This window comes from Sarcophilus harrisii, chromosome 4 (genome assembly GCF_902635505.1).
Source record: "Sarcophilus harrisii chromosome 4, mSarHar1.11, whole genome shotgun sequence".
Lineage (NCBI taxonomy): Eukaryota > Metazoa > Chordata > Mammalia > Dasyuromorphia > Dasyuridae > Sarcophilus > Sarcophilus harrisii.
Window position 1 is genome coordinate 180,471,894 of NC_045429.1, and position 58,093 is coordinate 180,529,986.

A 58,093-nucleotide genomic window follows, 5' to 3' on the forward strand; every position below is an offset into this window, starting at 1 on the left:
TGTTTGTTTTGTTTTGTTTTTCTTGTGGTTTTTTTTTCTTTTGTTCTGATTTTTCTTTCTCAACACGACTCATATGGAAATATGTTTAAAATGATTATACTTGTGTAACCCATTGATTGATATTTTGGAATGAAAGGACATAAGGGAATGAGGCAGAAAAAAATTGGAACTCAACATCTTTACAAAAATGAACATTGAAAATCATCCAATTACATCTTAATTGGAAAAAATAATATACTATTAAAATAAAAATTTTCAAAATAAATAATTAGTCAAGTAAAATAATCACAAAAGCTGTAGCTGAAAATGTATGCCTCATTCTATACCAAGAGTCTACCATCTCTCTAACAAGAGGCAAAAGTCATGCTTCACCACAATGCTCTGAAGTTGCATTTGATCATTGTATGAAAATTCTTAGTTACCTCAATGTCATTTTCCTTTACATTATTGTAGTTTTCTTTTTCTCCTTGTTCTGCTTACTTTGTTTTTAACACTCTAAAGAGCAGTTTTACCTTGTATGAAATATGTTCCAGGAAGATAGCCACATCTCTTTATTTATTTTAACACATCTTTCCAAGTTTCTCTTATTTCTTCATATTTGTTACTTTTTACTGCATAATGATTTTCTATTAAATTTAAATGCTACAGATTCTGCTATTGTTTTTTAGACATTCTAACTCTACTCTACCCCAGGTTCACTCATATTTTTCACCTACAGCATCATTCATTACCATTACCATTCTCCTCCTCCTTTCCCTCACCACAATCTTGGAATCCACTCCAAAGTTTCTTTGCTCTAATAACATTCCAGTATAATAGTCCAGTTTCCAGAGCAATTGTAGTGTCAATGCCCCCCCAAACAAGAGTGACCCAGCCCAACAGAAAGACCCTTTGGGAGTGAACTTTAGGAGTAATCCAGGCTAGAGCTTGGCCAAAATATCCAAAAATTTTTCTTATCCAACACATGTTCTGGTTTTGGATTTCGTTTGCAATAGGTATTTTTAGAAGAATTTCTAGTTTTCTTCAATGAAGTTGGAGATATTGGGAAGCACCATTTTGAAAAAGTACCCCCCCAAACTGGAAAATCCATTTCACTGTAAAAAATAAGAGAATAGTTTTGTTCATTGAAAAAAGTAAACAAATTTACTTTATTCATTTATTAAATTGATAATAATTATTAATTAAAACAAATTTTAAAGTTTGCTTATTTAATATCAGAAATAAAGGCCTTAGGCCATTGGTTCCAAAAAAAGATTATAAAATAGTCAACAATCCCTGGCCCCTGTTGGTTGGGCATTGTATATTCAAAAATAGAAGTCAAAGAATGATTCCTGGAAAATTGACAAAGAATCCTAAAGGCTTTTTTTCTCCTCCTTAGCATTTTTGTCCTTTTTATTCTGAGGTATTTTAAAGTCACATCCATAGAACTGATGATTAAAGGGGAAGCTTCCCTCTTTTCTGGAACCAAGGAGGTGATTTATTGAAAACACAATAAGGTCCACAGAATTTGGGGCATGACCAAAGTGTCCAAAAGATTTTCTTTGCCCCAGATGTACTGAAATGTGGGTTTTAATTTCATTTTATAGTGAAAATACTTAGAATATTGTCTGATTTTCTTCCATGGGGCTGAAGTTGCTAGGTAGTACCATTTTGAAAAAGTTGAACAAAAATTTGTAAAATTAAGGAAATAGTTTTGTTCACTAAAAAAAATTATTGATAAACTAAAATAAATTGACAAATATGTTCATTTAAAAATGAAAAAGAAGAGGCAACTAGGTGGTGCAGTGGATAGAGCACCAGCCCTGAAGTCAGGAGGACCTGAGTTCAAATCTGATCTCAGACATTTAACACATCCTAGCTGTGTAACCTGGGCAAGTCACTTAAGTCCATTTGCCTCAGCAAAAGAAAAGAAAAAGAAAAACCAGCAGTCCTTGTTCTTTGAGCACTGAGGATTCTGACCCACAAAGTAGAGGCAAAAAGATGATTTATTGATAACATGTCAGGATCCACAGAATTTAAATGTCCAAAGATTTTTCTTACCCAAGATTAATTGGTGCAAGGATTCAATTTGCAATGGACATTTTTAGATCTTTGCCCTGATTTTATCCCATGTGTTTGGGATCTTAGGAAGCATCATTTTGAAATACATGTCCATAAAAATAGAAAACTCCTATTTTTTTCTAAGATAAGAAAACAATTTTATTCATTTAAACAAACAAATAAATTTACCAATTTATTAAAATAAATCAAAATATTTGTTCATTTAAAATGTAATGGATGATTCATTAGACTCCCATTTTATTCTAATAAATATTAATAAGCCTGATATGATTCCATAGAAGTAATGATTATAAGTTCTGTATATTAGACCCCCAGAGATGTGAAATGTAGACTGAAAGCTCACTTGCTTAATCATAGGAAGTTAACTAGAGGACTTCATTCTTGTTTTTGGCTTGTTATAGTGACCAAGCTTAGCATGGAAGAAGTGACTCAATGATATAGAAAGTCCCCCAGCTATTTTTGTTGTTCCTCTGTCCCTCCTCATATTTCTATTGCTTCAGATGGAAAGATGCATGAGCACATAGCCAACAAGACTACTTGTTGACCTGTGGCCTACATGTCTACTATTCCCTTTGCTCATGTGGATGTTTTGATATCCATTTATCAATCCATCCCATGGATCTGTTCATTGGTTCAGTAGGACTCCCTTAAAGATCAAGATACATCTGTCAAGGTTTGTCAGTCACTGGGATTCTATAGTTTATGTAGACTCTCCTGGAGGAGATCTATTAACCAAATCATAGTCAATGACTATTAACTAGTAAAGCTTTGCATTGTACCTTCTCTGTATTATATATTAAGAACTATAAAACCAAGGCCCTGGCAGAAGAAGAAAAACTTAAAGCATGAAAAAGATGTGAGAGCCACTTCCTAGAGAAAACCATGGATCCTTTAATAAAGTATTGTTAACTCAGAACTCTGCCTCCATTTCTTTTATTGTCGTTTTAACAATTTTGAACCTCACAAAAATCAGGAACAAAAGCATTAGTCCATTGGTACAAGTGGGAGAACCTAGTACCATTACTGCTGCCAGAGTTGATTTAGTGAAAATGCAAGGAGTTACAAAGAATTTGAAACTTGATCAAACTGTCAAAAATAAATTTTTACCTAAGATGAATTGTACCATGGGTTTGAGTTTCATTTTCCATGGGATGCTTTGAGAATTCTTTTTGGGGGGCTGGGGATGTTAAGATGCACCATTTTGAAAAAGTTACCAAAAATTAGAAATTTTCATTTCCTTCTAAGGATAAAGAAATAGTTTTGTTCATTGAAAAAAATTAATGAATACATTTATCACTTTATAAAAATAAACATTTATTAATTTCGAATCAGAAATAAAGGCATTGGATCAATGGTGCCAAGGAGAGATTGAGAGAGGTGTCAGTCTTGACACCTGGGAGTTAGAGATCCTGTTCCATCAAGCAGTGGCACAAGGATGATCCCAGGAATCTTCTCAGCAACATTAAAAGATATGTCTCTTCTCCTTAACATTTTTATTTCACTTATCATGAGATTTTGCAAAGTCATATCCAAAGAATTGAAAACTGAAGGGGAACCTGAGACCATTTCTGTGCTAGAAATTTATTTATAGAAAATATTGGGGGGAGAGGAGAGCTAAGAGTGAAGTCAGAAAGTTGCTCTGGAGCTCTCCCCATTTTCCCTTGAAAATAACATTAAATCAAGCCTCTAAAAAGAATTCTGGAGTGATAGAATATACACACACACACACACACACACACACACAAAATAGTGAAACCATTTTCCAGCCCAAAATAACTTAGAAGGACTTCAGGAAAAATCTGTCTTACTTGGATAAAAGGGGCACACAGGATAGCACAGGCCCACCAGCAGGAGCTCTTACCACAGCACAGATCAGCAACCAAAGCCTTATAGTTCTAGTCCAGCAGGCTAGCTGGTAGGCCTCCAGCCTCAACAAAGAAAGTAACTATCAGTCTCAGAACCCAGGGCACAACAGGCATGACTGTGCCAGGCCGTCATAGTACAGTGGGCAAGCTGCCAGCCTCAGAGGCACTGGCTCAGAAAGCCATTGACCAAACCCCTGGTACTCTTAGTATAATAAAGCTGGTATGATACTCCCTGTATTCTAGAAGCAAAACTCAACTTTCAAAAAAATACCTTTTTTATTTTTCCAAATACATGCAAAGATAATTTTCAATATTCACCTCTGTAAAGCCTTGTATTTCATATTTTTCTCCCTTCATCTTCCTTCCCCTTAGGCAGCAAACAATTCAATATAAGTTAAACATGTACAACTTTTCTAAACATATTTCCATAATCATCATGCCACACAAGAAAATCAGATTATAAAAGGGGAAAAACCACCAAAAAAGAAAAAAAAAACAAGCAGACAAACGAACAAAAAATATTATGCTTTGATCCACATTCAGTCTCCATAGTGTTCTCTTTCTCTCTCTCTCTCTCTCTCTCTCTCTCTCTGGATATGAATGGCATTTTCCATACTAAGTTTATTGGAATTGCCTTGAATCCCCTCATTGTTGAAAAGAGACAAGTTTATCACAATTGATCATCACATAATCTTATTGTTGCTGTGAACAATGTTGTCTTAGTTGTACTGACTTGACTTATCATCAGTTCATGTAAGTCTCTCCAGGATTTTCTGAAATCAGCCTGCTGACCATTTCTTATAGAACAATAATATTTCATCACATTAATATACAATAATTTATTTAGTCATTCCCCAACTGATGGGCATCCAATCAATTTCCAGTTCCTTGACTCTACAAAAAGGGCTGCTATAAACATTTTTGCACATGTGGGTCCTTTCTCCTTTTTTATGACCTCTTTGAGTTACAGACCTAGAAGAGACACTGCTGGATCAAAGGGTATGCACAGGTTGATAGCTCTTTGATTATAGTTCTAAATTAGCAAAGCTCAACTTTTAAAAACAAGCAAAAAAAAGAAAAAAATAGTCCTGACCATGGAAAGCTACTGTGATGATAGGGAAGATCAAAACACAAACTCAGAGAAAGATAGCAATGTCAAAATGGCCACATGTAAAAACTCAAAAGAGAATATGAATTGGTCTCAAGCATACAAGGTCCTCTTGAAAGAGTTCAAAAAGAATTTTAAAAATCAAGTAAGAGAAGTAGAAGAAAAATTGGGAATAGAAATGAGAGTTATGCAAGAGGATCATGGGGAAAAGTCAGTAGTTTGGAAATGGAATCACAAAAATTGATTGAAGAAAACAACTTCTTTAGAAGTAGAATTGGACAAATGGGAAAAGAGGTACAAAAGCCAAATAATTACTTACAAATTAGGAATAGGTGAGTGGAAACTAATGATTCTATGATTCATCAAGAATCAGTCAAATAAAATCAAAAGAATGAAAAAATAGAAGAAAATATAAAATATCTCATTGGAAAAACAACTGTCCTGGTAAATAGATCCAGGAGAGACAATTTAAAAATTATTGGATTACCTGAAAGTCACAATAAAAAAAGAGTCTGCATGGCATCTTTCCAGAAATTATCAGGAAAATTATCCTGATATTCTAGAACTGGAGGATAAAACAGCTATTAAAAGAATCCACTAATCATCTCCTAAAAGAAATCCCAAAGTGAAAATTTCAAGGATTATTGTAGTCAAATGTTATAAGTATCAAGACAAGCAGAAAATACTGTAAGCAGCAAGAAACAATTAGCAGCTTCTACACTGAAGAATCTACACTGAAATATGATATTCTGGAAGGTAAAGGAGCTTGGATTATTACCAAGAATCAAAATAAAGCACAATCTTTCAGGGGAAAAGATGTACATTCAGTGAAACTTTCAGTTTCCTAATGAAAAAACCAGAGCTGAATAGAAAACTTGATCTTCAAATACAAGACTCAGAAAAAAAGCATAAAAAGGTAAACAGGAAAGAAAAAAAAAAGCATGATATTCAATAAGGTTAAACTATTTATGTCCCTACATGGGAAGGTTATATACTTGCAACTCTTTTTTTTCTCTTTTTTTATTAGAGCTTTTTATTTACAAGATATATGCATAGGTAATTTTTCAGAATTGATAGTTGCAAAACCCTTTGTTCCAATTTTTCCCTTCCTTCCCCCAACCCTCTCCCCCAGATGGCAGATTGACCAATACATGTTAAACATGTTAAAACATAGATACTTGCAACTCTTAAGAACTGTAATTAGGACAGTTAGAAGGAGTATACATAGACAGAAGATATGGTTATAAGTTGACTTTGATGTGATGATAAAAAAAATTAAGGGAGGAAAAAAAGATTGTACTGGGAGAAGAGGAATGGGAGAGTCAGAATGGGAAAGGAAGGGATGAGCATTGTTTTAACCTTATTCTAATTGAAATTGGTCCAAAGAAGAAATAACATACACATTCAATTGGGTTAAAAAAAATCATCTTTTTTTCTATAAAAGTAAGAGGGGAAGAGGAAAAGAAAGAGAGGGTAGATTGAGGGTGTCATTGGTCAAAAGTGAAAAATTGGTGAAGAGAAACAGGGTAAAAAGAGTGCAAGAGAAAAGTATAAACAGGGAAATATATAATAAGTAATCAAAACTATCAATGTGAATGGGATGAACTTTTCCATAAAATAAAGGTAGATAGCATAATGGACTAAAAACCAAAATATTACAATATGTTCTTTACAAGAAACACATTTGAAGCAGAGAGACACATACAGAGTAAAAGTAAAAGGCTGGATCAGAATATACTATGCTTCAGGTAAAATTTTAAAAAGCAGGGATAATAATTCTGATCTCACACAAAGCAAAAGCAAAATTAGATCTAATTAAAAGAGTCAGGGAAGGAAACTACATCTTACTAAAACTTACCACAGAAATAAAGTAATAACAATGCTAAATATATGTGCACAAATGGTATAGCATCCAAATTTTTAGAGAAGTGAGTTCCAGGAAGAACTAGACAGCAAAATTATATTAATGGGGGACCTCAATGTCCCCCTCTCAGACCTAGATAAATCTAACCACAAAATAAACAAAAAAGAAGTTAAGGAAGTGAATAGAATTTTAGAAGTCAGATATGATAGACCTCTAGAAAAAAAAATCGAATGGAATATAAATGAATATAACCTCAATGGTACATGACACCTACACAAAAACTGACCATTTATTAGGGCATAAAAACCTCACAATCAAATGAAGAAAAGAAAAAATATTAAATTCATCCTTTTCAGATAATGATACAAAAAATTACATGTAATAAAGGACCATGAGAAAGATTAAAAACTAATTGGAAACTAAATAATCTGATCCTAAAGAATGAGTGGGACAAACAACAAATCATAAAAACAATCAACAATTTCATCAAAGAGAATGATGATAATGAGACAACATGCCAAAATTTATGGGATGCAGCCAAAGCAGTACTTAGAAGAAATTTTAAATCTATAAATGCTTGGATGAATAAAATAGGTAAAGAGCAGATGAATGAATTGGTCATGTAACTAAAAAAATATCTAGAAAAAAGAACAAATTAAAAATTTCCAATAAAATACCAAATTAGAAATTATGAAACTAAAAATGAGATTAATAAAATTGAAAGCAAAAAAAATTGAACTAAGAAATAAAACTAAGAGCTGATTTTATGAAAAAATCCAATAAAATAGAAAAAAAAACTTTTTAAAATCAAATTAATATTTTAAAAGAATTTTAAATTTTAAAAAGATTTTAAAAAGAAAGAAGACAGTCAAATTACCAATATCAAAAATGAAAAGATAGAATTCACCATCAATGAAGAAGAAATTAAAACAATAATTATGGCCTATTTTGTCCAACTTTATGTCAATAAATCTGACATTCCAAGTGAAGTGGATGAATATTTACAAAATATATAAATTGCCCAGATAAATAGAAGAGGAAATAAAATACTTGAATAACCTCCATTCTAGAAAAAGAAATTGAACAAGCCATCAATGAATTTCCTAAAAAGAAATTTCCAGCACCACATGGATTTGTAATAGAATTCTACTAAACATTTAAAGAACAATTTGGAAAATCAGGTAAAGAAGGAGATCTATCATATTCCTTTCAGGACATAAATATGTTGCTAATAGCTAAACCAGGAAGAGCTAAAATATGGAAAGAAAATTATAGACCAATTTCCCTAATAACTATTGAGGCAAAATTTTTAATAAAATAATAGCAAAAAGATTATACCAATTTATCAACAGAATAATACACTACATCCAAGTGGGATTTATACCAGCAATGCAGGGCTCATTCAATAATAATTGACCATACCAGTAACAAAACCAACAGAAATCATATGATTTTTTCAATAAATGCAGACAAAACTTTTTGAGAGCATAGGAATAAATGGAATTTTCCTTAAAATGATAAGTAGTATCTATCTAAAACCATGAGCAGGCAATATCTGTAATGAAAAATAGGAAATAATTTTTGCAGCAAGTGTTCCTGACAAAGTTCTAATTTCCAAATATAGAGAGAACTGAATCAAATTTATAATAATGAGTCATTCCACAATGAGTCGAATGATAAGAACAGACAATTTTTAGATCTCTATGGTCATATGAAAAAATACTTTAAATCATTACTGATGAGAGAAATGCAGATTAAAACAACTCCAAGGTACCACTTCATATTTACCAGATTGGGACTATGACAGAAAAGGGAAATAATAAATGTTGGAGAAAATGTAGGAAAATTGGAAATCTAATGCATTGTGCATTGATCCAACCATTCTGGAAAGCATTTTGAAACTATGTCCAAAGGGCAATAAAATTGTGCATACCCTTTAACCCAACAATACCACTAGGTCTGTATCCCAAAGAAATCATAAAAAAGAGAAAAGGACTAATCTGTAAAAAAAATATTTATAACAACTCTTTTTGTGATGGCAAAGAATTTAAAATTAAAGGAGTGTCCAGCAATTGGGGAATAGCTGAACAAGTTGTAATATATGGATGTAATAGAATACTATTATACTATTAAAAATAATGAAAAAGTGGATTTCAGAAACATTTGAAAAGAAATAAATTCATTCTGAAGTGAGCAGAATCAAGAGAATAAGACTGCAATGATCAATTATGATTGACTTAGATCTTCTCAGTAATACAATGATTCAAGACAAGTCAAAAGACTCATTATGGAAAATGTTATGAACATCCAGAGAAAGAACTATGAAATGTGAATGCAGATTGAAGCATATTATTTTTATTTTAATTTTTTCGTAGGTTTTGTGGCTTTGACTTTTTGTTCATGTTTCACAACATGATTAATATGCAAATGTTTCCATGATTACACATGTATAATCTTTATTAAATTGCTTGCCATCTTGGAAAGGGAAAGTGTAAGGGAGGAAGAGAGAAAAATTTGGAACTCAAAAATCTTATAAAAACGAATGCTGAAAACTATCTTTATGTGTAAATATGTATATTTTCCAATAAAAAATATATTATTTCCAAAAGGAAAAGAAAATAATGGGAAGCATATTGAAAACAACCCCTGGCCAAACTGTTCAAAGTTTTTTTCTTTCTCAAGGTAAATTGTACCATTGATTTGGATTTCTTTTCCAGAGATTATTTTTAGAATTCTTTCTGAATTTTTTCCATGGGACTGGGGTGGGGTGGAGGTGGGAAATGTTTTTGAAAAAGTTGCACAAAAAATAGACAACTGTATTTTTTAAAGATAAGAGAATAGTTTTGTTTAGTGAAAACATAAATGAATAAATTTATCAATCAATTAAGATAAATTGATAAATATGTTTTTTAAAGACAGAAATAAAGGCGTCAATGGTGCCAAAGAAATATTGAGACAAAACCCATAGTCCTGGATCCTGGTCACTGGGGGGGTCCTATGCTCCAAATATTGATTCAAGGATGATTTCTGGAAACTTCTCACTAACCTTGAGGGTTATTTCTCTTCCTAGAATTTCTTCCCTATATTGGAAGTTTTGAAAATTCACACTGAAAGAACAAGATTAAAGTGGAATCCTTTTTTTCTCCTCAATAGTATTTTATTTCTCCAATTACATGTAAAGATAGTTTTCAACATTCATTTTTGAAGATTTCGAGTTCCAAAAATTTTCTCCCTCCCTTACCTTGTCCTTCCCAAGACAGCAAGCAATCTGATATGTTATACATGTACAGTTATTTTAAATATAATTTGTTATTTTAAATATATTTCTATATTTGTCACATAAAAGAAAAAAAACAGAACAAAAGGGGAAAAGCCACAAGAAAGAAAAAAACAAATCCCCACCCCTCCCCAAAAAAGGTGAAAATAGTATGCTTTGATCTACATTCAGTCTCTATAGTTCTTCCTCTGGATGAGGGTGCTATTTTCCATCTCCAGGTTATTGGAATTGTCTTAGGTCACCATATTGCTAAAAAGAGCTAAATCTATCATAGATGACCATCACATAATCTTGTTGTTACTACATACAATGTTCTCCTGGTTCTGCTCATTTCACTCAGTCTTTCCAAGTAAAAGCACCATTTTGAACAAAATGCACACACACATAATAGAAATCTCTCTTTTTAAGGATATGAGAGCAATTGTATTTACTGAAAAAATAAAAAAAAATAAATTGATTTATTAAGATTGTTAGGAGACAACTAGATATTCTTGGGAAACAAATGTCTTCAGAATAAAGAAAAGGATTTGCTTCAATATTATGTCAACTGAGCAACAATGGTTGATAAAGAAGAAACTAGAACCTTTATTCAAAGAAATAAAAATTAGAACAATTCTCTACTAGTCTATATCCCAAAGACATCATGAAAAAGAGAAAAGGATCCACACGTGCAAAAACGTTTGTAGCAGCTCTTTTTGTTAGTGACAAGGAACTGAAAACTGAGTGGATGCCCATCAGTTGAGGAATGGCTGAATAACTTATCATATATGAATGTAATGTAATTTTATTGTTCTATAAAAAAAAGGACAAACAGGCTGAAAAGACTGAAAAGTGAGTAGAACCAAGAGAATATTATATACAGCAACAACAAAATTATGTGATGATCAACTGTGATAGACTTGGCTCTGTTCAGGATAAAGTGACATAAGGAAATTCCAATAGACTTGTGATGGAAAGAGCTATCTGCTTCCAGAGAGAACTAGAGAGACTGAATGTGGATCAAAGCATAGTATTTTCATTTTTTTATTGTTATTGTTTGCTTGCTTATTTTTTCTCGTAGTTTTTTTTTTCCTTTCACCTTTTGATCTGATTTTTCTTGTGCAGAATGATGACTATGGAAATATATTTAGAAGAATTGCACATGTTTAAACTATATTGGATTGCTTGCTATCTGTGGAAAGGGATAGGGTAGAGGAAGGGAAAAAATGTGGAATATAAACACTAATGAAGACGAAATCCAAGCAATCAATAATGGGTTTTTTTTTTTATTTTGCCCAATTATGTGACAATAAACTAAACAATTTAAGTGAAATGGAAGAATATTTATGAAAATATAAATTGCCTACATTAACAAAATTTAATGATAAAAGAGGAAATAGAATATTTAAATTAATCTATTTTAGAAAAAAATTAAATAGGCCATAAATGAAATTCCTAGAACAAAAGCATCAATTCCAGATGAATTTACAAGTGAATTCTGTCAAACATTTAAAGATCAACTAATTTCAACATTAAATGAATTATTTGAAATAATAGGCAAAGAAGGAGTCCTACCTCTTGCTTTCATGCAACAATAATACTAAACCAGGAAGAATAAAAACAGAAAAAATATATAACAATATCACTAAGAAATATGGATACTATTTCTAAGTAAAATACTAGCTAGAAAACTACAACAGCATCTTACAAAGAATATTCATTGTGACCAACTAGGATTTATACTAGATATGCAGGGATGATTTTAACATTAAGGAGTTTTAATTAACACAATTATGTCAATAAAAAGTAACAAAAATTATGATTCTATCAATATATGCAAAAAAAGCTTTTGATAAAATACAAGTCATTCTTAGTTTTAAAAAAGACACTTGAAAGCATAGATATAAGTAAATTTTCCTTAAAATTATAATAAACATTTACCTAAAACCATCAGCCAGCACTTTTTAATATTTTAAAATTTCTTATTTGTCTTTTTTAATTTTTGTTTTTATTTTTCATTGTTCTCTTTTTTCTTTTTTTCAGAATAGAATAAAGACAGAAAAGGAAAATTTAAAAAAAAAAACAGAATTCTGTCATGTGCCAATGCATCAGGGAAGATTCAAAATATATAACAATAAATTTCCATTTCAAGAAAGCATATACATAATAGAAGAAATTATATTCATGACTGTGCATCTTTTCTTTGCTTCCTTGTATGTTATTGTTTTGTTTTCTGCTATGCACTTTTTTTTTACTTTATTCTTTTTTTTCCCAATCCCCTCCATTTCTCCCAAGCAGGCTACAATTAAACAGATATATTTAAATATGCATACATATATAGCATATATATCCATATATACACACATCAAATTATCCACAGACCCAGACCTATATATATCTACATACACATATACATAGTTACATGCATACATACCTACTTATACTCAGACACATATATATAAAGTCATTTACTCATATGTAAACATGCATCTAAAATAATATTAGTATGATTTGACTTTGTCTAAGATCAACGATTACAAGCCCTACTTTTTTTTCCTAATAAATTCTACTCCTGATCCTTGTCGTCATGTTTATGTGTATCTTTTCTTTCCTATTCCTGCTAACCTCTTTATAGTTGGAGGTTACTACACCTTTCATGGTATAATATATAGTGTTGCTTATTTAACCCATTCCCGATGTAAGCAGATTTTCAAAACAATGAGCCTTTCTTCCCCCTTCTACCATCTCTGCATCTATGTATGTGTGTGTTTGTGTGTGTTTTGCTGAGACAATTGGGATTAAGTGACTTGCCCAGGGTCCCACAGCTAGGAAGTATTAAATGTCTTGAGAGCAGATTTGAACTCAGGTCCTCCTGACTTCAGGGTTGGTTCTCTATCCACTATACCACCTAGCTGCCCCTTTGTGTCTATTTTTCCTCTGCACTTCATTTGCATAACATAATCACTGTTTTTACCTTCTCCTGGACAATTTTGGTTTTTTAGAATCAGATCATACTCAACTCTGCCCCAACTTTTCTTTTGAGCTACCTAATTACTGATATCAATCTTAAATATATGGTATACAATTTCTAATACATAAACAATTTGTCCATATTAAGTTTCTTGAAATTCATCTTTGCTATTGGCTCTTTTATGTTAACTGTTTTATTATGTTTGGGTTTGTTTGAGAGGAAGTTCTGAAAATCTGTAAGCTTATCAAATGTCCATTTTTTTCATTCAATATTATGGATAATTTTGCTGGATATGATGTTTTTAGCCACAGACCTAGTTCTTTTGATTACCAGTATATATGACTCCAGGACATTCAATCTTTTATTGTGGCTGCTGATAAATCCTATACAATTCTAACATAATTCTAAATATAATTGTAATTAATAATACAAAATCCAGCTTATTTGAATTGGGGTTTTTTTTGTTTGTTTGTTTCTTGCAAAATTTTCTGTTTGATCTTGGGGTTTTGAAAATTGGTAATAATATTCCTATGTATTTTTCATAAAGGATCTCCTTGAGATGGTGATCAGTGAGGTTTTTTTCTGATTCTATTTTCCCCTCATGTTCAGGAAGCATTATTTGTAATGGGAATAAGCAAGAAGCCTCTCAATAAAAACAGGAATGAAACAAGGATGACTAATACAATATTAGAAATGCTAGCAATAGAAATTGAAGGAGTCAGAATGAGCAATGAAGTAATAAAACTATCTCTTTTAAAGATGATACAATGATATGCTTAGAAAATCCCAAAAATTCAATAAAAAATTTAGTGAAAAAAATTAATGTTTATAATTTCTATAAATTACCAACAAAACCTGCAAGAAGAGATGTCCCATTTAAAATAACTGTAGACAATATAAAATAACTGGGACTATACCTACCAAAACAAAAACCAAGAATTACACAAACATAATTATAAAACACTTTTTAATACAAATAAAGTCAGATTTAAATAACTGGAGAAATATCACTTGTTTATAGGTGGGCAGAATCAATACAATTTTTAAATGACATTTTATCCAAACTAACCTATTTATTCATGCCATCCCAATTAAATTACCAAAAAAAATTATTTTACTAGAAAAAAATAATGACCAAATTCATTTGGGAAAACAAAATTTGAAGAGTATCAAAGAAATTAATAAGAAAATGTAAAGTTTTACCAAGAGTAGATTTTAAAATATACTATAAGGCATTTATTATTAAAAAATATCAGTACTTTCTAAGAAATAGAAAGGTAAATCAGTGGGACAGAATAAACATGCAATACACAATAATCATTTGTAACCTTGTATTTGAGAATTGTAAAGATTTTACTTTAGGAATAAGAATTCATTATTTGATTTTTTTAATTTCTGAGAAAACTGGAAAAGCAGTCTGGAAGAAATTGGGCATATTTTCCCCTCCCAAAAGCAAAGAATGCAGAATGGGAATCCATACTTTTATACTGAATCCTCCTTTAATGGTATGCTATGTACATCAAAATGTTCTTTTTTATTTTTGTATTAAACTTCAAAATGAATAAAAAATATATAAATGAAAACACCTAATGGTTAAAGGTTATATTTTATCAAAGAAAAAAAAAGTCATAATCAGGTAGCTAGAATTATTCACCAGAATGTCATTGTCCTTTATAAATTGGGCCAAATCGCTATGACACAAACACAAAACCCAATATATTCTTGAGAATTCAACCAATTAAGTTATACTAGATCCAGAGAACTATTGAGAATTGGTTCCTGCAATCAACCAGTCAGAACATGAAATTTAAAATTTAAGAATAGTACTTTTAATGTATGTTGTCATACTAAATATTCATAATTTCCAAAGGACATAAAATGAAAAGTTCTCAAAAAGACAGCTCATTAAAGAAATCAAAATCATTTTAGATCATAAAGAAGAACATGTTACCACATATGTCATTTTGTTTGCTACAGGAATTGTTACAAAGATGCTTACAATGTTGTTTCTAATATCAATATTATTATTCAATTATAAAAAGCAATCATTTTATCCAACTTTTTATTAGTCTTCAGAACATTAAATACAAGAGCAATTTGTCCTGAGAACATTATAATCTCACTTCCATTAAAAAGATGTGTTATGATCTAAAAACAACAATAATAATTTTTTTTAAAAGAGTTTACATTTGACAAAGATAAAATGTCCTTGTAAAGAAGATATTCCTGTGGAGTAGATATTGCAAGAATATCCACATTTTATTGATGAGCCTGAATGTAAGAGAAGTTAAGTGATTTGGGCAATATCACAGAGCTACAAGTGGCTAAGCCAGAACTCAAACCTAAGTCTCTTGATACCAAGTCCATTGTTTATCAATATGCTGGGGTGGTTGTTGTTCAGTTTTTTCAGTCATATCTTTCTCTCATTTGGATTTTCTTAGCAAAGATACTAGTTTGTCATTTCCTTCTCCAGCTCATTTCACAGATGAGGAAACTGAGACAAATAGGGTTAAGTGACTTGTCCAGGATCACAAGCTGGTAAGTATCTGAGACCAGATTTAAACTCAGGAAGATGAGATTTCTTGACTCCAAGTCCAGTGCTTTATGCACTATACCTCCTAGCTACCCAATTTCTACTACAGCATCCATAACATAAAGAAGTACAGTATGAAAGTGGGTTACACAAGTACTGCTCTCAAGGTTGCTGTTGGTTGATTTTGGTTAAAAGTTGGGGAGGAGGAGTTGCCCTTTTTCTTTCACAGAAAACAGAGGCTACAAGTAACCAAGCTTCAAGGTCTTATAAACTAACAAGATTTTCTCTGAATTGGCTGGATAATTGATATTGAACTATGTGATATTCCGTTTGAATTGGAAAGATTTCAAACATCTCCATTATTAGCATACCCAGGGTACTTTAATTGCTTTGCCAAGCCACTGAATAGTTCTGATCTGATTAATATTGTTAATATTCTTCAGGCTTAATCAAAATAGCTTTTTGATGTCAATAAGATGGCAATGAGTTTTCTACCTCTGACTCATTTTAACAAATAAAAAAGTCATTCAGTTCTTTCATGTGCCCAGCATCATATTCTACAATGCTGTAATCAGAATGTCTTTTATTTAAGATTCTCTGAATATATTTAATGCTTTCTGATCTTTTGTGTATTCTTTTGGAAAACCCTCTGTACTCTGGATCTAGGGCATTTATTTCTATTCCCTGTCTGTGACTAATCATAAAGCAAAATAAAATAAAACAAAATTTGATATCTTGAGAAACTCCTCAGCTTAGAAAAAATACAATTTTTTCTAATTTTCTAATTTTTCAATAGCCACCAAATTTTGGAAGCCACCAAAGGGCAATATGGTACAGCAAAAAGAACAATGGATTTGGAATCAGTGAATTCAAATCCCACTTCTCTCTTACTTAACCTATGTGAACCCAGGCAGGTCATTTAACTCTACTGTACTTAAATTTTTTTTTCTATAAAATTAAAGATTATACTAAATGGCCTTTACATCCATTAATTTCCAGCTCTAAATCTTTGATCTTTTTCTGTTGTCAGAGATCCTCAAGCCAGAATAATTAGTGTGAGAATAAATGTTTAATATAGCCAACTAGTGAAATGGAATAGTTTGAATACTGAAGATCTCCAGTCATACAACTTCTCTTTTCTTTTCTTCTTACCCTTTAAAGCACTAATTTTTTTTTCTCATTTATTTATACCTCTTGCAATATACAAGAAGTTCTCTTCAAACAGAACAAAAAAGATGTGTACTGGAAGAACTAGGAGCAGAATAGGTGCTTTTACAGAATTCTACTCTTATTTTAAGCTTTTAGTTTATATGTATTAACGCACCAAGGGCCTGGATGAGCTCTAAAATGCCTTATACCTCTAAATCCTCCAATCCTACTCCAGTTCTATCCCAAAGCCCACTGCCATCCTCAATTCTTCTACTACCTGCAGGCCCTAATACTTTATTCAATGGCTCCCTCTACTGGTCCCTTTGCCTTCATTCCTTAATAATCAGTTTTATCAGTCAAAAAAGTTTAGTCCTTTCCCATTTTTGTTTTTTGTTTAATCATTTTCAGTTTTGTCTTTCCGTGATTCCTTTTGAGATTTTCTTGGCAAAAGTACTGGAATGGTTTGCCATTAACTTTCCCAGCTCATTTGACAGAGGAAAAAACTGAGGCAAACGGTTAAGTGCTTCCCCAGGATCACACAGCTAGTACCTGAGGTCACATTTGAATTCAGGAAAAAGAATCTTCCTGACTCCAGGCCCAACACGCTATACACGGCAATAACTAGAAACACATAACTTTTAAGTTTTAGGAAGAGTTTTGTTAACTAGCCTTGCAAGTAAACATCCAAAAGGATTTATCCTGTAAGTTTTCAGAAGTTGTTTCTGGAATTTCCTAAATGTAGATGAACATGGATTTAGATCTCAAATTTTTAATTAGCTATTTTCCCCAAGCAAAGCCAATCAATGAATAAATAAATCAAATGAAGGAAACTTCAAATGATATCTAAAAAGTTGCTTTTAGTGATTGGGAATACACCTTTGACCACCACCATTTACCTATTAATAAGATAAACGAAAACCAACTCAAAGCATCTAGGCTGCTAGATCAATTAATTCTCTGATAAGCTGTCAATGAGGTTGCTTCTCAAAGCTGGCTCACTCTGAGCTCCTGTTATTATAGCAGCGTGCTTTGAACACCAGTTCCTCTGGCAGCTATTCCAATTTTTCAGAGCTCTAAACCTCATGTTATTTCCAGTACTCATTGTAGCTGGAACACAACAGAGAGAGAAGGCGCAGCAGTGCCAGTAGCTGTGTATGAAAATTATACTAGGTGAGACTGTGTAAATTAAAAGAAATATATATGTCAATATATATCAATGAAATCACAAGTATAGAAGCTCACACCACAGTGCTTACACAATTCTAGGCATATTATAGGTGCTCAAAAAGTACTTTTTGATCAATTCATCTAGGTCAATGAGAGCTTAAATCCATATATGTTATGTGAATACTCTGCCTAAGAAAAATTTAGCCTAACGATGAATTCTAATCCTTGAATTTATATCTACAAAAACTCTGATATTTATTTTAACTTGTTTATAAGTGTGCATGAAAATGAGGTTACAAATAATGCTCTCACGATGAAATGATACAGGCCAATTTCAATAGACTTGTGATGGAAAGAGCCATCTGCATCCAGAAAAAAGGATTGTCGAAACTGAATGTGGATCACAATATAGTATTTTTACCCTTTTTGTTATAGTTTGCTTGCTCTTTGTTTTCTCTCTCATTTTTTCCTCCTTTTTGATCTAATTTTTCTTATTCAGCATGATAAGTGTGGAAATACATATTAAAGAACTGTACAAGTTTAACACACACTGGATTACTGGCTGTTTGGGGAGGGGGTAAGGGAAGGAAAGGATAAAAATTTGGAACACAAGGTTTTGCAAGGGTGAATGTTGAAAACTTTTTGCATATATTTTGTAAACAAAAAGCTATTATTAAAAATGATGATCTCTTTAGTGAAATTTAATAATTATATTATATATAATACTGTAATGAAAATGGTACTGAACTTTGAGTCAGAGGAGCTAGGTTCAAATCTGGTGCCTGATGCTTCCTGGTTGTGTTAGCTTAGGCAGAGTACTTATCCTCTTTGAGCTTCAGTTTCCTCATCTATAAAATGAGAGTTGGGCTTGATGGTATCAAAGATCTCATTTACATCTAAAGTATTGATCTTGTTATTAAACGAAGACAAATTTAAATTTATTTTTTCATTTGTTCTATGGAAATTAATATGTTCTGGCAATTCAAATTATCATGAAATTATGGCCTTATTCCTTATTCTCTATTGAAATATTGATCTGCTTATAGCTTAAATAGCTATTCAAATAATACTTGATTTGTCAAATGGAAAAAAGATATATTTAACCAGAGCATAGCTAATTTTTATACCCATTATCATTTAAATTAACCCCATGAAAGCAATGATTTCAGCATGACTTATCTTAATGGTTTATAAAACATTCAGCTTTTATGAAAAATAGAGTATGAGAAACCTTTTATATCTATAGGTAAATTTTTTACAAACTTATGCATGAACTTTTTAAAATTAAAATTACTAGTATAAAACTGGAGCCAGTGGACCCATTATAATTATTATTACTTTCTTTTTTAAAAAAATTTAACTGACAATTTTTAAAATATGATATAGCTTAATTGCAAATATTATGCAAAATATTGTAACTATAAAAATTGTTGAACTTTTAAATAAATTGTGAGGCTGTAGAACTACTTTGTACATTAAACATATATAAGAAGTCTTTAATAAAATTTATATTGCAATAAGCAAGTTAATCGGGCTATATTAAATAAAAATTAATAAAAATAGATAAATCTAATATATTAAAAAAGAACTAGCAAAAAAAGATTTAAAATTAATGTGGTTGCCTAGGGGAATATGAAACAATAAAACATTTTTTATATTTTAAACTAGGAGAATTGAATCTGGGAGATGAAAAAGAGCCTGAGCAGTTCTATAGTCCAGATATTCAATTCAGGACCATCCATAAATATTAACTGATAAAGGTGTGGGTTTTTTGCCAATAGGAGGAGGACAGGTGTGTCAGTTTCCAGGTCTCCTCCTCCAACTCATTTCTGACACAGTAAATGCCAAAGTTTGAAGAGCTTCTCATACTTCAAACCAGCAACATTCTAAGAGAAGGAAAAGAAAAGCACTGAATAATATAAAGCCACTTTGGTGCAATAGAAAGGATACTTTTTACTCTTTTATTTTGACATTCACTTTACATTTATTTATTTCTGCTGAGGCAATTGGGGTTAAGTGACTTGCCCAGAGTCACACAGCTAGGAAGTGTTAAGTGTCTGAGGCTGGATTTGAACTCAGGTCCTGCTGACTTCAGGGATATTTATTATGGATATTTATTAAATTCCTAATATATGCCAGGCACAGATTACAAAGAAAGGCAGAGACAGATCCTACTTTCAAAGAGCTTGATTTTAATGGGAGGAGACAATGTGAACCCAATTGTGCCCAACTAGTTTATATATATGACAAATTGGAGATAATCTATAAAGAAAAAGAACTACCATTAAGGGGAATTAGGAAGGGCTTCTCATAGAAGATAGGAGACTTGAAAGAACTAGCATTAAGGAGAATTAGGAAGGGCTTCTCATAGAAGTTAGGAGACTTGAAAGAAGCTGGGAATCAGAAAAGAGGTAATTCTTGTTAAATGTTCAATTGTTCCTATCTGTTGAAATTGAAAAAAGTACCAGTCATTCCACTCTGATTATAGTTCTGACTCTCAAGTGACATTTTTTCAATATATTTTATTGCCTTTACTAATTAAGAATAGGTTGAAGTAATGAGTTATAGAATTCAGAACTGGAAAGGACCTGTTTTAAAGATTATCTAGCTCATCCCCTTCATTTAAAAAATGGTATACTTTAGGAGCAGTTAGGTGGTCAGAGGACCAGCCCCAGAGTCAAAAGGATTTGAGTTCAAATGTGGTCTCAGGTACTTCCTAACTGTGTGACATTGGACAAGCCACTAATTCTGATTGTCTCCAAAAGAAAAAAAAATCACTACTTTTTTTTATGTTTATATTTTCTAATATGCCTCTTTCCCCACTTCCCAGGAAATCATTCCTTATAACAATTTAAGAGTTAAGTTTTGCATAACTATAATAGGATGCTGAAATAATTGAAAATAATTCATGCTGATCTACCAGGTTACAGAAAAGGAAAAAGATTCAATAGAGTTACTGATAAATCACAGGATTGTTTGTGCAAGAGACCCCTGGACATTCTCAAAGACAGAATATCTTCAGGATAAGAAAAAAAGACTTAGATCTATATCCTGTGAACCAGTGAATAAGAAAAGAAAAGAAAGGGAAAAAAAACAGAGAGAGAGAGAGAGAGAGAGAGAGAGAGAGAGAGAGAGAGAGAGAGAGAGAGAGAGAGAGAGAGGAAGAAGAAGAGTTATTTGAGCAAAGGTATAAAAATTGGGGCAATTTAGAAGAATTTTGTAGTCTCCCTGGAGGGCTATCTGTATGCATGTATTTGATCTATACATGTTTGCATTCTGGTTACAGCATATGACAATCAATAAACTTATTCACTTGAGATAAGTTTCTTCCTCCTGATTTTTACAGCCTAATGCAATGAATAAAAAAAGGGAGGGGAGGAACAATTCAGCAAAACATCAAAAGAGTCTGACATTATATAGTGTTCTGTTTCCATAGTCACTTCAAAATGTGGAATGATGGTGAAGGGCACCTTAAAATTTCTCTTTTGACAGGCCAAATTTGGTCATTATAATTTCAGCACTCGTTTTTGGTGGTTTTGTTTGATTATTGTTCTTTCCATTTATCTTGTTGTTACGGGGTATACTGCTTTCTTGGTTCTGCCTAATTCACTCTGCCCTGATTTTCTGTGGTTATCATATACATTGTTTTCCACAGCACATTTCATTATAGTCAGCTACTACAACTTGTTTAGCCATTCCCCAAATGATGAGCATCTATTTTGACTCAGTTCTTTTCTACTACCAAAAAGTGCTGCTAATATATATATATATATATATATATATATATATATATATACATGTCAATTAATAAGCACTTATTAAATCTTTTTTATGTACCAGCCACTGTATTCAGTATTGAGTAACAAAAAAAATTTTAAATAAAAAACATGTTTCTTGTTCTAAAAGGGATTCAAATTTAAGGGGAAAAGCAATATGAAAATAACTATAACTGCATCACAATTTTCCTTTTCTAATTTACTTTCTTCAGGTCTTCATTTTTAAGATGATTCAGGGCAAAGTGATTCCAGAAAACTCACACACAGTGATTTATTTTGATGTCTGAGGAATAATCAAGGAATCATTCATGTTAAGATTGGAGCTTGGCTTTAAATGAGAACAAATTCTTTTCATCATATTTGGCAGTTCTTCATATATCAATAGTATTCCATTGAATCATAGTTTTACATATAGAAGGGAATCTCATAACCTTATATATATTAGTGTAAGTTTAGCTGTACTCTGAAATAAAGAGCTATTAGTGGAAATTCACAAATAATAATAATGTTGTTATTGAGTTGTTTCACTTGTGTCCAACTCTCCATGACCCAATTTGAGGTTTTCTTTCCAAAAACACTAGAGTAATTATCATTTCCTTCACTAGTTTATTTCACAGATGAAGAAACTGAGGCAAACAAGGTTAAGTGACTTGCTCAGGGTTACACAGCTAGTAAGTGTCTGAGGCTGATTTTGAACTCATGTCTTCCTGACTCTATGCCTGGACCACTATCTACTATACCATCTAACTGAAAAGTATTTGGTGAGTTATAATAAGTGGAGAAAAAAACTTTATAATAGGCTGATAAGTGTCCCCAGAATTCTAATACTTTTATCTCTAAATCAGTAAAGAAGATTTCACCTGCAGATTTCTGATCTCATTTTGGTTATATTCCATATTAGTAGGTGCAGTGTCTTCAATGACCAGTTAGGTGAAGAAAAAAACAATTTATCCCTTAAGCTGCCCTTCAGTTTTTCTTGTTCACTAATTGTTCTTGCTGTCTCTTTCTTCTTGGACATTGAAGATTGCTTGTGCAAACTTATGGTGTCTCATATTTAGAGCTAAAAGGGAGCTAGGCATTTAGCTCAAGTCTCTTATTTTGCAGGAAAGAAACAAAGATTCATAAGGGTTGTTACTTACAATAAGCAACATAAGAAGGATTTGAACTTAGTTCTCACTCCAAAACTGGGGTAATTTTTACACTACTATCCTACCTAGATTTAACATCTTGGTGATCTAATCTATAATACTCACCTTATCTTTCTAACCTGGTCTGCACTCCTGCTGTTCAGTGCTCATTTGTGTGAACTGCAATATTTTCTAGTTCCCAGTTGTATAGATGGCACTGGCTGTATCCTTTGTCATCCATTCTCTGTCACAACAAACTATGAGAATAAGAAGTTAGGATAAGACACATGCATTGTAAACTTTTTAAATGTCAGAATAAAGTTTTACAATGATAAGAATTTGCTATTATAAGCATATAACATCTAATAAAGATAATTTTCATGCTAAAGTGGTTTGATTTTTGTTAGCATTTTGGAAATAATTAGTAGATATATATATTAATTTTGCAGTTTGGGGATTTAAAAGAAGAGTGTGCACTTTTCTCTAGAGCCATGTATTTTTGCTTGGAGTAAAACAACTCAGTCTAATAGTGAAATGAAGCAATAGAAATTATCCTCACAAAATGAGCCTCCTCACAATATCCTCACCCCACTATCTTCAAGGATATCTCCACCACACCATAGATTGTAAAGATTTATAATGAGATTAACTTTATGATGTATGTAGTAAAGGTATTATGATTTCCATCTTACAAATGAGGATAGAGACTATCAGAAAAATTAATTGACTTATCCATAGAAATCCAAAGAGAAAGAATCAGAAATAGGATTAAAATTTTGTTCTTTCCTAACTCTAAGTTTAATGTGTATGTGTATGGGGGTGGGGGAGTGTTCCTACAACATCATTCCATCTTACCAAATAAGCATTGGCTTAGCCATAATTACTAAGTCCAAAAAGTCCTTATGCAAACCATATAATAAAGTTGAGTGTATTAGCCACATTTAGTAAAACATAAAGTGTTCCAAAAGTCTAAATGCAGTTTTAAACTTTAATAGCTTGAAACTACAAGAAGACTTTAAAAATACTTCATATAAGACTGAATCTAGGCCAAAGATTCCTTTTTGTGTCATGGACTTTTCTGGCAGTCTGGTGAAGCCTATGGACCTTTCTCACAACAATGTTTTTAAATGAATAAAATATATAGGATTACAAAGGAAATTACATTGAAATAGTTATTTTTAAATTTATGAAAGTTCACCACCCCACAAATTAAGAACACCCATTATAGAGAATTAAAGGCTGCAATGTGTCTAGAATTAAGGGTTGCAGCCTAGGCTTGATTTTGTGAAACAACCTGGTGAGAACAGTCCAGCCACAAGTTCAACAATCTGAACGAATTCTGAGTCCAAAAAAGAACAGTAATGACAAAAGCTATAGTATGAAAGAACAAGTCCTTCTGCAATCCAATACCATTGTGAATTGTGCAGAAATGGAGTAACTCTCTAGCAGCCCTAATAGCATTTCCCTTCCATGGGAGCTTCAACCAGAGAGTAGTACAATAAGTCTAGAAAACTAGTTAGCTTCTTGAAGAGGCTTCATCAGAAAAGAAAGAGAGTTTTCTTGACTATTTATGGGATCAGTTATAAGTCCTTTATGTTGCGTTTTTTCTGTGGGATGAAAGATATATAGATATATAAATACACACACACACACATATATCCTATATACATATATATACATATATATATATATATATATATACACACACATATACCCTATATCCATCTATACAGACATACACATATGTGTGTATCCCAAATGCTTATGTGAGTTAATTGACTGCCTTTTTAACCTTCTGTGTACCTAGACATCATTCAAATTCAGAGGATCCCAGAGGAAACCCCAAGTCAGAGCCCCAGCTAAAGATTTTCTCAAGATCAAATCTGGTGTTTGTAAGTCCAGACCTGGTGTTTTAGGCCATAAGTTACACATAGTAAGTGCAACCAGTGCAAAATTGTTCTATATTAAATAAAACTTAGAATTCTATAGCTTTTTTTAGGTTGCCAAGTCAATTTCTCCACATGTCTGTGAGCACAGTTATTATTATTTTCATTTTACAGATGGGAAACTGAAGCTCAGAAAAATAACTCCCTTGAGATCACTCAGTAAATATCAGAGCTGGGATCTGACGTTTGAGCAACTTACTTCAATAAATCACCAACTAAAGGGATCAAGGAAGGTTTCATGGAAGAAATGGCATTTGAGTTGAGCTTCAAAAAGATAGTTAGGAATTAAACAGGCAAAGAGCAACAAGGATTAGAAATTAAAATTAGCAAAGTCACTGGGGTAGGAAAACTTTCTATTATGGTTTGGTTAGTTGTATGGACTATAGAAAACATAAAGGAAAGGTTCAAAAGATAGAATGGCACCAGATTACACTGAGTAATAACTAGCAAAGACATTTGAACACAATTAATTGGGTATCAGAGAACCTCTGAAAAGCTTTGAGCAAGGAAATAGCATCACCAAATATACACATGAAAAGAATTCTGACAGTGATGTGGGGAAAATGGATTAAAGGAAGAAGAGAGCAAAGACAAGAAAGATTTTACATTAATCCATGTAAGTGATACTAAGGGCATGTCATAAGACATAGGCAATGGAAAAGAGAGAAAAAGACAGATGTAAGAAACATTACAAAAAAAAGAATTAATAATTAATTGATTGTGAGAAATGTTTTGTATCATAAGTTCATATTAATGTTTTTTAAGTGATATATGGCCATTTCTCAAGACATTTTGGCATTAATTTTAGAGAATCTTTCAAAACAGAAAAATCAGAATAAAGAAAATCTCATGGCAGAAGTTATCCATGCATATGTAGTATCCTCTTGTTAGTTCAAAAGTTTTCTATTTTATAGGAACAAGGACCATGTCTTATATAAGTTTTCTATCTTCCCAGCATTATTATGCCCTCCATATAGTAGGTGCTTAATAAATGTTTATATAATTAAATTGAATTATGTACTTATTATAATCAGTCACTTTATTCTTTCAACTTTAGCCCCAAATGGCATTTGCTAATTTTCCTAAATCAAATCTGCTCTAAAATGTTGACCAACATTTAAGAGAATGGCATTGGCTCTGAAATAAAAAAGATTTTGATAATGTTGAATTAATGAATTAATTCAGTATTCACAATTACTTTCTTATATAAGTTTCCCAGGAAGCCATGAACAAATAAGGAAATCCCAACTTTCATAGACTGATAAGTTTTATCATTGGGAGAATAAGAAAAGATCCATAAGAGCAATCAGAATCTGAGATAGAGGGATGAGAGAGCCACTTTTTCAGGAAGAATGGAGGCAAATAACAACTACTCCAGAGAGCCACTATCAGGACCGTGGAGAGTTCCCTGGATAAACCTAATCTCTGACTTCAAACCAATAGAAACTGCATCTTTTAAAATTGATTTAGTATTCTATTTTTTCCCAGTTACATGTAAAAACAGTATTAACATTCATTTTTAAAATTTTGATTTTCAAATACTCTCCCTTCCCTTCCCACCTCTATTGGGAAGGCAAGCAATTCAATATAGTGTATGTGTATATAAATATATATATATATATATATATATATATATATATATAGTCATGCAAAACATTTCCATGATAATCATGTTGTAAAAGAAAAAAACAGATCAGAAAAAAACTCAAAACAATAAGAAAAGGTTTTTTTTTTCTTTTTTAAGTGTGCTTCAATCTGTATTTAGATATTATCAATTCTTTCTCTTGGTATGAATAAAAAATTTTTTATCATGTGCCCTTCAGAGTTGTCTTAGATCATTGTATTGCTAAATAGCTAGTTCATTCATAGCTGATCATGTTACAATATTGCTGTTACTATATACACAGTACATTTCACTTTGCATCAGCCCATAGAAGTCTTTCCAGGTTTTTCTGAGAGCATTCTGCTAATCATTTCTCATAGCACAATAGTATTCCATCATAACCAATACCATAATTTGTTTAATAATTCCCCAATTGACTGGTATTCCCTCAATTTTCAATTCTTTGTCCCCAGAAAAAAAGCCGCTATAAATATTTTATATGGGTCCTTTTTCTTTTTTTAAAATCTCTTTTGGGAAACAGATCTAGTAGTGGTATAGCTAGGTCAAAGAGTATCCATGGTTTTATCACCCTTTGAGCATAGTTCCAAATTGCTCAACAGAATGGTTGAATCAGTTCACAACTCTACCAACAGTACATTAATTTTTTTTCACCTCCCCTCCACTACTTATTTTCTTTTTCTGTCCTATTAGTCGATTTAATACATATGAAGTTATACCTCAGAATTATTTTAATTTCAATTTCTCTAATCAATAATAAAAACTGTACTTTTATCAATAAATTTCCCTTATCTGATGCATTTACACAATTAACAACAATAAAGAATGTTCTCTCTTTTCTGTGTTCCTTTCTGGAATAAAATAAGCAAATATTTTCTAGTATGTCATTGTTTGGTAATAGGTATTTTCTATTTATTTAATGTATCCTCTGAGGATTCTAGACCAGTCCTTTTTGAGTTGAAATTGGTTCTGTCAAGAAAGTTTTCAAGATTATAGCTAAGGAAAGGTATACTGTATTTAAAAAGAACAATATAGGTACAGTGGCATATCATCATATATTAAGAAGATTTACTTTATGTGAAGAAAGTCAAAAACAAGAAAGGATATTTGCTTAAAGACCATTGAGTAGAGAAACAGAAGGATTTGCCCTAATAATTTTATTTTTAAAAAGTAATAAAGAATATTATTCTGTTTAGAACTATGCTTAAAAAGTTGTTAAACTGTGCATACCCTTTGATCCAGCGTGTTACTCCTAGGCTTATATCCCAAAGAGATTTTAAAGAAGGGAAAGGGTCCTGTATGTGCAAGAATGTTTGTGGCAGCCCTCTTTGTAGAGGGCAGAAACTGGAAACTGAGTGGATGCCCCTCAATTGGAAAATGGCTGAATAAATTGTGGCATATGAATATTATGGAATATTATTGTTCGGTAAGAAATGACCAGCAGGATGATTTCAGAAAGACCTGGAGGGGCTTACATGAACTGATGCTGAGTGAAGTGAGCAGGACCAGAAGATCATTATATACTTCAACAACCATACCGTATGATGATCAATTCTGATGGACCTGGCCATCTTCAGCAATGGGATGAACTAAATCAGTTCCAGTAGAACAATAATGAACTGAACCAGTAGCAAAAGAACTCTGGGAGATGACTAAGAACCATTACATAGAATTCCCAATCCCTCTATCTTTGTCCACCTGCATTTTTTATTTCCTTCACAGGCTAATTGTACACTATTTCAGAGTTCAATTCTATTTGTACAGCAAAATAACTGTTTGGACATGTATACTTATTTTGTATTTAATTTATCCTTTTAACATATTTAACATGTATTGGTCAACCTGCCATCTGGGGGAGGGGGTGGGGAGAAGGAGGGGAAAAATTGGAACAAAAGGTTTGGCAATTGTCAATGCTATAAAGTTACCCATGCATATAACTTCTAAATAAAAAGCTATAATTAAAAAAAGAATATTATTCTGGATCTGATTCTGATATATAAAGAGGAATTTGTTACTAATGTCAGTATGATGGTAACTTTCAGTGATCATCTTAGTATTCATGATAAACAAAATCTAGTCACAGTTTGACATACATCTTAGATTTTTGGACAGTAAATTTCAAAGAGTTCAGAAGAAGAATATGTAGGATCCAATGGCACAAAATTCTAGAGAAGGAAGCCAAAGAGGAATGTTTCCCAAAATAAAATCTTAATGCAAAAAATCTTAAAGCTTATGAAGAAGCTTTCAAAAGAGACAGGTGTCTATCTATCATCTATCAACTTAGAGTTGGCATATAAATGATAGAAACAAGGAAAGATTATGGAGGATGAATAAAAAACGAAAATCATAGTTCTGTAAAAACACTGTTAAGAACACTAAAGTGAAAGATGCAAAAATTCTTTTTAAGCTATGTAGTATACAAGATGAAAATCAAAAAGAAAAAAAAAACACTCTTTGAGATGAAAAGGACAGTGAATAAGGTTTTTAAATGCCTTTCTTATATAATCCCATTTGATTATCATAACAACCTCTGAGATAGATGCTGTTATTTCCCCCATTTTATAGATGAGGAAACTGAATCTGAGAAGTTAAGTGATTTGTCCCAGGGTCACACAGCTAGTAGTTTGAAGCATAGTAGCTTTATCAGAGAGTATGTCTTCTTGGGTCAAGAGAGTGCCTTTTCCAGAGTTTTGGTTAAGAGGGACAGAAGAATGAAGTTATTGGCCCTGCTACAAGAATCCTACTTTAAACAAGGTTGCCCACTATCATCTTTACTATTTAATATTGTATTAGAAATGCTAGCTGTGGCAATAAGAGCTGAGAAAGAGATTAAAGGAATAAGAATAGGCAATGAGGAAACCAAATTATCACTCTTTGCTGATATGATGGTATACTTAGAAAACCCCAGAGATTCTACTAAAAAGTTATTAGAAATAATCCACAACTTTAGCAAAGTTACTGGTTATAAAATAAACCCCATAAGTCATCAGCATTCTTATAGATCACTAAAAAATCCAACAGTCAGAGTTACAAGAAACCCATTTAAAGTAACTACTGATAATATAAAATATTTAGGAATCTATCTGCCAAGGGAAAATCAGAAACTTTATGGCAAAATTACAAACCACTTTTCATACAAATTAAGTTATCTAACCAATTGGAAAATATTAAATTTTAGATAGGGCAACAAATATAAAAAGATGACAATACTACCCAAACTAATCCATTTTTTTCCTATACCAATCAGACTCCCAAAAACTATTTTAACCTAGAAAAATAAAACAAAATTCATAGGAAAAACAAAAGGTCAAAATTTCAAAGGAATTAATGGAAAAATAAATGAAGGTGGCTTAGCTGTACCAGATCTAAAATTATATTATAGAGCAGCATTACCAAAACCATTTGTATTTAAAGAACAACTATTGATCAGTAGAATAGTTAGGTTCAAGGGACAAAACACAACTATAGCAACCTAGTTTTAAAACCCAAAATCCCAACGGGATAAGAACTTATTTTTGAAAAAATTTGGGAAAATTAAACTAATATAGAAACTAGGATTGATCCACATAACACCGTACATCAAGATAAAGGTCAAAATAGGTTCATACCTGGCATAAAGAATGAATTATAAATAAATTGGAAGAGCATAGGATAGTTTTCTCAGACCTTGGAAGGGGAAGGTTTTACCAAAGAAGAACTGAGATCATTACTGATCACAAAGTAGAAAATTTCGACTATATCAAACTGAAAGTTTTGTACAAACAAAACTAATGCAGACAAGATTAGAAGGAAGCAATAAACTGGGAAAACATTTTTACAGTCAAAAGTTCTGATAAGGCCTCATTTCAAAATATATAGAAATTGACTCTAATTTATAAAAATCAAGCCATTCTCAATTGATAAATGGTCAAAGGATATGAACAGACAATTCTCAGATGAAGAAATTGAAACTATTTCTAACCATGTGAAAAGATGCTCCAAGTCATTATTAATTAAAGAAATGCAAATTAAGACAACTCTGAGATACCACTACACACCTGTCAGATTGGCTAGAATGACAGGGAAAGATAATCTGCGAATATTGGAGGGATGTGGGAAAACAGGGACACTAATACATTGTTGGTGGAACTGTGAGTACATCCAACCATTCTGAGAGCAATTTGGAACTATGCTCAAAAAGTTATCAAACTTGCATACCCTTTGACCCAGCAGTGTTACTACTGGCTTATATCCAAAGAAATCATAAAGAAGGAAAAGGGACCTGTATGTGCACGAATGTTTGTGGCAGCCCTTTTGTAGTGGCTAGAAACTGGAAACTGAATGGATGTCCATCAGTTGGAGAATAGCTGAATAAATTGTGGTATATGAATATTATGGAATATTACTGTTCTGTAAGAAATGACCAACAGGATGATTTCAGAAAGGCCTGGAGAGACTTACACGAATTGATGCTGAGTGAAATGAGCAGGACCAGGAGATCATTATATACGTCAACAACAATACTATATGATGACCAGTTCTGATGGACCTGGCCATCCTCAGCAACGAGATCAACCAAATCATTTCCAGTGGAGCAGTAATGAACTGAACAAGCTATGCCCAGAGAAGAACTCTGGGAGATGACTAAAAACCACTACATTGAATTCAATCCCTATATTTATCCCACCTGCATTTTGATTTCCTTCACAAGCTAATTGTACAATATTTCAGAGTCTGATTCTTTTTGTACAGCAAAATAACGTTTTAGTCATGTATACTTATTATGTATCTAATTTATATTTTAATGACTTAACATCTACTGGTCATCCTGCCATCTGGGGAGGGGTAGAGGTAAGAGGTGAAAAATTGGAACAAGAGGTTTGGCAATTGTTAATAATGTAAAGTTACCCATGCATATATCCTGTAAATAAAAGGTATTAAATAAATAAATAATATAGGAAAAAAAAAAAAAAAGAAATGACCAACAGGATGAAAGGCCTGGAGAGACTTACATGAACTGATGCTGAGTGAGCAAAATAACAGTTTGGTCATGAATACTTATTGTGTATCTAATTTATATTTTAATATATTTAGCATCTACTGGTCATCCTGCCATCTGGGGGGGTGAGGGGTAAGAGGGGAAAAATTGGAACAAGAAGTTTGGCAATTGTCAATGCTGTAAAGTTACCCATACATATAACCTATAAATAAAAGGCTATTAAATAAAAAATAAATTAAAAAAAATAAAAATAAAAAAGAATCCTACTTTTAAAAAAAATAATGAATTAAAAAAGTATCTTTCAAAAAACTATTTAAATGAAATATTGCCTTCTTAACTTCCTAACATTTGAATCTTCAGCATACTTTGTATAAAACACATCAACTTGCTGCCTCTATGACACTGCAAAACAACAATTGTACAACTGCTAAATTATTATTTAGTTAGCCAGACACCGAGCAAGATATTGACACAGACCATTGTTTCATAAAGTAGATGCATAATTGGCTGATTAGCCTTCAAAAACTAAACAGGAGTCTATCTGGGGCAATAAAGGAAGTAAAGACGTGTGTTATAAATGACACAATCCATTAAATCAGTTCATTCTGTCCCTAGGAAGTTATATTTATTTTCAGTTCAATTCAAGTCAACAATCAAAATTTTTTTGTTTGTGTGTAGCTTTACTTACTCGAATTTTACTTGCCTTATTCTATTGTTGCAAGAAAAGTCTTTTGTAAATTGTTAAATTGTGAGCTCCCAATATTATTTGCTATTCTTTTTCACAGGCTGGGAGAAAACTATTACACTAAGATTTGACCCGTAGATGGCAGCAGATAGCCATAAACTGAAACATTTTCATTGATCCTGATTCTGTCCTCTGAGGTGAATAAGATTAATATAACCATTTTTTGCATGACACCGTTTGAAATATTTCAAGATATGATATTGTTCCCATTAAATCCTCCTTTTCCCAGGGAAAAAACATCTTTAGTTCTTTCAATAAGCAGTGCTATAAGTTATCACAATCAAGGAGGTAGGATGATTGAGCTTTTTCTCAGATCAAATAGAGATTTGCTTCTATCAAATTTCACTCGCTTGATCCTAATTCTGATTTGGGGGATTAAGAAAAATAAATCACAGAATCAGTGAATTTTAGAATTGAAAGGATTTCAACTCTAGTCCAACTGACATAAGAAAAAAATTCTAACATTTTGCCCCAAAAGTAATTGTCGAGCTATGCCTAAAGTATCAAAGCAAGGAAGGCAATATTGAGAGTATTTAATTACTTACTCTTGATGAATGCAAGTAACTCAGATATTCAGTCTATATGAACAACATCCTTGGATCTTGCAAGAACTATAAGATATGTTTGGTAAATTACTCACTATTAACGAAATTTTTAAAAATCATGGAAATCTGACGTTTTAAAATTTTTAACCCACTGGTCTTTTTCTGCAAGAAGGAATCTATACTCTCTTGAGAGAGGTCATTTCACTTTTAAATAATTTCAGTTGTTAGGAAACCTTTCTAGAAATCAAGTATTAATTTATCTCTTTAAAAATTCCACCCTGGTCCTGGTCCTCCTCCACTTGACAGTTCTTTACATACTTAAAACAACTTTCATGTTCCTCCTGAATTTTCTTCAGGTCAAACATGCCCAGTTTCTTTATAGGCTATGAACTCAATCCAGTTTTCCTCTTCTGCATATTCTTCAATTTATTAAAATCTTTCTTAAACTTGATACCACAATTGTACACAATGTTCCAGATAAGGTATGACTAAGGCAAATAACAATGAGACTGTCACCTCCATATTTCTGGAAGCTATTCCCTTCTTATGTAGTTCCAAATTACATTAGCTTTTTTTAACTAACACATTACATTGATGATTCATATTGAGCTTGCATTCCTCTAAACACATGAAAGATTTTTTTTTCAGAATTGGTCTATCACTTGCTTTCTTGTCTTACACTTATAAAGTCTGTGTGTGTGTATGTGTGTGTGGCTAAGTGCAAGACTTTAGAATTATTCCTATTGAATTTAATCTTAAAAGATAAAACTCTAACATGTCAAGATCTTTTTGGATGTTGACTTCCTTCCACTATGTTAATTAAACCTTATAGTTTTGTGATATTTGCAAATTCTATGAACATACTATTCATGCCTTTATGCAAGTTATTGATAAAAACTTTTAAACAGCACAGAGTCAAGTAAAGATCTTTTGGGTCTTCCAAGGGAGAATGCTTACCATATTGGCAATGAGCTATTAACTATTCTCTCAGTCTTCCTATCCCACCAGTCTAGAATTCATCTAATTATATTATTTAACCTAATTATTTAATATATTAATATATATTTAATTATTTAAGCTTCATCTTCTCCACTATGATATCAAATATTTTATCAAAAACTTTCCCAAAATCTAAGTAAACTATAGTCACACTATTCTTCTTATTTACTAATTCAATAATCCTATTCCCTCGAAAATATGAGATTAGTCTGGCAGAACCAGTTCTTTATGCATACATCTTCTTATTCTTTTTATTTATCCCTTCCTTTTCTAGATAGCTGTTTACTAACTATCTTTTTAATGGTCCATTCTAGCCAAAAATTGAAGCAAAACTCATAGTGTTAGCCTGGAGAAACCAGTACTTAATGGGGACAAGATAGCTAATCACCTCTTGAAATGTTTTTAAAATTAAATTAGTTTTGATCACTTCAAAGGGTAGAACAAGAACCAATAGGTAAAAGTTAAACAGAAGCAGCTTTCCATGTGCTTTTTCCTTGATATCACTGATAGTGAGTAGCTCAGGGATCATTTCTGATAGTTCTTTCAGGACCACAGATGTAATTCATATAGCCTAAGCAGCAGAGCAATTTGAATTTATCAAAGGTAAGTAGTGTTTTCTAAATATCACCTTAGCTATTATGTTGGATATTAACTTGCTATTTATTATCTTTGTTTTGTAACTTCCAACATAAAGGCCATTCTCTGTGCCTCTCCAGCACAGTACATAGCACTCCAACACCACCTACCTAGCAACACCTCCTTAGCTTCAGGATTCATGGTTATCTTGACTTGGCTCTGAATGCACCTTGAACCCCCTCTAAGTGTCAGCCAGCAGACTGTAAAGATTGAGAAGAATTAGGAACCAATGTTTTGGGTGTGTATCATTAATCAGAATGGCAAGGAGATGAAGCCATTTCTATAGAAAATGCCTAGTTTCTACTAATACATAAAACATTGCCCTTTCATGTACTGATTGGTTTATCTGCTTTATGTTTCTTTATGTTTCCTTAGTAATTTTGTAATTTTAGGGCTTAAATATAGAGAGCATAGATACAGTAAACTCATCTTGACCATATACATCAATGTTTTCTATCTTTTCTTGCTTTCATGATTTCTGTGAGAGCCAGTAGAGCTGGTTTGTCATTGACATTTCACAATTCTCTTTTGAAGAAGAAAAATTTAGCAACTTTGCCTTATTATTGAAGTTATTTTGTCTCCTGATCTTTTCTCTTACTTATTGTACTTAACTGTGACTCAGGTACAATTTAAAGAATTTATAATGATAACAGTAACAATAACCATATTGTAAAGCACTTACTCTCTATATCCACTGAACTGCTAAATCTTTTTGATTTTACTTTCACAACTTCTCTCTTCATTTACCTCAATTAGCCCCCAGTTCTCTCTATTCCCAAAGCCATTAACCTTTAGTTTAACCCATCACTTTTTTAACTGTCTATTACAATAGCATCCTATTTGGTCTGCCTACTTTCACTCTTTTCTCTTATAAATTTCAATTCCAATGCTTTCAGTTTTTCTCTTCAATTCTTCTTGTAGCTGCCTAATTAATATTTCTAAAATGTTGATCTGGTTTTTGGACATAATCAATGTAGGAATTTATTATGTTAGACTATGCATATTTATTATAAAGGATTAGGGATTTTTTGTCAAGCAGGGATGAGAGAAAAAATATTTTTGTTAATTGAAAAATTTAATGTAAGTAAAATCTTTAAAACTTTTAAAAATAAAATGTCTGACCACATCATTGACATAATAAAAAAAACTTATGATCTTTTATTGCTGATAGAATAACATGCAAATGTCTCTATCTAGAACATATGGCTTCTGTCTTTTTAGATTTTATATTATTCCCTTTTGAATTCCCCATACCCAAGCCAAATCGGCCTACTCTTTCTTATACTAGAATTGTTTTCTGTGCTTTTGTACTAGCTATTTCCTTGATTAGAATGCACTGCTTCTTTATCTCTCTACCCCTTAAAAATATCCTAGCTTCTGGTAAAGTTCAGTTCAGTTCATGTGTTCCTTCTCATTTCCTGATTTTCCCAGATGTTGACTATTTCTCTCTTCAAATTATTTTATATTTACTTACCTTTGTATATATTGTATTATTGCTCCTCATTCCTGAAGGAAAGTTTTTTAAAGCTAGAGTGTTTTTTTCCGGGTTCTATTATTTCCCTAATGCTTAGCAGAATACCTTGTTCTTTGTTTTGTCTACATCTTTCATTTCATCCATGTGGAAAACACTCCCAGATATGAAACTCCTGCTGCTGGTGCAGATTAGCAACTCATCTTTAGTCCTGTCTGACAGATAGCCAGGAGTAGGATGTAACTGATGGGTCTAATGACCTGCAGCTAATGTGAGGGTCTAATGACCTGCAGATAGTGTGAGTTATCCACTATCTGGATTGCCTCTTCCCTTACATATTATAAATGCTTACTAAGTGTTTGTTTAATTGACTTTAGAGGCCTATGATTTCATCAGTATGGAGTTGGTTTTGCCTCCACACATTTTAGACACTTCAAGAGTTGTTGAGTGTTTCTCCAAATTCAGCACCTCTTATCTCCATTTCACTAAATTGAACCTGATAGTAATATAATTCATTCCCAGGCTTTCTACCTTTTAAAGACCTTCCAGAATTTACACTCTAAGGAAAGGCTTCAGAGAATATAGAATCTGTGAAGGACTATGAAGAGAACTATAAATGAACTTTAATTTAGGTAAGCTTGAACAAATGAATGAGCATTAATTGAGCTCTTATTATGTGCAAAGCACTACGCTAATCATAGGGGTTGCAAAATTAAGAAAGCTGAAACAGCCCCTACTCTTGAGAAGTTCATATTCCAATGAGAAAGGCAACATATTGGAAGCTGCAGCTGCAAGTTAGATGGGAAGGTCTCATAGTCTTTAGGGTGCCCTAGAAATAGAAAAGGATAAACAGTATAATGTTCCTTTTCCAAAAGGTGGGGAGGAATTTAACTGGGTGAGGTATAAATAAGAATCTTTGATGCTGTGTTCATAAACACAAAATGAGTCAGAATTCTAATAAAAATTTATATTAGATGTTAAATTTTTTCAACTGTAAAACAGAAGATAATTAAGGTTCCATTTTTCATTACAAATAACATAAAAATAATGTTCAGTAATTTGAGGATTTACAAAGTTTAGATTGTTTTATTTTATTTTTAATCCTGACAACAACCCTACGAGATAGATGCTATTCCCCATCTAGAAGTGATGAAACGAGAGTGATGAATTTAAATTTATGTCTGACTTCAGATCCAATACTACTCACTTCACTACTCACCAGCCAACCGCATCTTAAATACAGGTTCGATTCCAAGACGTTTCATTTCTTTGGCAAGAACAGAAGAGACAGCCTGGCCTCTGCTACTTCTACCATCCTGCCTTTAGGAATTACAGAAATAAGATGACTCAGTGTTAAAGATATCTAATTATATACATGGGTTGGAGGCCCCGAGAGGATTTGTAAAGGCTCTCATTATACTAAGATATAAAAACTAGTAATCATTAAGAATATTCTTAGCAATAAAGGCGGCTCCCCCAACCCGTGACTTTGCCCTTTCCCCTCGAGGTACTTTTTCTAAGGTCCCAGTTTGCCAGTCTTCATTTACTCAGAAGGAGGCTGTCATGTGTCCCTGGCCCAGAGGACAGATTTGGGGAAAAGAAAAGAAAATATATAATGGGCTATGATAACAAGGGACTAACTCTAAAGCCCGCCTGCCCTCCCTCCCTCGTTTTCAGGAACAGATTCACCCTCAGCTATTCACAGATCTAGTGAAAAGAAACCAAATTTATCAAAATTATTGTATTATGATAGTATCACCAGAGCAGCTGTTGGCTATGTTAACGCCTCGTCCCACCCTCCCTTGCCCCTCACTGTGTGTCTGCACGCTCCACCCCCATCTCTATGGTCTGTGATTGGCCCAGTATTGATGTTGCTCTCTTGAATGCACAAGTCTATGTCGGAGTTTCCCAATCTGAAATGTTCCTGGAATACCCACAGTCTAAAGTATCCAGCTGTGAAGGTGGCGGTGTTGATTGATGGACATAAAAACGACCAGTCTTCTGCAGTTTCTGGCGCAGAAAATTGATGCGCGGGCCAGGCCTCCACTCCTACCTCCTACCATCACTCAGGTGTATTGGGGTCACCTCCTGGAGGAGGAACCTGACAATTTCATCATCAGTCATGGGATTGTAGGATCCAGAATTGGGCGGGGACAGGAGGGAAAAGGGAGACGAGGAGGAAAGATTATCCTTCCACCCCTTCCCTTCATTTTAACAGATAAGATTGGAAACTAAGGCCCAGAAAGAAAAACTTTTCCAAAATTAAACCGAGAGTTACATATTATTACTATTACTGTTGTTTTTTCATTTAATACCTACCTATATGACCCTGCGAAAGGCGCTGAACAAGGGCAGGGTTGGGGGGAGAAGGTATCAATTTCCTCATCGATATTACGAGGTCGTCGCATTACAAATCTCTTCCAATTCAAAATTCATAATAATCCTATAGCACATTCAATTGAAATCTTAAATATGTAATAGTCGCTCAACTAAGTGGCAGAATACATATTCGCATTTAGATTCTTCTACTCAGGGAACTAAATTTTCATAGCGACTCGACACAACAGCAGGAACCGTTGTGAAGCAAAGACCCCCTGGAAATTTTATTTTTATAATTATTTTCTATTTCCTCTTGATGTAAACTGAGATCTTTCGGGGGATCTCAGTTTACATCGTTCTCCCAGCAGCCGCAGGATATGGCTGTGCAGGTAGGTAAAGTATTTGACCAACACTAAGAGGATTGTAATCAAGCTGGAAGATTACTGACGTTTTTGATCATTGAATATATGCAACATTAAACGTGACAGTTGCAGTGGCGGTGTAGTTTGGAAGCTGTCCTGTAGCTAGTGGGATATAGAGAGTAGAATCACTGAGCATCCTCTGAGTCTCAGGGAGTAATGCCTATCGCGGGGCAACTAGACTGGATCCTTAAGAGTGTAACAACTTAACAATGATAGCATCATCAGCTTTGGCAGCAAGATAGTAACCAACCAGGGATCTTTTCATCTGACAGACAAGTTCATCAAATTTGATATTCAGTGCTCTTACTACTGTGTGTTTCGTGATCTCTGTTTCGTCTCAACAGTTAAGCAGCTGCTTCTTTCTCTCCGACTCCCGAGGTGCTGCAGATCATAGATCAAAAGCAGGGAAACAACTTGGAAACAAGCCCCGAGGAGGTGGAGGAAGCGAATGGGGGCAAAAGTGAGCAGAAGCATCCCAGGACAGAGAAGAACGGAAAGACTAAAATAATGGCACTGCCTGTTGCTGCAGGTGCTGAGAACGCCTTAGTCAAGATTCATTCACAAAACCATGAACAAATTTGGAAGCAAGCTAAAGAAGCTTGGAAGAAGCTGCCTGAGAAAATGCAAATAAATGGACACTTCCAAAGAAGAACCGGAAGTTCTCCAAGATAAAGTCACAACAATGGGAATTTCAAAGGACAGCCTCACTCTGATGTAGGGCAGGTTAAGACAATAAAGCCCAAAGACTCTGAATTTCACCAGAAGGGTAAAAGATCAAAGAGGTGAGAAGAATATTGCAAAGAAAATCCCAAACTTCGTATACTTTTGCTATTTCTCAAAGGAACCTGAAAGTCATTGCAATTCTAGGCTGAGGTAAGGAAGCAGTTCAGTTTTTCCCCCACACTTCGAGTAGTAACTAAGAAACTGGGGGAGATGGGGATGGGGGAGAGTAGACAGGTAGAAGGAAGGGAGTTTTCAATAACATATTAGAGTTTCAGTAAATAGAATCTAATTTTATTTCAACCATAAAGTTAAATTCTTCTGCTTTTAACTTATACCTTCGTGGATTTCAGCAATAGTGTAATGAAATTAAAACTGAAATATAAAAAGCATGTTTGTGTATTGGTCTACCTGCCATCTGGGGGAGAGGGTGAGGTGAAGGAGGGGAAAATTGGAACAAAAGGTTTTGCAACTGTCAATGCTGAAAAATTACCCATGCATATAACTTGCAAATAAAAAGCTATAATAATAATAAAAAAAACATGTTTCCTTTAAAACCTGTGACTGGGTGACTTGAAGGAGCAAGCACAGGGAATTTTCAAAAGAAAGATATATAGATATATCTATATAGATATATCTATATAGATATAAAGATATATATAGATATAAAGATATATAGAAAGATATATATATATGAACAAGTCAAGAAAAATTTAAATTTAGCCTTGAATTATCTCAAATGCTGTATAAAGAACCTCAAGTCTCAATAACCAAACAACAGATTCCACTATTCAGTCTCATCTTTTCAGAAGAAGCATACCTAAAGAGGATAAATTGATGGATTTTAAAACAATTTAATAGATGAGATGTGGCTAGAATCCACCTCTCCCGATTCCTAACTGACTGTTTTGGACCCTATGGTGTCTGCTCTAGACATAGCAACTTACTTCTCATACAAATTCTGGTTTTTATATTTGTTCTTTATCCTTTTCTCTCCTTTCAAATTGAGGTTACTTTAACTATGGCAAAAAAAAAAAAAATGTTTAATTCTAAACCAGGTCAATAGACTATATTAGAAACTCCTGTTCCTATAAGATAATTCTTTAATAGGATAAAAAATTTCTTTTCACATACCTACCTTAAGAAATATTTTTTACAGGAAATTTTATGAAATGTAATTCATAATTATCATCCCACCTTTTTAAATCATATCTTTTTTTTTTCCCTTCAAGGGAGTCACAACTAAAATTTTTGAGGAGGTGGTAGCTTTATTTGTCAGGGTGATTGATTTTTCCCTATAGTGTCATGCAAGATCAATTTTGTTAAACTTCTTGTTGAACAAATCAGATAAATCCACTTTTGTCTTTTTTTGTCCTTACTCAGTAAATGTTGTGCTACAGTTCCTTTTTAATGTCCTGACCCAGTTTCCCAATTGTCCTATTTAGTTATTCTGCCTCAGGTTATAACCTTTCCCTCTTAATGTTTGATGAAATAAAAGTTGTATATGTTTAGGCTATACTCATTCCTTCTTAATGTTTGACAGGATAAAGATCTATCCATTTTAGACATCATTAGAATACCAGTAACCTTTCCAGTACCTCCCTCCATTGTGTCATCCTAGGTACCCCTCATTAGGTTATCCCCATCCAGATACCTCCCCAGTTATGTCATTGTTCTTGTTATCCTATAAAAATCTTGCTGTCCCAATACTCAGGGCTGGATTCTTTGAGACGATAGTCTCTTTCAGCCCTGAGACCAAACATGGATCATTTGGTCCCAGAAAATCTCTCCATTTAATAAACTATTAAACTGCTCTCTAACCTCTGTCTTGCTCAGTTTCTCTGGCATTATATAACTTCCTCAAAAATGTCTGGTCTGCTTTCACATTCCTTTAGCCCAATGAGCTACTTGATTTCTGATGTTAGTCCCCCTCAAAAAAAAAATTCTGCAAATAATTATGGTATTAGAATCAACCTTCCCACAAAACTCTTAATTTCTTTTCTCAATAAATTCAGTGCAGTCAGCAAAATGAAGAGGAAAAAAGTAAACCCATAAAAGCAAATAAAACCATGACTTAAAATGTGCTTATTGATGAGGTTTAGATTTGGGGGTTCGCTTTTGTCAGGGAATCAAATGATGAGATCTAGATTTAGGGAACCAAAATGAGATTCGGGATCCTGGTGATCAGGGAGTTAAATGATATGGTCTAGTGGCAAGTTTGGGGTTCAGGGAACCAAATGGAGAGGTTAGGCTCCCCTATACCTTCAGCACAAGGGTAGGGAGTTTTGGGGAACCCCTTCTGGCAGCACAGAGGTTCTCTGTAAAGGAATTTACAAACCCGAAAAGGCTGGACTGATAAAAAAAGGTTCATTATTGGCATTGGGAAGTCAGCACTGGAAGAGAATATTATTTCAGTGGACAGAGGTTTCCTTGGCATAGCAAGCACAGTAAAGCATGGCATGGCATGTCTGGCCTCTGCAAAGATTGAGCCCCAAGTTGGCTCTTTTTACAAGCCAGGCTTGCTCCCCCTCCCAATAAGGCTGGTGGGTGGAGTTAGAATTGAATAGAAAATATTCAATTGAATAGGGTATTTCTCCAATTCAATAAGTTGGAATCTCCAGCTCCAAACTCAACCAGCCACACCTAAATTACAAGAATGAAGCTGTTTGTTCTCAGGCAGGGTCTCCACAGACATAGGATTCAAGGAGAATTTGTCCTTCGAGAAGTTTTAGAGTTTTGGGGTCACTTCTTTACTTATCATATGTAAATTTAGTAAAAAAATTAGTTTACTAAAAAATCAGTAAAACCTCATAGCTTACAAAATGTATTGCATATCTGAAATAACATGTTGCTCAAGGTTATACAATGTTAGGAAATTTTAAGAAAGAGAACCATGAAAAAACAATGTAGACATACTTTTTTTTCAAATGGTAATTTAGCAAAAAGACTGCTATTCCCAGTATAAAATTAACTGTGAGTACTCACTAAGAATTGTGTAAAAATTTTAAATTTTATCTAATCAGTTTCCCTCAGCTTTGTGCCCCTGCATTCTGCCTAATTCAAACTATGTTTTGAGTCAGCAACCATTCACAGCCACCACCTATGAGCCCTGATCAATGTTTTTCTTTTATCAGAATAAAGTAATAAATCAGAGGACAAAGTCAGTCCAAGCAAGCATTATTTAATTAAACAGAATAGCAATGTAAAAAGCAAGAAATTCTCTTTCCTTTATTCAATCGCTCTCTCCCCTTATACATAGAACTATAATATCCCACAGATTCTCATAACAATTGGAGAGGAAATCATTAATAAGGAACAGTAATGAAGAGGAACAGACATAAGGATATATGGGATAAAGTGAGTGAAGACCTCTCATGGGGATGTGGCTTTGAACTATATCCTAATTGTGACTTGAAACTTTGCAATAACAAGTTAAACTATAGCTAAAAAGCTGCAGATGTTCTACTGTCTTGCATGAACATTTCCTCTCCTGTTTCCTCCCCACCTCTTAATTAGCATTTAAGTACTTCTTTTAAAGGTGATGATGGCTTTGGGAATTCAGGCAATTCTCTCATGTAAGAATATCTCCTGGGATAGCAGTTCTCTAGGGAATTTTAAATTAAGAGTTTGTTATTTACTAATATTCTTTTGTTTCTGGGATAGACTTCCATGTTTAGAATGTAAACTGACAATGGGAGAAAAAGCCAGGCTAGGATGGGGGCTTCTACATTCAGGGTCTATTTAATCTTGTGTTTTGCAATTTGTGCTTTGCATTCCTCTACTGACACCGTGTCTGTTGGCAGTTATTCTTTATTTCAAGACTGTAATAAACCCTTTTTGCTTTTTTTTTTTTTTTTTAATCTTGAGAGTCTCTGATTTGAGTTCACTGTCTCACACAGTTCTAGGGGCTTGTTCTGGGATATTTCCTGTTTGTGAGGGGTTTCTCCCATACCAAATCCTTGAGCAGCCGTCCTCCAGGGAATTCTCCCATGATCCTTGGATTAGACTCAGGAACTCACACTCTCTTTGGGTAAACTCCCAAAGAAAGACACTTGGAGAAAGCAAAAATAGAAATGATTAGCAAAAATTAGAGGATTGATTCAGCTCAGGAGACAAGCCAATTGAAAAAGTTTAGAATTGGTCACATAAATTGTGCACAACCCAGGTGGTCGAGCAACTGGTTAGGGGAGGGGGATAGTAAAAAGAGGATAAGGCGCATTTCCCTTGGTAAGATGGGATGAACTCCTCCATATTTTTCTTCTGCCAAGAATTGATGAGCTGCCTGGGTGACTGGGATTGGAACTGGGAGAATTTAGGGGGTTAGAGTCCATAAAAGGCTCCCATTGTCCTTTGATATTGGAAAAATTCTAAACGGTTCAAGTCTGTAAGGATTTTCCCATTTTCCTCTGGAAAGATTGGGTGCGTCCTCCATAAAGAGGACAAAAAACAGAAAAACTGAAAAAAGAAAAAAAAATGCTCTCTCTGGGACTTTCCAAGATTTTCTTCCTTGGAAAGATTTGTGAAATCTGTCCTAGGAAGATTGATATCCCTGGCTGGCCTAAACTCTTCTAGGGTTTTTGCTGATACCCAAACATCTTTGACATGCCTTCCCTCATTTCTGGCATGGAGGGTGGACTAGTTACTGCACCACAGACCTGCAGCTGGACATCTAGGTCCAAATTTCTCTGACCCTCTCCCTTGGGATCCTAAAGTCTGCCAATTTCTTTAAGCCCTGTAACTGGACTTAAAAGGACAGTTGTCTGCCACCTTAAATTTGGGGGTTATATGTGTTTCAATTGAAATTCTGATTCTGAAATTGTATGAGATAATCACTATTAACTAGTGCATGCCAAAATTGTGATTTGTTTATTCTGGTATGAGATTTTAGAAATATGTGTGCATTGATATTGAAGTATTGCTACTAGAAATTTAAACCTATATTTGATTTGATTTTAAGTTAATTTTTTTTGTTTGTTTTCTGGTAACTTACCTAAAGAGGTCACATGTTTATATCTCCTAATTAGATTAAATATATTTAAGTTACTATGTTGCTTGCTAAATTGTATTTTGGGGAATTTGTAAAAATTGTATGAGCAATTTGTTAACATTTTGTCAGGCCAGCTGGATATGTGGTGTAAATTTTGTGAATTTTGGCCCAAAGTTATTAAAATATTATCTATATTCTGAATCTTAAGGGAGGGAGCCTGGCTCCAAAATATTCAGGTTAAGTTTTAATGAAATGACACCCATGGGGAAACTGAGATATAGTAGGAATATGTGGAAGCTTTCCCCTGAGTCTGCTGCTTTAAGAGGGGTTAGTGAAATAACATTGGAATAAATTGTACCTAAGTGTGGATTGGTAAAGATTATTGATTCTGAAAAAGAAACATATTTTACTTCTAAGGTTTTATAAGAAATAATAGAGAGGGATTGCAAATTGAGTGGCAATTCCATACACTTGGGCATCTGCCCTAATCTGGGAAAGTGGAAAGAACTAATCAGATTCTTAAGAAACTGATTACTACTTTGATGTTAGAGACTAAATTGCCTTGGACCAAATGTTTGCCTCTTGCTTTGTCAAAGAATTAGAACTGTCCCCAGAAGTGATCTGGGACTTTCTCTATATGTGAGATGCTGTTTGGTTTACTTTTATTTGGGAGAAAAAAAGGGAAATATCCTCCTTTGAAACAAGGGATAAGTTTTAAAGGAATTTTATACTGGCTGACCCAGACCACACATTTGGAATTTGTAGTTCCAGGAGAATGGATGTTAACTGGATGTCCTGAAAGAAGCAGAGTGGGAAGGACCTTACCAGAAGATACAGATGACTGACACTATAGTCTGGAGACTGAGAACACCAGGCTTAAAGGAACCTCAAGAATGGACTGTTAAGAATAATTTATAACTTCTAAAATTGATTTTGCAATTAGGAATGTTTTGGTGAGAGAGGAGATTTATTGTACTCAGAGGAATTTTTAAGGTACCTGTTACTGATATTTCTAGAAAAGTTTATAGGGACTCCTTGATTGGAGGAAGCTGAATTAACATTTCTTAGGATGAAGAAATTATTAATGCTAATTCTGATAGGGTACTTTAATGTGAAACATATCCTATATGAGTTTTAATTGATTGTATGGAGGCATTTTAAAGCTATTCCCATTGTTTAGGGAGATTCTGAGAACAATGGTCTATGTCTTTGTCCCTTCAAATATGGTTAATACCTGAACATGTTTTGATATAGATTGGTTATTGCACATTTAAAGCAAAATGATTTTTGTAATGTTGAATTTAAAACCCATTTACTTATATATGAAGATAAGCTATGAACTTTCTAGGATGAATCTTTTCCTGTTATAATCAATACTTATTTAGGATATGTGATCTTTGAGAGCTAAATTCACCTGAAGCTTTGATTAATGAGATTTGCTATTTGAGATAAAAATCTCTTGGGACTGTAGTTGATATTACTTGGAGTTTTGAATTCAGATATGATTGCCTGATGGATCATCAAGCCAGTAATCTATCATCTGAAAGAAATATGCCACAAGCTATTCAGAGGAATGTGATCCTGAATTGTTATAGATGAAGGTTAGTATCTGGGCAAGAGTTGAGAGGACAACCTTGGCCTCCACTTAAGGTAGTATTCTTCTGATTTAGTTTCCCAGTGATGTTCTTTTGAATAAGAACCCACCTGATTATTCCCAAATCTGGTTATATGGTGGAATTGTTACTGCATACAATTAGCTAAGGATGCTTTATCCTATCATGTATGTGCTCTCAGGCTGAGGCCTGAAGGACCAGTTTTTGATTATAATCATATCCCTGCTTTTTCCTCTTATAGAAGATTTCTATAATCATGGCAATGTTCAGTAGAAACTATGAGCTCAATTCAAGTATGTAAGATCTTGCAGTTACCTATCTGAAAATATGTGGTCATTGTACCCTAAATAAGTATTTGGTCCAGTCATCTATCTGTTGCTAGATGCGTCTATCTGTCTGTTTCTTTTAGCATTTTTGCCTTTGCTGACTTCTGTGGTAGGCATTTTTATTTGTGAAAGGTTATCTACTCCAATTTTTAGGGTGATAGATGGCCCCACCATGAGAGTTGGGGGGTACAGAACTCCAATTTGTATTCTTAATAGGCTCATTAGACGCCAGTTCATGGTAGAAATTATTATTAACCAGATGAGAAAGGCACTGGACTTGTTAGCAGATCAGGCTATTCAGACTAGAGAAGCAAAACTCTAGCATAAATTAATATTAAGCTACTTATTGGCAGCAGAAGGTACAGTTTATAGAAAATTTAATTTGTGTTGTGTGAAAATTGATGATAATGGACAGGTAGTGAAGGAAATTGCCAAAGACATTAGAAAATTGGCCCATGTCTCATGTTCCTCACTTGATGTGATCTGTGGTGTGAGGTTTGTCACCAAATCATGGCAGGCATTAGAAGTTGGGGTTCAGTCATATGAAGAATTCACAATGGCCATTCTTTTTGCAAAAGGTAGATTTATTTGGGGGAATAAGTTACAGAAAAAAAACGAAAGGATAGTAAATATGAAATAGAGTTGGTAGAGTATATGAAAGACAAGTTTCTCAGTGGAACTCACAATTCCCCAGTAGAAAGGGAGCACCCCATGAGGTTGGTACATGCCCACAGCTAGCAGACTAAATCCTGAAAGGGATTAATACTCTAAAAGAGTTAATTAGTTGTAAAGAAGAGAAGTAGGGATAGGAAGCATAGTGAAATTAGGGGAGATACCCCATGGCAGGAAAGGAAAAAGGAGAAAGGAAAAAGTCAGAGTGTTGTGTGGGCTGACCCAAGGAAGGTAGCAGCCATGGGATGGCCCACAAATAGGTTTTATAAGGAAAATTTTACCTCAGGAAATCATGACTGAGATTTCTACAGAAGAAAAACTGAACAACTTGGAGGGGGAATCTTGGACCTTTAGAGGATGGAACCAAGAAATCAAACTGAAAACAGTTTCTTTGGTTCCTGACAAGAATGGAAAAGGCCCAGTAGATTAAAAAAAAAAAAAAAAAAAAAAAAAAGGACAAACCAGACCCAGAGGGATTGGAAACTGAGAACAAGATCGTTGAGGAAATGTATCAAAAATGGTGTGAGAGGTTTACAAAGAGGTAATAAATAAAGAGGAGGGATTGTATGGGAGAAACATTTTCCCTCCCGTTTCCCCTCCCTCTCCACTTTAACTAACATTTTTTTAAAAAATTTTTATTATAGCTTTTTATTTACAAGTTATATGCATGGGTAATTTTACAGCATTGACAATTGCCAAACCTTTTATTCCAATTTTTCCTCTCCTTCCCCCCATCCTCTCCCCACCTGATGGCAGGTTAACCAATACATGTTAAATATGTTAAAGTAGAAATTAAATACAATATAAGTATACATGTCCTAACAGTTATTTTGCTGTGCAAAAAGAATCGGACTTTGAAATAGTGTGCTATTAGCCTGTGACGGAAATAAAAAATGCAGGAGAACAAAAATAGAGGGATTGGGAATTCTATGTAATGGCTCATAGTCATCTCCCAGAGTTCTTTCGCTGGGTATAGTTCAATTCATTACTGTTCTATTGGAACTGATTTGGTTCATCTCATTGCTGCAGATGGCCACATCCATCAGAATTGATCATCATATAGTATTGTTTTTGAAGTAAATATTAATTAACATTTAAATACTTCTTTTAGAAGTGATGATGGCTTTAGGAATTCAGATAACAGAATTCTCTCATCTAAGAAAATTTGTTTGTACAGCAGTTCTCCAGGGAAATTTCAATTAAGAATTTGTTATTTACTAATATTCTTTTGTTTCTGGGTTAGACTTCTGTATTTGGAATGTAAACCCAGAATCTCCCAGACAATGGGAGAAATGGCCAGGGGGGGTTGGGAGCTGGGGGCTTCTGCCTTTAGTGTCTATTTAATCTTGTGTTTTGCAGTTTGCACTTTGCACTCCTCAACTGGCACCTTGTTTGTTGGGAGTTACCCTTTTTCTCCAGATCATGATAAATCCCTTTCTGCATTTTTTTTAATCTTGAGAGTCTCTGATTTTAATTTGGCCTCACTGTCCCACACAAGAAACACATGTAGTCAATATAACTTAAGCTTGTAAAGCTATATTTCAACTGGAAGATTTCTCTGTTCATAAGCTATCATTACTGATAGCATCTCTCTCTCTCTCTCTCTCTCTCTCTCTCTCTCTCTCTCTCTCTCTCAAGATGTCATTTAATATACATGGAACTGGGAGCTGCTACTGTCATCTGTTGGACTTTCTCCAATGCACTGCCATCTTTTGGTCATCAGCTGAATCATAGCTGCTAGGTGATTTCAGAAGGGAAAAAGTGGGTCAATGGTCAGTCCTTTTTATAAATATAACCAATAGCATCAGAAATATGCTGTACATTTCCTTAGTGTAACACATAACTGCAGTCAACCAATCAGCAAAAAAGACCCTTAAATCATTTGTCTTTTGAATTTTTGCTTTGCTTTTGCCTTAGCAACCACTCTCCCAGGTCAACTTCATCTGGGACTAGAGTGAAATAATTCTTTTCAACTCCTTTTGGCTATTGTTAAATGCCTGGGACTTAATAAAAATAGATGGTTGATAGTGGAGCAAGGAATCTTTATCTTACATTCCTGTATCAAAATTACAATTCTCACTGATTACATTGGGCAATGTGTCTTTTTTAATATCCAAATGGTTAAGATATTCTCTAATAAAATGTTTTCCCTTCTTTTGGCAATAAAAGATTACATACTATAAATTCCAGAGCAAAAACTAGAATATAAATGAAATAAAAATTGGGAGAGTTGGGAATATAAGAACAGATTGTGAGTCCTTAAAAATCAGATTATATAAACCACACAAATATACACCAACAAAATGTTCTTAGTTTATGTTCAGATGATAGTGTGTGTGAATTATACTCTTTTAGCACTTTCTGAATCACTATCTCTTCCCCAAATAGATTCAACAAGTTCTTTTCTGTCTTTATTAGTCATTTTTTCTATATGCCATTGACATTATTTTCAAGGACAATAGTGCCAGGGATTTTCTCATGCCACATAAAAGAAAGGCTAAAATAAAAACTAATGATTCATCAAAAAATTTTAAATGTATATAGTCAAAAATAATATAATGATAATTCAATAACATTTATGAATCATCTACTACTATGGAAAGGGACTGTGAAATGAAACTATATTTAATATTTATGAGATCAATGGTCATTTTGAAGAGAGCGGTTTCAATTGAGTAGAGATTTAAGAAATCAGATTGCATAGGATTTAAAGGAGGGAATGGAGGCAATGGGTATAAACAATTTTGAGTCCTTAAAATCAGATTATATAGATAACATAAATTATTACACATCAACAACACTATTATGATAGTCCCAATGAAAATAAGAAGACCTGAACTAGAGTCTTAAAGAAGAGAGTGGTAAAAAGGAAATCTTCATTATATTAGAAGTTTGGCTGTGAAAGAAAGGAGAGATAAAGGATGATAGCTCGAGAGGATGGTAGGATTTAATGAGAGTTATCTCAGGGTGGGGAAGACAAGCATCAAGAAAGAAAGCTGAAGGATGCTGAAGATTAGGGCTGGGATGATAGTAGAAACAATCTACTGGAAAAGATGAAAAGAGATGAGAATCAGTGCTGTGTAGGTGAGGAAAAGGGTCATCTTTTCATTAGAGATTCATATAGAGGTAGAGATAATAGGGGAAGATGTCAAGAACTTGTGAGATAAAATGAAAAGAGGGAATATTTGTACATATAATCAGTTTGTTATATGAGCTTTAAGGGTATTCCCATGTTCATAAGCTTCATGGTTTAGTTTGACCCAAAATAAAGACCTCATTTTTCACTCCTTCCTGAAGCTATCAGATTGGTTCTGCTTCTTTCTAAATTGATACTATTTAAAATTCATTGATTTTCTCCTGTAACTGCCTAAGTTATGATTCTTTGTCTCTGAATTTAATTCAGAAATTTGGTCAATCCATGATAAGTTAAGTTTTAAGATCCAGTTCTTCTGTTAATCTTTTGTAGTTAATTTGAGTATTTATAATAGTCAAAATGACTTAATAACTCAAAGTTGTTCTTAAAACAGTATAGTTCACCATTGAAAAGAGAAATGCAAATTAAGACAACTCTCAGGTACCACTACACCACCTCTCAGATTGGTTAAGATGTCAGGAAAAGATGATAAATTTTGGAGGGGATGTGGGAAACTAATACATTTTTGGGGGAGTTGTGAACAGATTCAATCATACTGGAGAGCAATTTAGAACTATGCCCAAAGGGCTATCAAACTGTGCATACCCTTTGATCCAGCAGTGTCTCTACTTTAAGGAGGTAAAGGGACCCACATGTGCAAAAATGTTTGTGGCAGCCCTTTTTGTAGTGGCAAGGAACTGGAAACTAAGTGGATGCCCATCAATTGGAGAATGAGTAAGTTATGGTATGTGAATGTTATGGAATATTATTGTTCTATGAGAAATGATTTCAGAAAGGCCTGGAGAGACTTACATAAACTGATATTAAGCGAAGTGAATGAACCAAGAGAACATTGTATACAGCAACAACAAGATTATGTGATGATCAATTCTGATGGACGTGGCTCTTTTCAACGAGATGATTCAAGCCAATTCCAATAGACTTGTGATGGAAAACCATCTGCATTCAGAGGATTGTGGGGACTGAAGGTGGATCACAACACAGTTTTTTAACCTTTTATTGTTTGCTTGCTTTTTCTTTCTCATTTTTTTTTCCTTTTTGATCTCGTGCAGCCCCATAATTGTGGAAATGTGTATAAAGGAATTGTACATGTTTAACATATATTGGATTACTTGCTGGCTAGGGGAGGGGGTAGAGGGAGAAAAAAGTTGGAACACAAGATTTTGCAAGGGTGAATGATGAAAACTATCTTTACATATATTTTGAAAATAAACACCTACTATTTAAAAAAAAAAAAAATGTATACAACATTCTTTTGGTTCTGCTCATTCCACTCTTCATTATTTCATGAAAATCTATTCATGTTTTTCCACAATCAACAAGTGCATCACTTCTTATAGCACAGTATTCCATCACAATCATATATCACAACTTGTCTAGCCAATTTCAAATTGACAGCTATCCCCACAATTCTTAATTCTTTATCACCACAAAGAAAGTTGTTAAAAATATTTTTACAACAAATAGGTTTTTACTTTCCTCCTAATTTTCTTGGGAAACAGATCTAGTAATGGGATTGCTGTTTCAAAGGGTATAGGTACCTTAACTTCCCTTTGGGTATAATTGCAAATTGCTCTCCAATATAGTTGGATATTTTCACAGTCCTGCCAACAGTGAATTCATGTTTTAATTCTTCCACATCCCCTCCAACATTTTTTGCTTTCCCCTGCAAAATTTCCCCTGTAAATTTTAGTCAATTTACATTTCTCTAAGCAATAATAATTTAGAAATTTTTTCACATGACTAGAAATTGTTTTGGTTTTTCAATCAGGAAAGTGCCTGTTCATATCCTTTAACAATTGGGGAATGACTCATTCTTATAGATTTGACAAAGTTCTTTATATAGTTGAAATATGACATTTTTTTTGATTATAAAGTTTATTTTATTCTAAATCCTTGGAGCATACAAAATTATAATGTTAACTTGAATTGTTTTACTTTTCCAACAAAGGCAGAGTTTTTTTGTTTTTTTTTTTTTTTTTTTTTAATAGCCTTTAATTTACAGGATATATACATGGGTAACTTTACAGCATTAACAATTGAAACCCTCTTGTTCCAATTTTCCTTTTACCCCCCCATCCCCTCCCTAAATGGGGATGACCAGTAGATTTAAATATATTAAAATATAACCCGATAAAAATAGTATACATGAAAAACATTATTTTGCTGTACAAAAGAACAGACCTGAATTATTACAATTGCTTGTGAAAAGGAAACAAAAGCAGGTTATAAATATAGGGACTGGGAATTAATGTTGGTTTTTATCATCTCCCAGGTTCTTTTTGGGTATAGCTAGTTCAGTTCATTCTGCTCCATTAGAAATGATTTTTGTTGTTGAGGATGGCCTGATCCATCAGGACTGGTTCATCTATATTTTGTTAAAGTATATAATGATCTCCTGGTCCTGCTCATTTCCTTATAGTTCTTAAGTCTCTCGGCCTTTCTGAAATCATCCTGTTGGTCATTTCACAGAACAGTAATATTCCATAATTTTCATATACCACAATTTTTCAGCCATTCTCCAACTGATGGACATCCATTCAGTTTCCATTTCTAGCCACTACAAAAGGGCTGACAAACATTCTGACATACAGGTCCCTTTCCTTCTTTATAATCTCTTTGGGATATAATCCCAGTAGTAACACTGCTGGATCAAAGGGTATGCCGTTTGATAACTTTTTGAGCATATTCCAAACTCTCTCCAAAATGGTTGGTTCGTTCACAACTACCAACAATGAATCAATGTCCCAGTTTTACATCCCCTCCAACAATCATTTAATTTTTCCTTCATCTTAGAATCGACGGTGAGTGGTATCTTAGAGTTGTCTTAATTTGCATTTCTGATTAATAATGACTTGGAGCATCTTTTCATATGACTGAAATAGTTTAATGTCTTCATCTGAAATTGTCTGTTCATATCCTTTGACCATTTTTAATTGGAGAAGGCGATTTTTAAAATTAAGTTAATTTCATATTTTAAAGAGGCCTTTATGAATTTGATGTAAAATATTTTCCCAGTTTTTTTCCCTTTAATTTGTTGTTAGTTTGTTTGTAAAAAATTTTTAGTTGGTTAATGAAATTTTTCTTTTTGTGATCGAATTTTTTTTCGGTAAAAATTCCCTTCCCGGTTGAATAAATTTTTTTTTTTATTTAATTTTTTTTTGCCTGGTTGAACCCCTTTTGATTTTTGGTGTATTTTAAATTAATTTATTTTCCATTTGGTTTCTTTTGGGTAATCAAAATGTTTTTTCCCAAAAGGGGATTTTGGGTTTCGCAATTGCATTTTGTTGATGTTTTTTTCCCTTGAATTTTTCATGACCCTAATTTTTGCCTACCAAAAGTTTTGGTTTTGCTGTTATAGTAAAGTTTTAGATTGGTAGTAAGCCACCATTTTTGATTTTTTTCTTAATTCCCTTGAAATTTTGATTTTGTTTTTCCTTATGAATTTTTGTTATTTTTCAGGTCTTAAAATAGTTTTTTGGGAGTTGATTGGTATGGTAAATAAAGGATTAGTTTGGGTTATTGTATTTTTTTATTTGTCGCCCTTCCCGGATTTAATATTTTCATTGGTTGATGACAATTTGTGGAAAAGTGGTTGTAATTTTGTATAAGTTTTGATTTTTTGGCAGATAGATTTAAATATTTTTATTTTATTATTTAAATGGAATTTCTTTTGTAACTCTGATGTTGGATTTTGTTAGTGAATATAAGAATGGTTGACTTTGTGGGTTTTTTTATAAAAACTTTTAGTTGTGGATTTTTAAAATTTTTTAAATTCGGGTTTGTATAATTGTTGGGAAAGAGTGATAATTGGCTTCCTCTTGTTTCTTATTTTTAATTTTTTCAGTTTATTCTATAGCAATTTTCTAATAAATATTAAATAGTAATGGTGATAGTGGGAACCTTGTTTTCCCCGATCTTATTGGGAAGTTTGGTTGTCTCCTAATATGATGTATGATGGTTTTAAATAATTTGCTGATTATTTTAAGGGAAAATCCATTTATTCCTTCTTCAAGTGTTTTAATGGAATGGATGGTTTATAAATGCTTTTCTGCATCTATTGAGATGATCTATGGTTTTGTTAATTTGGTTATTGAATGGCCTTATATTGATAGTTTTCTTTAAATTTGAACCAGCCCCATTCCTGGAAAATCCTATTGATCCTTAGTGTTTTTATTTTTTATCTTTTTGATTTGTTTTCTTGGGTTGGTTTTTTTTCTCTTTTTCAGCCCCTGGTTTGGTATCAGTACCATGTCTGTGTCATGAAGGAATTTGGTGGGACCTTCATTCCCTATTTTATCAAATAATTTATATAGCATTAAATTGTTCTTTAAATGTTTGGTAAAATTACATTAAATCCATCTGGTCCTGGGGATTTTTTTGGGGAGTTTTTAATTGCCTGTTTTTTCTTTTTCTGAAATGGGACTATTCAAAAAATTCTTCTTCCTCTTTAGTCTGGGAGTCTGTATTTTTGGGTATCATCCATTTACTTAGGTTATCAAATTTTTTATAAAGGAGCAAAATAACTTTTTATTTCTCAATTTCCTCTTCATTTGGAAAGTTCCCTTTTCATTTTTAAGACACTAATTTCATTTTCCTCCTCCTTTTTCTAATCAGATTTCCGGCTTATCTATTTTTTGGCTTTTCATAGAACCAACTCTTAGTTTTTTAATTAGTTCAATATTTTTTACTTTCAAATTTTAATTTCTCCTTTTAATTTTAAATTTCCAATTTAGTATTTGATTGGGGTTTTAATTTGGTCTTTTTTGTTTTTTAGTTGAAACCCAATTAATCTTTTTTTTCTGTTTTATTCAAGTAACCTCTAAGGTATAAAATTCCCTCTTTTATCCCAAATTTTGGTATGTTCATCATTGTCATTATCTTAAAATTATTAATTGTATCTTAATTTGTGCTTACCCAATCATTCTTTAAGATGGATTGTTTAGTTTCCAATTACTTTTGGTCTATTTCCCTAACTTTTTTTGTGTGTTTTATTGATTTGATCTGAAAAAAAGTTTACTATTTCTGCTTTCTTGATTTAATTTTAGTCTTTATGTCCTTAATGGTCAATTTTGAATAGGTTCCATGAAGCTGAGAAAGAAAGTATATTCCCTTCTATCTATTCAATTTTCTCCAAAGACAAATACCTAATTTTCTAATATTCTTTTACTTCTTTAATTTTTTCTTATTTGTTTTGTGGTTTGATTTGTCTTTCTGAGGTGCAAGGTTGAGATCTCCTATTTACAGTTTTGTTGTCTATTTCTTCTTGCAATTCCAACCTCCTTTAGGAAGTTGGGATACCACTTGGTGCATATATGTTTTAATATTAATTGTTCGTTGTTTATGTACCCTTTAGCAGGATGTTCCTTCTTATCTCTTTTTTGTAATTTTTCTTTTGCTTGATCTAGTTGGGATGGCTACCCCTTTTTTTATTAAAAAGCATAATAGATTTTGCTCCAACCTTTTACTTTTACTCTATATGCATCCCCCTGCTTTAAATGTGTTTCTTGTAAACAACATGAAATATGACATTTTTATCTGAGAAGTTATAAAATTATTCCTCTAGTTTTCTGCTTTCCTTCTGATCTTAGCCAGATTTGTTTTACTTATAAAAAAATCTATTTAATGTAATCTAAATTAGCCATTTTATATCTCATACTGCTTTCTATCTCTTTTTTTTCATAAATTGTTCGCTTATCCTTAAATCTGATAAGTAATATGTTCCATGTTCTTCTAATTTTCTTGAAATCTCTCTGTTTATATATAGATCACATATCTATTTTGGCTTGGATAAATGGTATAATATATATTGGTCTGTGCTCAATTTTTGCCAGACTGATTTCCAGCTTTCACAATAATTTTTTACCAAATAATAATTTTTTATGTCCAAAGCTTAAATCTTTATACTTGTCAAATACAAAGTTTACTGTAGTCATCTGCTGCTGTAAATTGTATAACTATTATGTTCCATTGACCTAACTTTCTATTTCTTAGCCAGCACCACAAAATTTGGATAATTATTGTCTTATAATATAGTTAAGATCTGATATTCCTTGCTAAGCCTTTTTACATTTTTTTTCATTAGTTCTTGTAAATGCAGCTATATTTAAACATGTACATTTCTTAGTCACAGGAGGAAAGGAAGGGGGTTGTTGCTAGCCCTTATTCCCAATTTTTATCCAGTCATATTTATTTCCATCTGTGATGCTAACCTTCCTATTTTCTGTAGTCCCTAAAACTATAAATGAGATCCCTCTTATTTAGGATCTTACTTTTGCTGGGGAGGCTGAGATCCTATTTATTGGTAAATTCATGCTTCATTAAATGAACATGTTGGGACTTTGTGCCTCAATTTACCTTACTTTGAACTGCAACACTCCTAATCCTCTGTCATAATAGAACAGAGGGAGAAGGGTTACAGATGTAAAACAATTACCAAAACAAAGTGGTAAAAGAAGCTAGAAATCATTTAGGTCACTTGGCAAAAACATATGTGAACACCAAAGACAACACCAAATAAAATTTTTAAAAATTTTTTTTTTATTAAATAACTTTTTATTGACAGAACCCATGCCAGGGTAATTTTTTACAACATTATCCCTGCACTCACTTCTGTTCCGATTTTTCCCCTCCCTCCCTCCCTCCACCCTCTCCCCAAGATGGCAAGAAGTCCTCTACATGTTAAATAGATTACAGTAGATCTTGGATACAATATATGTGTGCAGAACCTAACAGTTTTCTTATTGCTCAGGGAGAATTGGATTTAGAAGGTATAAATAACCTGGGAAGAAGAACAAAAATGCAAGCAGTTTACATTCATTTCCTAATGTTCTTTCTTTGGGTGTAGCTGCTTCTGTCCATCCTTGATTAATTGAAACTAAGTTAGATCTTGTCTGTGTTGAAGAAATCCACTTCCATCAGAATACATCCTCATACAGTATCATTGTTGAGGTATATAATGATTTCCTGGTTCTGCTCATTTCGCTCAGCATCAGTTCGTGTTAAGTCTCGCCAATCCTCTCTGTATTCATCCTGTTGGTCATTTCTTACAGAACAATAATATTCCATAACATTCATATACCACAATTTACTCAACCATTCTCCGATTGATGGGCATCCATTCATTTTCCAGCTTCTGGCCACTACAAACAGGGCTGCCACAAATATTTTGGCACATACAGGTCCCTTTCCCTTTTTTAGTATCTCTTTGGGGTATAAGCCCAGTAGAGACACTGCTGGATCAAAGGGTATGCACAGTTTGATAACTTTACCAAATAAAATTTAAGTCCATCACAAAACAACAAGAAGAAGAATAACATATTAGAAGCAATATTCCTGTACAAAGAGTGAAAAATAATGGAGCAGAAAGACCTAGCTAAGCCAGATTAATCAAAAAATATATATTTATACCACACAGATGAAAATAAAAGGTTAACAAAGCTACACAAAATGGACAGAACTATCAAAATTTCTATAGTGATTTATTCTTACATTGTTGATAGTGAGGTTCATTAAATGATAATTATTCTATCTAAGTATTTACTATGTTATGTAAAAAAATAGAAATAACATTTAGTAAAGAAGTAAGGAATTAAGTTGAGAAAAGTAGCCAGAACTGACCTTCATGCTGGAAGTAACAAGGTGTGTGCTGGAGCCAGCTCTTTCTTTAGTATGAGTATTTACACTACAAAATTGTCAATTAACACAAATCAGAATTTAATTTATTGTGTTATTGAGTGTCTAAATTTAATAAAGTATTAATAATTCATTTTAAACTTAAAAGTATGTGTGAATATAGTTTTCACTAGGATTGTTAAGTATTTATCAGCATACCTATATATTATATCTCTACAAACACTGCTTAAGTTCAGCAGTTCAGTAAAATTCTCAGTAATGACAATATCAGATTGGATGCCTAGTGATTATTGGTTAAGGAAAGATTGTTATTAACAATAACAACAATCAGTCGTTGTTATTGTTAATGACAATAATCTTTCCTTAGCTTTAAAGTGTGCAAAGTGCTTAAGTCCATTATCTCATTTGAACCTCACAATGTCCTTTG

General features: G+C 33.1%; 1 pseudogene; it reads left to right on the forward strand.

The window, feature by feature from the left end:
• Window positions 1-4,038: 4,038 nt before the first annotated feature.
• LOC116423597 lies at window positions 4,039-39,345 on the forward strand (annotated as a pseudogene).
• Window positions 39,346-58,093: the final 18,748 nt, after the last annotated feature.